Here is a 51,954-nt window from a genome sequence, read left to right on the forward strand (position 1 = left end):
CCCTGCCTCCTTCCTCCCTCTCCTCCTTTCTTAGTACAACCCTGCTTTCACTTCTCATATGACCCCCAACTCGTTATAGCCCTAATATCAAAAAGGAAGATACAGAAAAAATGAAATTGTTCTTTGTAGATTCTTACCTCTGGTCAGCCACTAGAGTACCAGCTGTGGGAACTCTGGGGAGCAGTAAGACCAGCTGAGGCAGGCCTTGAAGAAGAATCATCAAGATTCAAACTCTGTGGAGGGACAGAGAGTACATATTTTAGACTTCAGGACCTTATATCCTCTTTTGTGACTACTAAACTCTGCTGACACAGCATGAAAGCAGTTGCAGACAACACTTAAATGAGTGTGGCTGTGTCCTAGGAAAACCATCAGAAACTAAAATTTGAATTTCATAGAATTTTCATGTATCAGAAAATATTTTTCTCCTTTGGATTTTTTTTTTCTCAACCATTTAAAAATATAAAAGCCATTCTCAGCTCATGGGCTGTATAAAACTAGAGATGAGCAGGAATTCCCCATAGCATGTAATTTACTGATTCCTGGTCTGGAGAATTGAAGTGCTGTTTGTAATTCTTGCTGGGCAGTTCTTTGAGAGGGAAGTAATAGTAATGTTTAGCAAGCATTATTTTAAACACTATACACACATTGACCCATTTCATCTTCACAACCATAGAAGGTAAGTAGCATTATATTAGATTTCCACTGATGTGGACAATACTTGACATAACCAATTCAAAAGGAGGAAATGCTTTATTCTAGCTCATGCCCTGTTACACTGGGTTGTGTGGCAAGGCCATGCATCATGGTTGGAGGGAGTGACAGAAGAAGCTACAGTTGCCAGGAAGCAAAGAGAGAAGAGAGGAGGAGAGGGGTTGCGGAGGTAGCTCAGTGATACTCTAGTAGAGTACTTGCCCTGCATGAGGTCCTGGATTCAATTCCCAGTACTGAAAAGAAAAAACAATGGAAGAGAACAGCAACCCCAATATACCCTTCAAGAGCAATGGCCCTCATGACCTAACTTCCTTCTACCAGGCCCACCTTCTAAAGATTTCAACACTTCCCAATGGTGCCTGAGGCTGATATCTAAGCCTTTAACACATGGCCTTTGGGAGACAAAGATCCACAAGTATAGCAAATAGTATTATCCCCATTTTGCAGTTGGGTGATCTCAGGCACAGATAATTTGTTGCATATCACGCAGCTCATAGAAGCAGAGCATGCTAATAGCTCACCAAGTTGGGTCTAGTATCAGTTTACGCCATGATGCTGTATTTCATTTCTGGGTAAAATATCTTGTGGCAAAGACATATTTCACAGCCGTCCACATGGAGGAACTTTGTCTTGCCAACTCCGTTAAGCATTTGAACAAAAGTTACAGAATGTTCAAAGTCATATTTCCATTTGGAAGCAAGGGGACAGATGGCACTGTCTTATTTAGTAAGGAAGTCACTGTCACTGAAGGTGTTTGAGCAGAGGTGGGATGACTTTTGTACTCTTTCAGTTCCTTAGAAAGATTTTAGTTATTTTTTATAAGATAAAAAATGTAAATCCTTGTTTTTTGAAATTTAAATCTGATTACTAAAGGAGCAAACAACCTTAACACTCCCCATAGCATCCTTAGACACAATCTTATTACACTTGCAAGACTCAGGAGTCTGAATATCCAGAAGAACTGCTTGGAGGAAATTATATTTCAAACTGCTTTGACCTATTGCTATGGGAACTTAGTGAATCTCCCATAACCCCATTTCCACAATAACGGACAGACACACTGTTCTTCCCATCTACACTATGTGTTAGTTAGTTTTCCATCACTATAACAAACTACATGAGGCAATTAACTTATATAAAGAAAAGTTTCATTTTTGTCCATCTTATGAGCTATGATGCAAATCCCCATGATCCCATAATTTCTTTGAGGTATTTTCCCCATCCCCACGTGACCAAAAGGACTCCTACTAGGCCCCACCTCTAAAAGGTTCTACCACTTCCCAACACCACCACCCTGTGGAGCAAGCCTTTAACACATGTGTCTTTGAGGGACACTCATCCAAACTACACCAGGTTTTAGGACAACTCCTGTATTTTCCAAAAATTATTTAGAATTTGCGCATGCCAACATTTCCAGAAGTATTTTCATGTTGTTACAATGTTTTGCCAATGTGGACAGAGCTTTGATGTTCTTTCTGGTATCCTAGTTTAGAGGTCATACATTTCCTTATATTGTTAAACCGCCTCCAGGGCCTTGTGCATACTAAGCAGGCACTTTACCACTGAGCTACTCTCCTGGTTCTTTCTTTTTTTTTTTTTTTTTTTTGGTCTGGAAAAATGAGAAAGTAGGTAGAATCTCAGAAGTAGGCAAAAGTTTTATTTCATGTATAGATAGATAATTATGCTGTAGTCCTTTTTTTTTTTTGTGGTACCAGAGACTGAATTCAGGGGCACTCAACCACTGAGCCACACCCCCAGCCCTATTTTGTATTTTATTTAGAGACAGGGTCTCACCGAGTTGCTTAGTGCCTTGCTGTTGCTGAGGCTGACTTTGAACTTGTGATCCACCTGCTCAGTATCTAGAGCCGCTGGCCTGTGCCACCAAGCCTGGCATGCTATAGTCCTTTTTACTCTGAAATGTACTTTTGGTTTCTCAGATTATAAATCATATAAAGTAAATATTAAAATATGGATTAGTAGTAACCACATGTAAGAATGTACTAACTGCTATTGATCCTACTGAGTGTTTCACAAATGTTGATTATAGCTTTTTTTTTTTTCTGTGCTAGGAATCAAATCCGAGGCCTTACACACATGCTAGGCAAGTGCTCTACCCTTGGGATACATCCCCAGCTCAATTATAGCTAAATTCTATAAGTTATAAAATATTCTTTTAGCACAGTATCATATAAATGTCTGGCCTGGAACTATATTGTAAGTAGCTGTGCCCAGTATTTCTGAAATCATGGGAAGACTTTCTTTGCCTTTGCAAAGCACCCAAAACACACACTTAGCACCTACCTTCTCAGAGTGTCAAAAGAGTGGCACCCCTTGATCCAGCCTGACTATTAGGGTTGTGATTTAGCTAGTATGATGTCAATAAGATTAAGGTCTTAAGCCTAATTACTATATGAACCAGTATCATTTTTTGCTTAAGAACCACAACTGCATTTTTTTAATAAAAGTTTTTTTAGTTGTAGAGTACACAATACCTTTATTTATTTATTTATTTGGGGTATGGAGGATGGAACCCAGTGCCTCACAGGTGCTAGGCAAGCACTCTACCACTGAGGATAACCACAGCTCCACAACTGCACTCAGCTGCATCTCAGCTTGTTTTGTTTTAAATATGGGTTGCCTACAAAAGAACTAAAAGGAAAGAATTCAAACCTACCACAAGTATTTGATGGAGAAACAAAAACCATGAAAATATGGGTGTATAGCATTGTCTTTATATAACAATGATAATTATTAGATGGAAGAACTGGGGGAGCTATGGACAAAGAAGGTCATCAAGGCCACTGTGAACACCTCATAATAATGTACTTAAATATATGATTCACAAAAGCTCACTGGGAAGCTGATGAAATTCTCAAGAATCTCTGAGGAAGTCCCACCACAAATCTCAAGAACTTACTGGAAATCTGCTATGACTCATGTTTGTCCATATGTCTGGTTATAACTGTTTCCAGAGGATAATGGCTTCTTTTCCCCTTTCCACAAAATTTAAGTACCTTCTGTTAATAAATTATAACTTGGAATCATGCAGGGTAGGAGATTTCGAGAAATGTTGTTCCAGGTTTTTCTTTTGCAATACAGAGACCCCAGAAGAGAATGGTGATTCAGGATTGCTAACCCACATCTATATTTAACTTCTTCACCCATATTTAGCTTCTGACTAAAGACAACATTAAACAACTGTGGTAGGTGTTGTGCTTGTTCTTAATTATATACTTCCTCCTCTGCAAGAGTATAACACAGGCTTGCCTTCCTGTAGGTGGAGTCACCTTCCCTGCACCAACATCAGGCTTGGCCATGTGAATTGCTTTGGCCAATTACATGTGAGTCGTTGTGAGTTATAACATATCTGAGCAGCAGCTGTAAATTCATTTGTATGATTTAGTCCTGTTGCTCCTGTTTTCACTATGATAACTAAGACTACTCCATCAGCCAGTGTAAAGGCCAGAATGAGAAGACACATGGAGTAATCAGGGCTAAACTCAGATCCACAAATGAGAAGGAAAAGTTTGTTTGGGTTGTTTGGTGATAGAGTATAAGTACACTGAAGTTAGTACCAACAGTGGGGTATTACCATTAAAAAGCCTGAAAATATGTGGTTTTGGTTTAAAACCAAATGCCTAAGTGAGAAAATGTAAAAGGTTGCTGGAAATTTGTCAACCCTTGTTAAAAACAATAGCACACATTTGGTAAAATCATTGTCTTCAATAACTTACATGAAAAGTGAGATGGGTAAAGAGGTTTTAAGACAATGTTGACAGCATGGGTTGGTTAGTTTCAGCTGCATTTGTTAAAATACTACAAGCAAGGGATGCTCATAAAATTGGCTTATTTTCAAGCAAGGATAGAAGGGAAAAGATACAGAAATTTCAAGACTTACAAGGTTGAAAGTTGCAACTGTTTCAACTTATGAGAAAATTTTAAAATGCTTTGAATCAAAAAGGATGTTTAAGACAACGCTGAATTGAGGGTGTGATATTCAGACCTTCTAGTAAGATCTCTGATTTGATTATGTGGACCGTAGTAAAATCTTTAAGTGAACAAAAAAAACTCAAGGAAAAGTGACTGAGGGTCCCAATGAAGCCTGACAAGATGTACTTGCAACCAAGTCTAGAGAGGCTTCAAAGAGTATTGGCAAACTGACTGGAATTAGATTTAATTTTTTTTTTATTATTATTGATTGTAGTACTGGGGATTAAACCCAGGGGTGCTCTACCACGAAGATAGATCTCAAGTCCTTTTTATTTTGAACTTGTGATCCTTCAGCCTCAGCCTCCTGAGTAGCTGGGATTACAAATATGTGTCATAGCACCTGGATGAAACAAATTTTTAAAAGCTCTTGAAAGTTACATTGCTAAGTGCCAGTCCAACTAAGGACAATGACTATTCAAAATATAAAATGATTTCTTGGTCCCAACATTCCTTAAACTGGAGGCTATGATACCAAGAACTCAGTGGAAGTTTTTTCCAATACCTTCTTCAGATGTGGCTAAGGTTATAAGGAAGGCCTTACCTAACCCCAGAGAATAATGAATGGTGGGGAGCTACTTCTGAAGAGCAGAGTGAAGACTTTTCCTGTCCTCAGATTAAGAAGACCCCACATTTGCTCTGTAGGTTTACAGAAGTGCAATGGATCAGTGGTTGCTGTGTGCCTTCTATTTTTCCCCTTAGCGGAGGAGTGTTTATTGGAACTATATCAGTTTTTTAGATGTGAACATGCATGGGGGGGAGGTGAAGCGATAACTTGTTTTTATTTACCTTTACTTCTTTAAAAAAACAGCTCTACTGAGTTATTCACACAAAAATTGTTTAAGATGTACTACTTAATGTTTGGTATATGTATACATTTGAAATGATCACTGTAATTCACGTAACCTATTCGTCTGCTCTTTTTAAATTCACAAGTTTCAGGATAAAGAGGCACTGTATATCTGATGAGAGCCTGGACTTTAGGCCTTAAATAATGACTAGATTAAGACTTTTAGAGTCTTCCTTAAGGAAGGATTCTGTATATTTTGTGTATAGAATAGGAGCAGATATTCATGACCATGATTGTAAGGGATACTGCCTCTCCCTTGTCACCTGAGGTACAGTATGCTTCTCTGGCCCAATGTTAGGGTTGTCCTTGTTGAGTTGCTTTTGGTCAATGGAATGTGAACAATCTGACTTATGCTATATCTAGGCAGGAACTTTAAACATGCTTGTATGGTATGGTTTATTTCTTGCTCTTGACCTTCATTGTGAAAAGAGTATATAATAGGTATGGAATATTCCATTAGCCTAGAACTAGAATAAGAAGACTTATGGAAATAAGTCAATTTAACAAACCATGCAGAGCTGTAGTTGACTCTCCAAACCCATGATGAAGAAATAAATATTTCTCATAAGTCATTAAAATTTGGAGTTCTATATTAACCTTCAATTATATCCTTCCTTTCTACATCTAATTTGAATTTAAGATTCCATTTATGTTGAAGAATTTAAAGATCAAATTTCTAATTCCAGCTTCTTTTTCTTTTTATTATAGTGCTTAACAAGGTGAACAGTATTTTCAACAATCAACACAAACTTTACTGAAATATTCACAAATAAAACTCCTCTACTTTAAAAATAACTCAAATAGTGTTCTGTGTAGAAACAGTAATCACCATTAGAGGGTGGTTGTTTGGAATTCATTACTTAACCACACACTCAGATTCTCAAATTGAGAGCATATAGGGCTGACTGTCAACACCTGAAAGCTAGTCCTAGCAAGTCAGTGGGGAAAAAATGATGTGATTTAAAACCAATTATTTATCATTGGTACTTCAGTTTCTCTACCCACATTGAGAATTAATCTTCCCTTAAAGAAGAATTATCAAGTATGAAATGTTAAATCTTGGCATACTCCTGTGCCTCAGAAAGCATTAGTGTGCATATTTTTAAAGGGCAACTTATTTGTTCTTGACACAAATTGAGCATTATATGACTTTAAAAGAAATAGATTGATGATTGCTCTTTCCTTGAAAATTATCTTTTTACTCAAATAATATTAAAAATCATACTAGCTGGACCCCAGGTTAAATAAAATTTATAGAAGAAATACTCAATAAATTATCTGATTGCAGTGAGGACAGTTGTCCTACTTATAAAAAATTTTAAATATTTAAATGTGTCATTCATTATATATTTAAAGTCTTCATGATTTTTTCCATAAAGACTGAAATCCTGCTACCCTAAAGGAAAAAGAGGTACTTATTAGATTCTGGTATAGTTCCTTTGGATACTGTTAAGTACTTCTATCAAGACCTTCAAATGAGACCTCTAAAAGGTTGACAAAGAGTAAATAAGCCAATTTGAACAAGACCTTTTGGCATAGTGTCATAGTGCCATCTTAAAAAGAATCAGTAGTGTCTGTTGGAGGGGTGGAATTTAAAGTGAAAAAGCTAGAAGCTATGGATGACATAATTGGGGAACACAAGAGAAAGTGATCCTGAATGAATTAGAAACCTTTCTAAAAACCTTGTTTCTTTTGGGAAGTAATGTAATTCTGCTGCAAAAAAGTATAAAGAGGTTGATATATCAACCCTTTTATTTTCTATGAAACATGTAACTTTTAGGTAGAAACAGCATTGCTAAATCTCCACAGGACACTTTTCTAGCAGTAAAAAGAAAATAAATCAATCAACATTTCAGAAGAAAAAATGGTAAGCTGTGATGCTCTTGCTGTTCTTTTCAATTAAAAAATAAATTAATCAACACAAATGGACATGCCATCTCAATAAATAAAACCTCCTGTAGTTAACTTGTCATTTAAAAAATAAATTGAATGAATAGGATAATTTTCTGCCCTGTACCCAACCATTTAAAGACTAAGTAATTTCAGAAAAACATGAAACATCCTTAAAGAAGGCCTGATCGTTTCATATTGACTATGGCTCTTTACAAATGGCAAAGCACTCCATGCCCTATACAGACTATACAAGGAAATAATTTTCACATTGAACATAGCTTTCTTAGAAAATAAAGAAACCACTCTACACAATACACTTTTCTATAACATGCGGTGTTTAGGGAATAGTAAATCATCATCCTTCATGAAAAGGTGCAGGTGCTCTAAAATCATCTTAGAACTAAGATTTTAGAAAGAGGTGAGTGTCAAAATTTTAAATGTAAAATGCAGTCTTAATTTTAAAGTTGGTTTTACCCAACTTCTTTTTTTTTTTTTTTTTGTTTTTGTTTTACTAGGGATTGATTGAACCCAGGGCTTTGTGCTTACTAGGTAAGGCTGTACCGCTAAGCCCTTTTTTAAAATTTTGAGACAGGGTTTCACTAAATTGCCCAGGCTGGTTTAACATGCTTCAGCTTTCTGAGCAGCTGGGATTTCAGGCCTATGCTTCTGCACCCAGCACTTTCTATCTATTTGTGATCTGCACCTGTCCCACTACCTGTGATAAATGCCATGGATCAAATGCCATAACAAATTTCCTCTCACTGTTAGGGTCAGCAAGAGTTAGCCTGGTTCTAGGCAAGGCTAAAGCAGGTCTTAAGAAAAATCCTGTCCAGGACAGATTCACCAAGAGATTTACAAGGCCAACTAGGCACCCAGCTAATGTTAGGGCAAGCAAATTAGTTTGTGACTCAGGCGCCATCTCCAGGCACAACTGCCTCCAGAATAGCCCTGAACTGTGCTGGCTGCCTCAGGTCGGGCCAGATGCTCCCTTGAAAAGAATCCTAAAGCCAGAAACAAAGTCTGAATGGGCAGAGTAGGCGGAGCACCACTTATTGGAGCCAACCTCCATCTTATCAGATGCTTTGTCAGGAGCTCAGTGATTCTGGAGCAGTTCCTCCCAACAGATGGGCTGTGAAAACACCTCTCGCTCCAGCCACAGCTCATAGGAATAGTGGAAATCTTCAGGCAGATCCAACCTCTGCCCCAGCACACTCTGCAAGCAGTTATCGACAGGTGAAAATTCAGAGTCCTGGGATTTGTCGTATCGTCGGCTGTTAAAAGCCTCAATGTTGGCTCTCAAGGTGCATTCTTCTGCTTGGAAGTCCCATGGCCTGGCATCAATGTCTATATTGAGAAGAAAGGAATAAAAAGAACTATATCACCAGGATACCACTCCCTTTCTATTGAGCATGGTCTATGGGATTCCATCAGTGAAACTGCTCAGAATTTTGTTTTTTATAAGAACAGTGTACATTGCTGAAATTTAGAATATATACATATTCCTACCAACATAAATTTATATATACAGAAACTTTTTGGAAGGGTAGTCTAGAAATTGGGTACAGTAGTTACCTCTGAAAAAGAAAATGAGGGCTCTGAGGGAGGTGGACTCCTCTCCATTCCCCTCTTTTTTTTTTTTTTCGGTAATGGGGATTGAACCTAGGGTTTCATGTGTACTATAGGGGCTCTGACACTGAGCTACATCTCTAGCCCTTTTTAAGAATTTTATTTTGAGACAGGTCTCGCTAAATTGCCAAGTTCTCAAACTTGCAATCCTTCTGCTTCAATCTTTCAAGTAGTTGGGATTATAAGCTTGGCTTATATTTCCTTTTCCTTATTCTACTTTCTTACTAGTTCGTTATCTACTATCTTTTCCAAAAGGATAATTCAATTTCTTTTATTGAGCTTTCCCTAGCTAGAATAGGGGATGGAAATTTCCCAGTTGAATGCAGTCACCAGTTCTCAAGAGAAGGAGTAAGAGGGGTACACATGAAGAATGAGAATGGGCTGGGGTGTAGTTCAGTGGTAGAGCACATTTTTAGCATGTATGAGACCTTGTGTTCAATCCCTAGCATCACCCCCGACCCCCAAAAAAGAAATGGACTAAAATGAAGACTTTCTCAATTCCTTGGAATCTCCCCTAGCACATGACAAATAGGTGTCATCTTATTTTAAGATTATAAAGACTTCCATGGAAGTAAAAGCAGAAAACACAATCTGCTTTGCTTCTATTTTTCAGGGCTAGAGATACAAATTTCCCAAATCTCTTATGTACTACATTCAGTAGCTTTTGTTTTGTCTTTCCAAGTACTAGGGATTAAACCCAGGGGTACTTCACCACTGAGTTATATCCCCAGCCCTTTTTATTTTTTATTTTGGGACAGGGTCTCACTAAATTGCTGAGGCTAGCCTCAAACTTGGAATCCGTGGGATTATAGTTGTGCACTACCCCAAACAGCCTATTCAATGATTTATAATTAAAAAGTATAGTTTTTGTTTGGGCTCACAATAGCAGCAACCAGAGGTGTGTCATATTTAGGATAAAAGATTTTTATATCTTGGGCTGGGGTTTTAGCTCAGTGGTAGAGCACTTGTCTTGACATGTGTGAGGCACCTTGCTAAAAACTTTTTTTGGTGTGTGGTACTGGGATGTGAAGTCAAGGGTGCTTTACTACTGCTGCACACCCTCTTTTTTAATTTTTTAATTTTGAAACAGGGTGGCCTTGAACTTGTGACTCTTCTGCCTTGTCCTACAGAGTATCTGAGATTATAGGTGTGCAAAGCTGTGCCTGGTATAAAAATTCTTTAATACAATTATGGAAATAATGGTCATATCCCATAAATGTAATACCATGGAAAGAAAAAAACTCTTCAAAATAAAAATTTTCCAAACTCCATTCAATCTTAGTGTAAGTTCTCGTTGCTCAATCAGATATTATATCTCCTGATAATAGGCTGTATGTTAGTTTCCAACATCAGCGAGAAGGCATGATACTCACATTTAAATTGAATTTATTAGACCTTAAGAGCTAACTTTCAGCATATAGGTATTATCATGGATAGAGAAATAAGGAAAATGACACTCCAAGACAACTGGCCGAGTTAATATTATAGGGGAAAGAAGATTACTATATTCAAAATGAATTAACATAACTGCCGGATGCAATCTGAGATCATGAATTGGATTTTGACTTGGAAAAAATAGCTATAAAGAACACTTTGAAGCGGGGCTGGGGTAGTGGCTCAGTGGTGGAGCACTTGCCTAGCATGTGTGAGGCACTGAGTTCAATTCTCAGCACCACATAAAAAAATTAAAGAAATGTATTGTGTCCACTTACAACTAAAATATTTTTTAAAAAAGAAAATTTTGGGACAATGGAAGAATTCTGAATATGGACTTGATTATTGGAAAAAAATGAAAATGTACTGATGTGAAAAGACAGAGCTGGGGTTGGGGTTGTAGCTCAGTGGTAGAGCACTTGCCCTATCACATATGAGGCACTGAGTTTGAGCTTTAGCCCACATAAAATAAACAAAGAGATTTTAAGAAAAAGAAAGAGAGGTAATGTTATCTAAAATAAGATTATAAAGTAGCATATACTATTTGCTTTTTTATAAAAAATATGTATAGAAAAAGATCTTAAAGAACATACACTGTCAACAGTGGCATTCTATTGGTACAAATATGTACATCCAATGATATAGTAAAATGTTATCTTGTATTTTATCATTTTTTTTCTGACTACTTTATAATCATAAGTTATTTTAAGCCAGATATGATGGTGTATACCTGTATTCCCAGGTACTTGGAGGGTGAGGCCAGCCTGAACAGCTAAGTGAGACTCTGTCTCAAAATAAAATATAAAAAGGGTTGGGGATGTAGTTGGGTGTTATAGCACTCTGAGTTCAATCCCCAGTACTTAAAAAAAAAAAAGTTTAACTTAAAAATTTTTTCGAAGAAAAGATCATTGAAAGGAATGTTTTATAAAGGAGTGGTTCTCTCTCATTTACTTTTTTTTTTCTTTTTTTTTCACTTTGAAAGACGATTTGAGACATAAAAAAATGAGGTAGAACACTTCAAAGGCCACTTTATACAATAAAATTTTCAGTAACACATGTTTGCAAGCATAAACACTCAGGTACACTAACAAGTCACAAGAATTCAACAATTATGAGTGTGGTCAACAGTAAGAACCATATTCATAAATAAAAAGGTCAAAAAGCAAAAGGTATAAATATCACTATAGTTGGGGATTGTGTGGACCAGCTTTATAACTGGTCATCTGAAATACCAAGACAGACAAGTCTTTTGATGAGATGATCAAAAACTGAACAATTTACTTGCTTTTTTTTCAAATTGATACATAAAAATTGTGCATGTTTATGTGGTACCATATGATAGCTCAATACATGAACATGTTATATACTTTTCAGTTCAGGGAAAGCATATCTTCTCAAACATTTATTACTTCTTATTTTTTTGTGGTAAAAATATTCAATATTCTTTCATCTGTCCTTCCTTTACTCTTTCTTTCCTTCCTTCTTTATTTTTTCTTTTATCTTTTTCCTTTTTTCTTATTTTTTTTGCAGTGTTGGGAATTGAACCTAGGGCCTTATATATGCTAAGCAAATGCCCTACCACTGAGCTACATCCCTAACTCTCCTCTAGTTTTTTTGAAATATCAATTTACTTCTTGTATCAAGTAGGTTTACACAGTTTACAAAGAACAAGGTACAAACTAGAGTGGGGGGCATTAAAAAGCTTGGTGTAGCACCCGGCACAGTGGTGCAAGTCTGTAATCCCAGCAGCTGGGGGAGGCTGAGGCAAGAGGATTGTGAGTTTAAAGCCAGCCTCAGCAAAATCGAGACATTAAGCAATTCAGTGAGACTCTGTCTCTAAATAAAATACAAAATAGGGCTGGGGATGTGGCTCCGTGGCTAAGTGCACTTGAGTTTAATCCCTGGTACCCAAAAAAAAAAAAAAAAAAAAAAAAAAAAAAAAAAATTTTGGTGTATCAGCCTCTGACCTATTTTCTCATCTAAAATATGTAACAATTCATGCCAAAAGAGTAGAGACAAATGTTTATTTAGTTTTGTTTAGACACTGGACATCTCCTTGAAATCAAGAACTCTGAAACTAAATAAAGTTAAAACTGAAATTATTTACAAAAAAAAGGGGCTGGGATTGTGGTTCAGTGGTGGAGCACTTGTCTAGCATGCATGAGGCACTGGGTTTGATTCTCAGCACCACATACAAAACTAAATAGTTTTTAAAAAGCTGCAATTCTTTATATATATATGTGTGTGTGTATATATATATATATATATATAAAGAACTCTGAGATACTCACCGTTCCCATACGCCCAGTCATCGTTCATGCGGTGGCGTACTTTCTGGTAAATGGCTGACATGGTTTTCATGTTGCTTTTCCTCCACTGGCGCCCCAGGTACTTGGTCTGTATCTTTAGAAGCTTCAAGACATAAAGCTGCAGCATGGCCTGTTTGACTTTGAGGGCCCGTTTTAAGATTGGTGCTGATTTAAACACGACCAGCATCTGTCCAATGAAAGGGGGTGGGAGTAAAGAAAAACCCAGAAAGATATAGTTTCTTGGAATTTCTAACTGACAGACAAATTAAGACAAATCTAAGAAATCCCTGGGGAGCTTTTGAGGATCTAAGATCTAGACCCTACTTAGATTTAGTCTTCAAGAGTATAGAGGAATCATTCTAAAGTTTCCAATATTCAAAGGGCATGGCAAGGGGTCTGGGGTTGTGGCTCAGTGGTAGAGCACTTGCCTAGTGTTTGTGGGGTACTGGGTTCAATTCTCAGCACCACATAGAAATAAATGAATAAAAAACAAAGGTATTATGTCCATTTTTTAAAAAAAAAATCTTTTTAAAAGGGCATGGCAAAAGAAATTTTGTCTGCTATAAATACCATTTCCACTGTTACCAGTTTCTTATATATCTTCTGACAATAATTCTATGTTTACACATTACTTTTGTTTTTCTAATACTAGTGAGAGCCAACTACATACCCTGTCTTGGTTTTTATTTAACAAAACAGCTTAAAAATTATTTTATACCAGTATAACACTGCCTCATTCCTTTTACCGGTTATATAAAGACTTACCATCATTTCAGTTGATCCTACATTAATGGGCATTTAGATTGTTTCTGAGACAGCTAAGTTAGTTCTCAGTTGTATGGGGTTAACAAACACACCACAGTATTGGGAGTTAAAAAACAGATCAGTAGTCAATGCTATAAAATTAAGATAACACACCAGGAGATAGGAGGTTGGGAAGTCATTTCAGCCTTCAAAGACTATATGATCAGCAGATGTACCAAAAATACAGAGTCAAGAAAAACAAGATGTTTAAAGTCAAATCTCTATTTTTTCAAGAGTTTTGAGTATGAAGGGATGCTGTATTTTATCAAATGCTTTCTCAGCATCTATTAGTCTATTAATGTGATGGATTACATTTGCTGATTTCCAGATGTTGAACCAACCTTGCATCTTTGGGATAAACCTCACTTGATCATGGTGCACTATCTTTTTAATATGTTTTGTATGCAATTTACCAGAATTTTGTTAAGGATTTTTACATCTATGTTCTTCAGGGATATTGGTCTACAGTTTATAGCAGCTCAATTCACAGTAGCTAGATTGTGGAACCAACCTAGATGCGCTTGAATAGTTTCTTTATCCAAAGAAACTGTGGTATATATACACCATGGAATATTACTCAGCCATAAAGAATAAAATTATGGCATTTGCAGGTAAATGGATGGAGTTGGAGAATATCATGCTAAGTGAAATAAGCCAATCCCAAAAAACCAAAGGCTGAATGTTTTCTCTGATAAGTGGATGCTGATACATAAGCAGGGGGAAGGGGGCAAGGGAAGAATAGAAGAATGTTGGATTGTGTAGAGGGAAATGAGGGGAGGGGAAAGAGGGGAATGAAGGAAAGATGGTGGAATGAGACAAACTTTATTATCCTATATACATGTATGATTATACAAATGGTGTGACTCTACATTGTGTACAACCATAGAAATGAAAAATTGTACTCCATTTGTGTACAATGAATAAAAAAATAAAAAATAAAAAATAAAATAAAATCCACTGAGGCAGGCAAATAATCTCCAAAAACCAACTAGAAACTTTCCCAGGTGGGATGGAAAAAATTCTAGTTGGTAAGAGACAAAGGTATGTGTTAAGTAGTCACTAAAGTAACATATGTTGCCTTTGCTTTATTAGCATAGTAAAACTCAAACGAAAGTGGAGGCTTAAGATGGGAATGAGACATCACATCAAGATTACATTAAGGGGTCCCTGCCTATCCCTTCCTTTGTTGGAGGTTAGCCTGGGATTTGTGTCTCCCATGTGTTATTTTCCTTGTGCTCAAGCATAAGAATAAAAAGCCTTGTTCTGGTGCCAATATGCTCTTATTTGATTCTTCTGATAAAGAGCACAAAAACCCAAGGAGTCAGTAATATTTCCAATCTGGTTTTTACCAGCAATGCCTCAATGAGTAATTTTAAATTTGTATCATTTGGAATGTGTATCTGAAATCCAAACGTGGATAACTTCATTCTACTAGAACTACCTACGAAAGGGTAGGAAGGGAGTATCCATATTCAGTTCCCTGGTGAACAATCATTTGATTTAGAGTAGTGCCCAGAATTAGGAGATGATGAAACTTACATAGCATCCAGTGTCCAAGATCTCATAAAGCAGGCTGTCCATAGATACTTACTATTGATTAAAAAAATTCAGTCAGATGGATACCTCCATGATCTAAAGCCCCACTCACCATGGTCCTGGAATGTTTCCACTTGGTCAGTTTATTGAGCAGCCTCAGGAGGTTGATGCAAGAAAAGAGATTTCTCCAGCAGAACTGGCTGTTATCTCCAGCTTCCTGAAATAAAGAACATCCATCATTATTTCAACACCTGCAAGGCTTGTAGCCTGCAGAAGCCTGCAAATCACTGTTGATTGACTTAGGTGGACGTTTCTGGTGTAGAATGCTACCTCCTTATCTTCATGCTTTTTACACACTTAAAATCTCAGAGCACGTAATATCCTTCACTTGGAAACCCACTGGGATGGGGTGTAGCTCAGAGGTAAGGAACTTGCCTATTATGTGCAAAACCCTGGGTCTGGTCCCGAGCATCAATGAACATGCACAATGGCCAAACCAACATCTTGGAAATTCCTCAAGTCTACAATGTGATAGAATGCTGGAGAAGGGAGGTGTATATATGTAGAAGTGAGCTGTTGTCTGGTGAATAGAAAATTACCTTCTCCCCCAGATTAATTTGACGTCAACAAGATAGGCATACGTCTAATGTAGAATGGGACATCCAAGAGTTTTGAGGGTATTAGGCTCTCCTAATTCCTAATATTGAGGGTCAAAAAGTTTCTTAAAAACTTTAGAAATAGTACTTAGAAATAATATTCTTCCTGTAATGAATGTTCAATATCGTGCTTATAACTAGTCCCAGAAGCTGGGCACGGTGGTACATGCCTATAATCCCAGCTACTCAGAAGGCAGGAAGATCACAGGTTTGAGACCAGCCTCAGCAATTTAGCAAGACCCTGTCTCAAAATAAAAAATACAAAGGGTTGGGGATGTAACTCAGTGGTAGAGAGTCCCTGAGTTTGGTTCCCAGCCCTAACAAACAAACAAAAACATTTGCCCATGTTCCACAATCACAAATAAGTTACTTGTTTGGTAATACACTTTGAGTCCAAAGATTCATTTTGGAGACCACATCACATCCTGCCTTATCAGAAGATCTTCAAGGTGCACTACCATGGTTCTGTTCTCAAAGATCCATTCATAGCCCAGCTGAATGAACCAAGTCAAATAAAATCTCTGGTGACACCAATTATGTAGATAGCTGAGACAGATCACTAGGAACAAAGTGTTTCCTTCCTTTTGGACTGAAGAAGTCAGTTTGGTCAGAATCTGAACACTAGAAGGGACTTAGCTATTTTAGTCCAATTCTGTCATTCATAGAAGCAAAACTAAGGCCAAGGGAAGGGGAAGGGTCACACTTAAGTGCTCAATCATAAGTGCCCAATCTCCACTGAATCTGAAGACTGTTTACTATTCAACTTCTAGTTACATTGCTTTCTGGGCTTCCTGAAGACCTGAGGGTAGAGAAACCCTCCTGATATCCTGCTACAATTCCAGCAGAAGATAACTGTGTCCATGAAAAACAACAATAACAGGGGCTGGGGTGTAGCTCACTGGTAGAGTACTGGTTTAGTATGTATGAGGTTCTGGGTTCAATCCACAGCACTTCAAAAAAACAAACCAAACCAAAAAAACCCCAGGAAAAAAAATCCATAGCAAACAGTAAGGTTTCCTGCTTAAAAAGTATAACATCTGATTGAGTTCAGTCAGCCTATGATGAGACTTTCAAAGCAGGGCTCTGAGTATAAAATCTGATATATCTCAAACTCCTCAATAGCTTACTGAAGTCCCTAAGTGATGATTCTTATTTTCTGATCACAAACCAGCTCTGTGTTGAGAAAATAAAGTTACTGATATTAATTTGTTTTTCTAATGAATCTAGGAGAATTGTATAGCCCCAGGAAAGTCAAATGTTCATCTAATGATCCAGTCCCTCCCCTTTTACTGAGGAAAATCCTATAGTCTACAGGAAATCTGCTCAAGATTCCTTCTTGGCAAAAACAGGTCTGTCTGTCTTTTATATATTGCCAGCTATTAATTCTTTGCTTTGTGCTTCAGGTTTTCCATGTCTGTCAGCCCTGCATTTATTTGAAACTATTATTTAAAAACTGCTAGATTTAATACTTAATGATTGCAAATTCACAACAGCTTTGCTCAGCAAATGATTCTTAGATCAATTTCTTTATTATGGCTCACATAACTGAAAACAAAGTCATATTTTTATTTTAGATTTTCTTTTCCCACATCATTATAGAATAATTCCCTTATCATATGGGCTTCTGACAAGTTACTGCTAGATTTAAGGACCTAAAACTAGATATCATAAAAGAGAGTAATGTTTCTTAAGCAGAGTGAATGTAAGGAAGAAGAAAATTTCAAGATAATTCTGTGCACTTTGGTGAACTACATATGCCTTGGGGAGGGATGTGTGCATGTGAGTTTGGAAAATCACCCCAGAGATTCTAATCTACTCAAGAATACATTAAGGAAATAGTGACAAACAGGAAAATTGATAAGATGCTAATTTTAAAAATCCATGGTTCTTTCTCTGTATAAATACTTCATGGAAAATTGCTATATACTTTGGGGTGTGTTCTCATTCATCTGTGATAGAAAAACAATAATGCTAAAGGTATCATTGGCTTTAAATAGTGATGGTGAATATTAGAACATAGACTTTATTTCAAATAAAGGTCATAAGTCATTAGTTAAATAATGCCTGAAAGGATTGTTACAGAACTTAGTGTTTGAACATAATGATTACATTCCTAAAACCCAAACAACAGAAATCTGGGATGTTTGGAAATATCTGGATTAGGAAGTTATAAAAACTAAAGTGGCTCAGTGGTAGAGCGCTTGCCTAGTATGTTAGGCACTGGGTTCGATTCCCAGTACCACATATAAATAAATGAAAAAAATAAAGGTCCATCAACAACTAAAAAAAAATTTAAAAACTAAATTCAATAAGGTTGCTGAAAGGATTCAGCATATAATTTTAAGTGATAACATTATTTTTATAAGTTTTTCTGAAAAGATATCAAATCTAAATTTGAACAATTTTGCAATGATATTTTTAAAATTAACTCAATATTTTCACTTGCTTAGATCTGAAAGGAAATGTCAAATATTTCTTTGCAAATGATGGTCATGCAATTTCTGATCCACTGTTGACTGACCCTAAGTAGCCCTTTATAAGGCTTTTGACATCACTTCAGCTCTGTGTTTCCTCATCACTAACAGGTGGCATTGGGCAAAATAGGGATCAACACACTTCTAGCTCTGGTTCTCCATGATTCCATAAACACTAATTTTCCTTTTTCCTTCTCCTTAATCTACACATGGACAGCCTGAACACTCACACTGTTCAAATTATGTCCTCTTCTGTATGTGATACTGATATTATTAAATGACATTCTATAGTAGGAGAGGGAATAAGCATTTGGAACTTCAGGTTAGCTTTGTAGCAGTGACAATAGATTCACACAGAATTTTTCACATTTTCTTTGCCCAAATCTGTTAGAAAGAAGGAGAACAAAACCAGGTATGGTGGTACATGCTTATGATCCCAATTACTTAGCATACTGAGGCAGGAGGATTGCTGAGCTACATCTCCAGCCCTTTTTTATTTTTTGAGACAGGGTCTCACTAAGTTGCTTAGGGCCTCACTAAATTGCTGAAGCTGGCCTCAAATTTGCAATCCTCCTGACTCAGCCTACTGAGTCACTGGAATTACAGGCGCAAACCACCATGCCTGGCTGTATGATTTCTCTTTAGGACTTACAGATCCACAAAGAAAATAGACCTACAAACTTGCCCACTTTTCACTATACTCTAAAGCGGTGGTCATACCTACCAGAAAATAATCTTTGTGTACTCTCAAATACTTGTACGTTGGCTTATGTATTATAAATACATCATTGTAATAACATTACATTATAATGTACATAAAAAGAAAAAACATTAATACATATAAAAGATCTACTATGCCCCAAAGCATCAATTTGCATTCTGTACATTTTGTGCCATTGCTCTAAACAACAACCCAGATGCTGAGCATTTGAGAGGCTTGGCTATATCTGCTGCCTTTTCCAGTCACACCTAACTTCCACACAATCTTATGTTCACCATCCTTTGTTTAAGTTTAGAATTGAAATTTAATTTTGTCCTAGCTTAGCAGATTAAATTTGAATACAGACAATGGAGATTCAGAAATCTTAATCCTTCCTATAGTAGGTGGGAGGGGAAACTGCTCAGTACACGGGTGAGGATCACCTATTCTAAAGCTAACCATTTTGACAGAATGGAAAGAATTCAGAAATAATATGCCATTAACTTTATTTCATGTCCACCATGCTATGCAGCTGGAGTTCCAAATGAAATTGAACTGAATTCAGTGAAAATTCAGAAAACATAAAACTACGAACCAAGACTACCTCAGTCCAGTAACTATTTCTAGGAGTCTATCTTAAGGAAATCATTAGAAAAATATGAAAGGATATTTGTTTGGGGTTATACGGGGAAAATTGAGATAAATGTGCAATAGTAAAAGAGAATCATTTAAAAAAATAAGTAGTGGAGTATAATTAGTAATTATGTTCTAAAGAATGTTTAAGATAGAATTTAGTTGTACAGCACCTGTTTAGCATGCATGAAAGCCCTGGGTTTGAGCCCCAGTACCACCAAAAAAATATTTAATAAAGCCATATTGTGAACACAAATTTTACTATGACAAGTGAAACACAAATATATAAAAATCCTTATTTTTAAAAATAATGCATTTATAAAGCTTGACATGTTATTTAAAATAAATTCTATTCTTAAATAGTACATCCTCTGTGTTTCCAATTTGTTAAGACTGCAAAAGAGATAAAATATTAATCTTATAAACATTAGCATTTTTCTGAGTACAGAAGTCATCAGTTTAGTTAAATCCTTATATTGAGAACCCATATGGGGAAAACTAGGTAGTGAAAGCCAAGACTGGGCTCAGGGGAAGCACTTACAACATATATTCAAGAGAAAAAAAGAAAATAAAAAGTCTGTGGTTACTAAACAAAACCACCAGGTGCCACTATTGTTCCACAGGAAGGACTAAAATACCTAGCATGACATTTTTTTTTTTTTTTTTAATTAAGGATAAATGGCCAGATGTGGTGATGCAGGCCTATAACCCCAGCTACTTGGGAGGCTGAGGCAGGGGGATTACAAGTTTGAGACCAGTTTGGGCAACTTAGCAAGTCCCCATCTCAAAATTAAAAATTAAAAAATTAAAAGGGCTGGGGATGTAGCTTAGTGGTAGAGCGCCTATGGGTTCAATCCCTAATACTGCCAAAAAAAAAAGAAGAATACATGCTTTCACTCTCTTGGATAATAATAAGGTCTTTTCAGAAGGCATAATAATCATTTCAGAAATTTTATACTCATGTTCCAAAAGGTCAGTTGGAAGAGATGTGAAAATATAGTTCTCATCAATTTCTGTATATGAATCAATGCAGTTGAAATGGTGTCAAAGAATAAATTCAAGCCTAAAAACTGGCTTTTTGTTTTGAATACTCTACTAATAGTAGAATTTTAATGCTACTGTGATCCACTGTTATTGTGTAAATGTATTCTTCATTCAACTATAAATGGCAGGGATGCATGTCTTTATCCTGACTCTGCTATGTCCCACTATAATATCTTGGCAGTCAGTTCTCCATCTATAAAATAGTTAAAACCAACCTCAGAGAGTTGTTTTAAAGATTGAATATAATATTTAAATAAGCAGGGTTAGACAATTTGTTATTTCTCTGTAGGAGTAAAAGTTTCCAATTTCTTCTGAGACCACATCTAAATAAGACAGGCAGCAAAAATACGGTAGATTTGGTATCCTCAGGGTCTTTTGTCTTAGGTCTAATTTGGGGTCTGTTACCTGTGAGGAGTATACTCTATGAGCAGACAGTTTCATCTACTGGGAACTCAGTTTTCTCATCTTCTAAAGATAAGGGAATTGGGTCAAGTGGCTCTTAAATTCCCTCCAGGCAAGATTCCTATGGGTCATAAAACCTGTACCACAGAAATATATTTTTGCATAATATACTTTTTTGACTCATTTTTCAGGTATTAAAGCTGGGGGAGAAAGGGTTGTAGCACCCATGCATTTATTGAAGTCTTCAATGTACCAGATATAGTGCTAGATTCTAGGGACATAAAAATAGAAATGGTTCTATCCCTTCCATCAAGAAGCTTATCATCAAATTGAAAAAGTTGCAGATAAGTAATTACAATGCAACAGGATAAGGTTATGGGCTGTAGTATATCTAAAGAGCTGTGACAATGAATGATGAGGTAGAGAACTTAACTTTAAATATACTTTTGGTCAGTTTCAGGGAATTCAGAATAACTCAGAGGAACTTTTATGATTAGCCTAGAGCTCTTTTCAGAATGAGGACCTTTCTGGGATATCCATCTGTGGCTGTTTTGCCTCAGAGAGGCAAAGTATTTTCTGAAGACCGTAAATACCCCTTGTTTTTATAACCAATATGAAAATGAGAAGCAAATGGCCTATAGCATATCAGAAAGAAGATAATTGAGCTACATCAGTAGAAATTCTGCCATTTAGCATAAATGTTCACGTTGAATTTCAATACCATTATCTTTCTAAATTCCTTCTTCTCCTCAGCATTTTTCACTGGCTCTTTTGTCTTCTCTAAAAAAATGCTAAGCTCAGTTTTTCCAAATCATTCTCAACTGGGTCAGCAACTCTGAAACCCCTACAGACTCTACACATTTGCCAATATGCCTTCATTGATCTGAGACTCCCAAACTAGGATATTATGGGACTAGAGAAGAAATGAAAGAACAAATGCCAGCTTCTGCACCTGGCAATTTCAAAGGCTACTAAATCCCCATCTGCTTACCAGACTTTCGGTAGTGAGCTCTGGCAAATCCTGGATGGTACAGCAAGGGTAATCCAGGACTGAGATGCTGCAAGATACAGAGATAAGGACAGGATTTAGGTAAATGGCAACAGCAGGAAATGGCTACACTTGCAAAGGGCAGGAGTTATTTCTCTCCAATAGCCATTCATTTTCCAAATTATTTAGTGACCTTAGGTAAAACTGAGGGCACTGGTACCTTAGTCTTCTCTCCTTAGTCATGAAAATAACCAAGGCGTTCTTTCAGGCTGGCCCTATCTAGCAGATGCAGAGTTAAAGCAGAAAGAGCCTCTTTTCTTCTTAGCTCTCTTTGCTTCTTTGAGGAATAAGTAAACTTGAGTGTACTTGTGTCTTCAGCATTTAAATGCATGCATGAATATAATAGTTCCCAGAGATGCTGCCCAAACCCATCTCATAATCTGAGCGTGTGAGGATGAAATTAAAATTTCTCCAGTGTCTCTCACCAGATCTTTCTGAAAGCCAGGAGCTCTGGGGAATGACTATAGAAGTCACTCTAAAGGAAGATTGAGGCAGGGGCAACTTCCTGCAGCAGGGCCAATCTAATAGATCAAGAGTGGTAAGAGCATCTGTTCCCAAAATCAACAGTGGGGAACTGCAAGACAGTGGCAGGCTCCGTGGTGAGCTCAGGGAAGCAGGCATGAGGCAGGAATGAAAATAAGTCACCATATGATGACAGGAGCATAGTCACTCAGCAAATGACAGTTCTATTTCTTTCCTCTTCTCCTTCTTTCACTGTACAATGCAGAATTTGTGTTAGTTAATCTCTGATGCTCCTTTTTTTTTGGTATTGGGGATTGAACCCAAGGGCGCTTAACCACTGAGTCACATCTCCAGGCCTTTTTGTATTTTGTTTAGGGGCAGGGTTTTGCTAAGTTGCTTAGGGTCTCACTAAATTTCTGAGGCTTATCTTGAACTCATAATCCTCCTGCCTCGGCCTCCCAAGTCACTGAGATTACAGGCGTGCACCATCACGCCTGGCTCTGATGCTTCTTCTTGTTCTGATACTCAATCTGATATTCAAGGAGGTTTAAACACCAATCTATCTGAATAAGTGCAGACCAAAATAGGTAATGGATTTTGGCAAAGCAGGGGCTAAAAATATAAATATGGGGTTTCTTAGGCCTGCCTCTACACATCAAAAGTCAAATCTACATAAAAAAAGGAAACAAAGGGACTGGGTTGTAGCTCAGTGGTAGAGCGTTTGCCTGGTATATGTGAGGCTCAGGGTTCAATACTCAGCACCACATATAAATAAATAAAAGATCCACTGACAACTAATATATATATATTTTTTTTAAAAGAAAAGGAAACAATTTATTTGGTTAGAAATGTTACCATTATCTTAAAAATCTAGGCCAAAATAACCTAGGAGAAACAAGGTAGGAGAGGGGAGGGTTCAGCTTGGAAGAGGGCAGTGAATCTATCTGTTATATAGCTCATCATCTTGATTGACTCTTCTGAATTCTCCCAGGGTTTCTATTTATATTGTCCCATTAGGATAAACATTCTTGGCTGGTTCATCCACCTATCTAACCACTTCCATTGACAGTCCCATGGCAGAATAGGTGCTGGTGACTAAGAAATGGGGGTAAGAAATCAAAGATGGAATTTGTTTCTAATTTCTCATTGAACTGAATTCTAGCCTAAGGGAGCATCAAAGAAACTTACAAGTATCTAGAATATCTAGAATGTAAGAGCCATAAGGGAACTGTTCAATGTGGGTTCTCCAAGTTCTTATGGATCATTTAAAATAAAACTTACAGGTTTTACACAAGAGGACCATTTTGTCCAGGGTAACCTAAGCAAAAGTTGTAGGCTGTGACTGCCATTCTTTCATCTCCAGAAGAACCTGATTGGACACCTTGTAGATTGTCTAACCCTTCTTTTCAAGGCCCATGGGCATGAGGAGGGGACATTCAGTTTCTGTACCCCACTTCCCCAGTCATAGTTAGATCTCTAACCCTGGGAATCTGGAACAAGAATTGAGAGTCCATTCAGTCTCTGAGATGGCATTGTGACATGTTCAGCTCATGTGGGCATATTTCACCAAGTGGCCTGAGAAGCAAATAGACAAATCTATCAGTGAGAGAGAAAGTCTGAGTGGAAGATAGACCTCATGTCCACAGATGGAGGTGTAAGTTTTCTTGGGTTCGCCACACTATAGACCAAACCAGAGCCCCAAAGCTCCATCCCTACCTTAGGCACTCAACCACTGAGCCACATCTCCAGCCCTATTTTGTACTGTATTTAGAGACAGGGTCTCACTGAGTTGCTTAGCATCTTCCTGTTGCTGAAGCTGGCTTTGAACTTGCAATCCTCCCGACTCAGCCTTCTGAGGGGCAGGGATTTATAGGTGTGTGCCACCACACCCAGCTTTAAGTACCATTTTTAAGGAGAAAGTGAACAGGTCTCCATGTAATTAGGACAAAACTCACTCTCCAGTGTTTCCTCCCAGAGTGACAATATTTAAAACATTCTCACATGCAGGAAACTTAATGATTATTAAAGCTCCATTGGCCTAGGATGTAGCTTAGTGGTGGAGCACTTGCATAGCTTGTATGAAGTTCTAGGTTTATCCCTGGTAGTGCAAAAGGAGAAAAAGAAAAAAGTTCCATGATATAGTTAGAGGAGGTGTTCTCATTTTAAAGATGCAAATACTGTGACTCTGAGAAAGTGTCTTGCTTAAGATTATATAGCTAGCAAATGGCATATCCAGGTCAGGAATCCAGGACTCATGGCTTCAGGCTCTGTGGTGGAGTGTGTGTGTGTGTTTTAAACTACAAACGAGGCCTGCCTCTGGTGGGATTCAGGCAGTATGACAGACTGGTGAGACATATCCTTGTCACCCCAAATATGATAGCAGCCCCCCTACTTCTACTTTAAGAATTTAGATTCTAGTAGAGGAATTCTGGTAACTTCTACTAACATGCTTCCAGTTTTTGTGAAAGTAGCAAACTAAGGGTACAATTCCCCAATTCTAGCTTGACTAGAGGGGTGAAAAGCAATCTGCATTCACAGAAAAGTCTGTGTTCTGATTCTGCCTACTTACTTTAAGGGAAGTCATTAGCATTTTAATCTTAAGCAAGTCAATTAACCTGTCCGAATTTGGCTCCTAATCAGCATTAGTTTCAAGCAGACCTTGAAATATCTCTCAGCACTACTAAGGAGATTAAATAATGAACATAAAAAAATCTTATTTTTTAAAACTACAAATTGATCTACCTAAATAAAAGCCTATTGTTTAATATTTTGTGGTTTACAAAGCAGTGTGATTGCTCCAGTTGCTTCAACTTATGATTTATACAAAGATCAGAAATGGCCAGACTGCTTGTTGTGCTGAAGGAAAAAAAATCTCCTAAGTCTTTTGCCACAGGTCCTTCATCATTGCAGCTTCATTTCTATAATTCATAGCATTTTCAGTTTTCAAAACTGTTAAAAGAAAAGAAGCCAAACCACACATCAGCTAACACTTCAGGGAAATTAAATTTAACAGGGACAGCTCTAAGACAGGAGGGACTAGGTCATCAGGAGAACTGAACAGCACAGAGATGATACAGTTTTTCCAACCACCCCAAGATAGCCCCTTGAAATAAACCTGTTCAGAATCCATACCTGTTTTTGGCAGTGATGTAGGATAAGATATTTTGATTGAAGAACTTCAGGATCAAAGGGATGCAGTTGGCAAATACCAAATGTTGTGATACATATTCAAACTGAATTAAAAGATCAAAGCAGAAAGAGCTACTGACATTAGGGAAAATAGAAGGTATGTATGAAAAAAAGAAAGGGAAGTACAAATTTAGTATCCATTCCTAAGAACATTGGGGTTAGGGTATAGCTCAGTGGTAGAGCATGTGTGAGGGCCTGGGTTCAATCCCCAGCACCACAAACAAAACAGAACAAAATGAAATCAAAGAAAAAATATCAAAGAAAAATATCCACTGTCCACTTGTGTTATCAGTTTTCCTGTCTCTGAAATGATGACATTCATTTTCTGTTAGCCCATCTGACATGGAGGGAGCCAACCTGCAGTATATTGTTGTAAGCTCCTGACCAAAATCAAAAGTAAACAAGCCAGAATGAAAAACACTCCAAATAAATAGAATTGCTTGAGATTTGTTCCTAAGCTCAACAGGAAAAGAAGGCTCCCTGAGAGAGCTGTTTTCCATACCAAACCTCTGGCTCATAATGTTTCAACTGTGATTGATATAGCAGGGACAGGTGCAGCTTACTCCTGGCAACTGCTGGCATCACTCCATCAGGATGGAGACAGCACATAGTAAGCAAATGAACCAGTGGAATGTGGTTCCAGCTGCAGTCTGTCTGGTACACTACATTATCCCTAGTACTTAGAATATCAGTTAAGAATTTTAATGAATGAATGAACAAGAGCCCTTTAGCCAACAGACATTGCACTGAGAAATCCAAGATGTCTTTGAGGGGATAAACACCAGAACACGAGGGCTCCATTTGGCTTTCTTGAATTCAGATAGGGTTTGTGTCCAGGCAGACCTAGTGGGATAAAGCTGTCAAAAGAGAAGGGTTATGGACTAGTCGCCCTGGGTTTTGCCTAAGATATACTGAGGAGCACCAGAAACAAATTTTCTTCAGATCAAGAAGCTAGAATGCGGGCTGGGTATATAGCTCAGTTGGTAGAGTTCTTGCCTTGCAAGCACAAGCCCTGGGTTCAATCCCCAGTACTGAAAAAAAAAAAAAAAAAAAGAAGCTAGAATGCTGGAACAGTACAGAAACAGGGTTGGGAACTATGAGATATGAAAAATGAAAAAACCCCAAAACAGTGAGGACTGAGAAAAAGGAATAAAAAAGGAAGCCATACATTGATAGCTTTCCCAGTGCATTCTTTCCCAATGATAGAACAATCCTTAGAAAGAAAGCCAAAGCATTGATCCTTCCCCAAATAAGTCCTTTCCTAGGGGCAGTACAATGGGACCCTGAAGGAAAGAGATAAACACTGAATGCTGACCCTCCATTCTTCTCCAAGTAAAAATATTGCCCAGTAAAAACAAATTTTCAAATTCTCACAAACCTGTTTCCTGAGTGACCAAGCTGATATGCTCATTAAATCACCTCTCAAAATAACCTATATAAACCCAGTCCCTTTCTTTGTCCAGTGGCTCATTTTCCACAAGAAAAGTGCATCCACTGATGCCATTTCATCCTTGCATCCCCTATTCCTGTGTGAAACTTCGTTCCTGAATAAACAGCTAAGATCTAAGATGATTCGTAAGGTTTGCATCCTGACCAATCTTTTTTTTTTTTTTTAATACTTTTTTAATTGTGGATGGGTACAATACCTTTATTTTATTTATTTTTATGTGGGTGCTGAGGATTGAACCCAGTGCCTCACACATGCCAGACAAGCACTCCACCACTGAGCCACAACACCAGGCCCCTGCCTGGTCTTTTTGTGCTAACAAGAACTGTGGTGTTTTCAATCCCCTAGCTCTGCCTGATCAGCAAAAAGTAACAATGGCAGCAAGCTAAGCTGTTCTCTGTCCCTGCATATGTGGTCAGAAGTGGGGAGTAAGCTAGTGTAATAACTACTTCTCTTTTTTGCTCAATATTTTCTTCCTAAAAGTGGACCCAGGTATTTTCCAAAGTCCCAGAGGAACCAATACATATCCATTATCAAATAATGAAATGTTTTTTCAGTTTGAGCCATGTCCAGGCCCTGTAAGGATTCACCCACACTGATACACACTGGCAAGGCCCATCAAGCTAGGCACCTGTCTGGCTATTGATCTACATACTGCCCACCAAGAGAAGCAGACATAAACACACATCTATAATTCTCTGTTCTCTTTCCTGGGAATACTGTCCCTTACCTACTCTTATTCCTCCCAACCCTATTGCTACTCAGCAAACATCAACTAAGGTATGAACACCCAAAACAAAGATGTCTTGGAGTATTTCTCCACTTTAACTTTATAGGGCCATGGTCACAAAGTATGCAGGGGCCTACTTGCACTCTGAGGACCTACTCTTCTATGAGCAAGTTTGGTTCTGACTTCTTAAGAGAAAAATGGAAAAAGCCTCTGGGCAAGAATGTGTCTTCCTCTCCTCCCTATAGCTCCCATGTGGGATACATCCTTTCACTGCCCCCATCTTAACATTAATCTTGGTAATGTACTCAGGACCAAGTCCAAACTCCTTAGCAAGGCAAACAATGCCTCCATGGGAAAACAAAGCAGGGTCTTAACTTTTTTTAACTTTGGCTTTTTCACCCATAAAACAGGAATAAAATAAGACCTTCCTCACCTTCCTCATAGGGGTGAGAGAATTAAGTGAGGCCCTATACACATTTAAGAGTGCCAGGCACATTATAGGTACCCAGTAATTGTGTGCAATCTACTTATTACAATCTGCTCCCTGCCAACTCCTATGGTTCGTGTATCATCAGGCCATCCTCATCTCCCCTTATTTCAGGCAGAACTTTAACAACATTTAATTAGTTTCCACAAGAACTTTGCTCTCTCCCCTCTGGATCTATTAGTTTTTCTACCTGAATTGCTTCCTGTCCTCCTTCCCTGACAACTCCCTATACTGGCTAACATCTGGTTCAGGACTCAGGTTAGAAGTCACCTCTTCTTTGTCTCAAGTTGATTAGGTGTTTCCATAGCAGTCAATGCTTACGTGCATCACAGTATTTATCACTCTACAATTGGCTATTTATATCTGTATCCTTTTTTTTTTTTTTTTTTTGTGGTGCTGGGGATTGAACCCAGGGCCTTGTGCTTGTGAGGCAAGCACTCTACCAACAGCTATCTCCCCAGCCCTATATCTGTATCCTTTATAAGACTTCAAGGTCTTTAAGAATCAGAACTGTGCCTTATTCAAAAGTACTTCACATACAGAAAAGTATAGTCAACTTACTGCCCCCGGCTTTTTGTAGAAAGTTTGAATTCTGACTTACTTTGTTTCAAAAACTGGCTGGGCATATTCCTAAGAACTCCTACCCATGACCATGAGCTAATTTGCCAAGGTCGTAGACATCCCCACCTTTCTAAGACAGTTCCCCACATCCCACTCCATATCCCTACTCCAAGCTCACACAGGACCAAGTCCAAACTCCTCTGTCCTCTCAGTGAGGACAAAGAAAAGGTTAAAAGATGCTCTGTGGGACTAAAAGGGCCCTATGTCCCCCACCAGGGCCAGGAAAACACTCAAAGGGCTATGGAGAAATGTTCCTCCTGCTCACCTGGTAGATATGGTTGAGTTTGAAGTGTTTCAGGAGTAGTAGGAGCAGGGCAGCAATACTTTTTACGATGATCTCCTTGTGCCTATTCACATCAATACCTAGTTTCATGCTCTGGAGAACAGTGATTCTACAATGGAGAAAGAAGTCAGTGCAGAGGGTAGCCCCAGTTGGAGGCAGGCCTATAAGGACACATATTTGGGTCAGATACAATATATACAAGAGAGTTAGAACCTGGGAAACCTGAACTTCTATGCTAGGAAAAACCTCAGAGGTCCCACTTATAAACCTGTCTGAAGAAAAGCTCCTCTGATCTCTTCGTTGCCATCTCTCTCTTTGGCAAACTCATTCCTCAAAATGTCCACCCACATACACGGGCAGCCAATCACTGGTACTGAAGTCACTCTTCAGACCCCCAGTGCTGAGCTAAATGGAGCACAGTATGAAGTCCTGCAGGGAGAAGGGGATACTGGTGGGAAAGGAGAGACCTCTTTAAAGACAATCCCTGTGTTAACAAGGTGGGGTGGGGGCTGGGGAGATAGCTCAGTTGGTAGAGTGTTTGCCTTGCAAGCATAAGGCCCTGGGTTCGATCCCCAGTACTGCAAAAAAACAAAAACAAAAAAACAAGGTGGGGTGGGACAGATAGGCCCTGCAAACAAGACACAATATCTAGCAATTGCCCCAGTGGGAGTACTCACGGCATCTCTTCAGGCAAGACATCTGCCAAGATATTGATAGAATCTGTCTTAGCCTTGGAGGTCGGGGCTGCAGCCAGGAGAATCTTAAGCAGAGCAATCTAGGAAGTAGAAAAGGAGAAAAGTCACTCTTTCTTCTACCCTCGCCAGCCCAATGAAAAGTGTTTCAAAGCACTTCTCTAAGTTCTTCCTTCAGTGACCAAATCTCCCCAGCATCCAGAAGTGCAAAGAGGTGACCAGTCCTGAGAGTCCTGCCTGTGGGACTAAGGAAGAAGCTAGAAGAGAGCTTATAGACTGTTTTGCTCCAAGATTTCTTGTTCCAAAGGGGAGAATGGGTGCTGGAGATATAGCCCATCACGTAGAGTGCCTGCCTCGCATGCTCGATGCCCGGGTTCGAGTCCCCAGCACTGTGGGATTGCTGAAATAACAAAGGAAACCAATTCTGAGCCTCCCAACCTTCCAAAGGGGAGAATGGAAGGAACAAAGTGGGAGGGGCAGTGTACAGAAATAAGCTGGGAGAGGGATAAGCCCAACTTTTCTTATTTTTTGCCTTCTTGAACCCTGAAAACCATCAGCATTGTCACCGTTCCTAGCCTGAGGATCTCTAAGACATGACAGAGAATGGCAGATCTTAGGATTCTGGTACTTACCTAGGATGATGGCCCCTCAATACATTCTATACAGAACCCATCTTACTCTCCACTCCTCCCAAAGAAGGACTAGGGGAGAATGACAACTTCAGAGGAGCCCTGAGGCAGGCTCAGAATTTTAAGGTGCTAGAGAATGCTTTGTATGTGGGGCAAAGGGTCAGGAAACAAGCTCAAACAATTGACAGCTCAGTCTGAAATGGGTGTCAACTCTGTTTCTAGCAGTAGAAAAGGGCAGTTCTCCCGGCCCAGCCCTCTCCTTACCATGTATTGGGGGAGGCTGTACAGCATGCCCTGGTAAAGGATTTCACATGGTGTTTCTGGTACCACCTCTTCTCCCTACGGCAGGAAACACACAGTTTATCCAGGCCACTTTCTGGGTAACTGAAGGCTACATTTTCTTGGTTGTAAGTGACGGCATGAAAAGCACATTAAGCTGCAAGTCAGATCTAGTTTGCTATCCTAGCTGTGCTAATGACTTGCTATATGACCATGGATAAATTACCTTTCCTTGCTGAGCCCTAGTTTCCTCTTCAATTGGATCAGTGGGTTGATCTGGATGCCTTCTGAGGCCCCTTCCCATTCCAACAATATAAAAATCTCATTTTCTCATTAGTTGCAATTAATCTAGAATTTTTCTTTCCATGTCACATGACAGATCAGGACTCACTTAGGAGTTGGCTCAGACCACTGGTTGGCTGGACACACACAGAACCACCTGGATAAACATGAGTTTAACTTGGGCTATTGGTACACCTGAGAAAAGACACCCCACACAGCGGCACTTTCCACAGTATCATTCTGAGGTCAATGGAGAGCTCTAGAATGCTCTGTGAGGCAGGAAGGAGAGGTAGATGCCTCAATATGGAAGATTAGTAAGGGAGTTAAGTAACCTATGGCCAAAGGGCCAGAAAAGAAACAAGAGCTTTTTTAGGTGGTTGGAAACTGTTTTTCCCTCTCCATTAGCCTTGCCAACATCACTTTTTCCTTTCTGACCAGAACCTTCATGCATGTCTGTCTTCTTGATGACCCTAATTAAACTTTTATCAGAATAGGGAGGCAAGGGCTGTAGGTATTCAAAAGGCTGCTCAGACCTCAGTATTATCTTTGGCAAATTTAAGTCTCTCCTCCATGAAGGCCCCTCTGTTATAGGGCAAGGATCAATGCCATGATATCCTGAATCAGGGAGGAGTGACTAGGCCCCTTCTCCCCTACACTACTCAACTACTGCTTACATGGACATAAGTCTTAAATGGGCATTTGACACAAGTCTGGAAATCCTGGCAGGTGTGCCTTTCTTTTCCCCAAAAGGCCTATTTTGTAAGTTCTTCCCTCTCCTCAAACCTTCTTGCCCACAATCTCTCAATGGCTGCTAAACCTACTTCATGCTTCATGAAGAAAACAGAAGTGAACAGAAAGGCACACCCCCATCTTTTCAACACCAGATCTGCCAGAGTCTCTGCCTACATTCTTTTATTCTACTTACCCTGACTCCCCAGTCTAAAGTAGTCTACTGGGCTGGGGATGTAGCCTAGTGGTAGAGGGTCTGCTTTGTGTACACAAGGCCCTGGGTTCAATCCCAGTACCAAAAAAAAAAAAAAAGCTACAAAATATAGCTGTATATTAAAGTAGTCTACTGTAGATGCTTCTATCATGTTATTCTATTCAAATTTTCTCCATTGTATCTACCATTCTCTGATAGCCTCGTTTACTTATTTATTATCTATTCTTCTTCTTCTTTTTTTTTTTTTTTTGTGGTGCTGGGAATTAAACCCAAGGACTCCTATACACTAGATAAGCACTCTACCACTGAACTATATATCCCCAGCCCTGTTCTTTACTTTCTTCCCCAAATTTAAAATGGCATAGAAAAAGCAAGGTGCAGTGGCGCATGCCTATAATCTCAGTGGCTTGGGAGGCTAAGACAGAAAGATCATGAGTTCAAAGTCAGCCTCAGCAAAAGCGAGGTACTAAGCAACTCAGTGAGACCCTGTCTCTAAATAAATACAAAAATAGGGCTGGGGATGTAGCTCAGTGGTCAAGTGCCCCTGAGTTCAATCCCTGCTACCCACCCGCAACCCCCCCCCCAAAAAAAGAGGAGAAAAAAAAAAAAAAAAGGGGGCATGAAAGCAGAGACTTGGTCTTGCCTGACATTCAGGAAGAGCCCAACAAGTTGAATCGATGCATGCAGACATGCTCTGTAAGAGTACTAAAGACAGAGTCCCTTCTTCCCTCCTACTGTGTAGGACCCCCTTGGCTCACCAAAGACATGGGGCATTTCTCCAGCTCTTCTTCATTTTTGATCTGCACATCTGCGATGGAGACATACTTGTGCTGGTGAAGATAAGAAGACAACAAGGACTACAGGCCTCAATCACATGAATATCAGTCTTTTACTTAACTTCTTCACTGACAAGGAAATGTTCTACTATGAACCTGTTACTCCAAACAGACGTGAACTCTTTGAAGGCAGAAGTCTTATTAACCTTGGCATCATTAGCACTGGCTGAAGTGCTTCACAGTGTTTTTGTGTATGACATGTTTCCACCTTTGTTGAACAGCAGCAAACACCTAAACATTTACCATCAAACAAAGTGCTAGGGGAAGCCAAGGACAGGTCCTGGTCCCTAGACCACTGCTCTGAGTCCTGATGGCCATGCATGTGTGTATAGAATGTGACTCCATACTCTATGCTGACACCCACAATGGATGTGGAGCAGATTTCTACTCAATCTTGGGCCTTGGAAAGTAAGTGGGCCTATGGGGAGAGAGAAGTGAAAGGAAAGGAAAGGAAGCAAGGAATGGGAAGAAAGAAAGGAGAATGGAAACAGGGAAAAGGAATGAGAGGAAGAAAAGAAAACTTTTTCATCTATCTGAATGTAGGAAACTGGGTAAACAGAGAAGGATTTGGTTTTTCCTATTTGGCCAAAAGACCTGCAGGAAAAACGCAGAAGGTTCTGAATGTGTCTGGTAGAGGAGCTCCTCCCAGTACCCAAGACCCTGGTAATTCAACTTGCCTTGATGGCTCCCTATCTCTGAAGACTGAGAGCCCACCCTGGTCACCTGCTTTAGGGTCTTCACACTCTCATGGATAGGTCTGGGTAATCCAACCAAGGTATCTGTGTCCCTATAAAAGGCCGGAAACACCAAACCATAAGCTTCAAAAAGAAAAGAAAACTACTCATGCATCCTGGAGTCACAGGGACCATGCCAATTTCAGCATCTACCCTTGGTACCCTAAACCTTCTTCTGCAAGCATCCCCCACCTTGCTTCAGAACACAAAGATAACAATGGCATAAAGAAGTGTTCCTGAAAATTAGGATATTTCTTGGGGGACTCACTTGGTCTGGGAGTGACATGTTCCTACTTAAAAGGGTATATAGCCCAATGACACTTTGGACAGGGAAATCCCAGTAACAAAGCCTTCTAGGTTTTGCAGAGGCAAGTGGGAGGGATTCGTAAGGGTGAGGAAACATGGGAAGACTGGGTCTGTTAGGACCATAATCTCTTCTTCATCTAATCTAACACCCTCATGAGGAAACTGGTTCCCAGTTGAGAAATGACTTGTTAGTTGAACATCCTATGCCTGTCTCAGAACACAAGAGTTCTTTGAGGAAACTGGAAGGAACCCGAGGATAAAAGAACACAAAATAGTAACTGGGGCCTGGTGGCTCTAGGTTGCACTATGACTATTTGAAACACCCCGCATTGCAAGACACCTGTTCCTCTGGTCCCCTAGGAATCATTTTACAGCCAGTTTTGACCATAGAATCACTTACTGCCCCAGGGTGAATCCGATGAACTTGTTCCTGCTCATCTCCAAGAAGTGCTCAATGTCCTTTTGTCTGAGAGGATGGTGGAAAGACCAACCCCAGAGAAGGGAAAAAAAGCAAACCTTGAGAGAAAGAAATTTTCTGGGCTCCTGCCCCTCCAATTGGAAGACTAGAGCAGCAGGGGGACAACAGCAGTCAATAGAGGGAACTTCAAATCCAGAAGTTCTGACTGTCAGGCCATATTAATAAGCATTGAAAATTGAGTATTCTACCTTAGGACTTTGGTCATTGAAACCCCATAGCTCAGGGTCCCTGGTGTTATTTAACCTACCTGACCTTTGGGGCCCAGGGCAAGCCCTTGGGAAAGGCCACTCTCTCAGCAGAGAGGGGTGCCTGTGAAGGTGGAGGTGGCACCAGAGGGTCCTGCTCTAGCAGGTCTAACTCTCCATCTAAAGTTCGTTCTCCATCACCAGCAGATTCCTCTTCCTCCTCTGTGGCTGGATCCTCAGTCTTGAAAAGATCTCTTTCATTGTAGATATCCAGGCTGTCCTGCTTAGTGAGGAGTTGCTGGGGGTTGGGGGAGGAAAGCACATTAAGATCACACCCTGGGCATCCTTGTCTAAAGCCACCCTCCTCCCATAGGCTTCTGAACTTCAGGGAACATGGAGTTGGAACCCAGCTCATGTGAGAACATTCTGTTTCTTATCTCAAGCTTATAACCTACAGTGCCCAACCCCAGGACAAGCAGCCCTCTGGCAACCATGGCTAGGGACAGAGCATAGATACTCCCAAAGTCATAGTTCCTTAGCTTTCAGATAGCATTGATGCCTTTTTAACATTTTTTTTTTTTTTTGCCACAATTTTCCTTCCTAATTATGATCTGTTTAGGTGAACGTTCAATTAGTTAGCCTTATGTAAGCATACACCAGCTGGCTGACTGAGGAAGAGGAGCACAGAAGTTTGCTGCTAGGCAGAGGGAAGCAAGTTTTGAATTTCAAATTTTGTTGTAGAAAGAAAAACAGATTGGACAGAAATAGGCCAAAAAGTTAACAGTCACTGCCTCTTGTTGTTAAGTTGTGGGTGATTTTTCTTTCCTCCCTTTGTCACATTTTTATATTTGTTCCAACTTTCTGCAATGAGTAAGCATTACTTTATAAAATAAAAAACAAAGGTTAAAAAAATCCTACTGCATATAATGCAAACTGGATTGCTAAGCATGACTGTCTTGCTCCGTTACCTTTAGTTGGTGAACTCAGATAGGTCAGGCAGATTAAGTTCATGGGAACATGGCCAGGTGTCAGTGTAACTTACTCTGACTTTTTCAGGAGTGCACACTATACATAGAATCTTAAATAGTCATCTCTCGACTGTAAATTTGTGGTTTTATGGTCAGACAAGAGTATGACTGACTCAGAGTGAATCTTTCTGCTACCAAGAAAATGGTAGTACTTAACCTCAAACAAATGAATTTGCTGGGAGCCCTTTTTAGGTTCCATAGCCCCAGGACTCTACTCCAACTGGTGCTAAGGAACTCCATTCACTGAGATCCAGGCCAATGATCCTGAAGAACTCATGGCCACGATATGATATCACAGAGTTCCATCAGGACGGCCCAGAGGCCTGTCAGAGCTGGGGACAGAGGACAAAGTATAGATTCTAAAGTTTCCTGTTGCGGTTTCAGGTTGCTCACAGGGTCCACCTGGAGCAGGATGAGCCAGGTAACTTACTACCCTTTCCTATCATACCCAGAGTGGTTTAAAATGTTGATTCTTGGCCAGCCAGTGTTGCAGTGCTACTGTCTGCTTTGGTCCATACCCTTCGAGAACCGCGACGGCCTCGCAGCTTAGAAGGTGGTGGTGCCAGTTGAGATTCCCCCAGGTCAAGAGTGTAAGAGGGTGGGGAGGCAGCACGCATGCTCTTCACCACCTGGATACTGTCCTCGGCCAGTGGAGGCAGGCCCAATTCTGCCCGCTTCTGTATTTTGAGAGCCTGCAGATGCTCAAATCCACCAAGGGTAAACTAAAGAGTAACATGAAGGAAGGGGCAGAGAAGAGGGAAGAAGGGAGGGAAGTCAGAGATAGCAAGGTCAGGGAAACATGGATAGAAATAAAGAGTCAAAATCTCCAGTCTCTTCAGATCTCCTCCTGAATAAGGAAGTAGTAAAACCGGAAGGGGCAAACATGGTTCCCACCTCAGTCTAAGGAGATCAGAGGACATGATAAAACATTATTTACTGATCCAGGGCTGGAAACAGAATTTAGAAAGGGAATTCTTTGGAGCCTCCCCTGAAAAAAACAGAAAATGATTGTGCTTTTTAAAAAGTTCCCACTTGATCTTGCTTTTGTTAAAATTATTATTATTATTTTTTTTTTTTGGTACCAGGGATAGAATCCAGGGGCACTTAACCACTATCACATTCTCAGTTCTTTTTATTTTTTATTTTGAGATAGGGTCTCACTAAGTTACTTAGGGCCTTGCTAAGTTGCTTGAGGCTGGCTTTGAACTTGTAATATTCCTGCCTCAGCCCCCAGAGCTGCTGGGATTATAGGTGTGTGCCACCACGGCCAGCTGTTTTTTCTTTTTTAATCTCACTTTTTAAGGGGCACATTTAGATGTTATAAGCCCACAGAGTTAATTTCCTCTGCAGTCAAAAGACAATTCCCACTATGAGGCCTGCGTGAAGGGTATGTTGATTAGGTAGTACTGTGGATGGGAGCCAGAGATGAAGATCAGTTGAATATGAGAAACAAAATTGCAATCATATACTTACAAGGACTTCATTTTTTAAAAAACAAATCCTTTGTTTATCTGTAGGGAATACAGGCACTAGCCCCAACCTTTTATAGCTAAAGAAACTGAGAAACAGAGTTGCCCAAGGTTCCTTAGAATCAGTAGAGCCAGATCTCCTAATTTTCAGCCAGTATTCATTCCATGGAACATTAGCTCTATGAGTGGAAGATGCCATTAACACCCCAGCTCATGAAGTGGCATCTCTCATTTGTCCAATAGAAACAGTAACCTGCTCTTATATAGAATATCTGATGTCTTTGGGATGGCTTTATTGCCCCATCTTCTTGGCTGTTGGCTAACAGCTGCCCATTCTGCTGCCTCGCTCTAGCTCCTGGAATCAGACTAGAAGAAACTGAGGTAAGGTATTGCTGGTCTGATGAGATGGAATGGGAAGGACTGGCAACTCACCATGACCACTTTCCAGAGCAGAAGGAGGACCTTTTTTATGGGAAAGTGGGGGGCCAGGCCACTGCAGAACTTGGTAACCATGGAGAACAGCAGAAGAGCAAAAGGTTCCTCATTATGCATGGAGAAGCCTGGAGGTGTAAAGAAAGGCAACTGAGAAAGTGAGGATGAAGTAGCTGAAACCCTGCCCCTGTACCTCTGATTTTGGACCCACTAAGTAAAGTGCTCATCTACCCTGAAGAATTCCACAGTGCTTGGTCCCGAAGGAGTCTTAGTGAGCCCCAGAGGGAAAGCCCTCAAGAGCAGAAAGGGAGGTTGTGGTGGTAAAATGGCTTGGCCCCAAGAGCTTAGGGTGATGCTTTGAGGATGAATGCCAAAGTAGAAATAATAGTAATGAAGATGCTGCTTTTTGGATGAAGGACTTGAGGTATTTCATGGACCACATTTCACTTTCCCACATCAATAAATGTATTTTTAAAATCTCATATGCCTTCACAGCCTGTCCCTGTCAGATGACCACACCAACTTACATTTGAAAAGAGCTCAGTTTTTAAAGAGGTTCAACTCATTTTTTATGTGGGATTCATGGAACGGGAAAGGGTTAGCTATCTCCACTTCTAAGCAAGTAAAACAAGGCATAGAGAGAGAAGTTATATGACTAGTCCTAGCTCATAGACACAGGGGAATGGACAATTGAGCCCAGTCCCTATGCCTGCCATGTAGTATCTCTGTCTCCAAAGAAAGGATGTTAATTTTAAAAACAAAAAGAAAATATGAAAGGACTATGTTCTGCTTCCCCTCCATCATTATCACTCCATCCCATCCAGTTCTTGAGTGCAACCACTTCTTACTCAATTCAGTGCGGAAGGTCTCCCGTGCTGTCCTCCACCCATAGGGGTCTGTCTCTCGCTCCAGGCGGATATTTTCCACCATTAGGTACATGACACTCAGCAGCACCCTGGTGTTACAGAAGGATCACATTAAGGTTCCAAGACAGTTCCCAGCTTGTAGGCAGATACCCCAGAGATGATCTCAGTGGGAGCCCAACCCAAGAAGACTAGTGAAAGGGCAACTTCCTAGTGCACTAGGATTTTGGGAAAAGGTAACCCAGTGTTAAACATGTCCCTGTTCCAAGCTCAGTCAGTCTCACTCACCGGAGCTCTGTGCTATCAGCAATGGAGACAGCTGGTTTCCGAAGGGCACTGCTACAGGCCTGGCTGTTACTGCCAGGGAGAGGAGGAAGAGAACAGGATCCATAGGGCCTACTTCTCCCGATGCTCCCACTTATCATGCACATAAACAAGAACACCTGCCATTCCCTGGATATGTAGCTGCTAATGAACCTGGCCCATGGTAAAGGAGCCCATGGTATTTCCTTGCCACCTCAGCAAACCTTCATCTATGGTGAAGACAGGCAAGGAGGGTTCTGTGATATCTATTCCTCTTGTGATCCCCACTATGCCTTGAACTGTGCTGGGAACAAAACAGATGCTAAACAATTCCTGATTAATAATAAGTAGATTTTACCCTGTCTAAAATTCGTGGGTGACAGACATGAGACAAAATGAGGGGTGACTGTGGTAGCAGCAGATAAAGTCACCTCTAGTGCTATAAACCATGAAGGAAGAATTGGGCACAATGACAGGAATTGGTCCTATTCCTCTTGAATTGTGCTCAAGAAGGTAGAACAGCTTCCTTCATGGATTCCAAAATTTGGCTGCATGGAGAAGGTGTTTAGATAAAAAGGGAGCCTGACCAGGTGTCCCTGAAGCCCAGGTTGAAGGTATAGTTTGGGCAAAAGCTGCTGCTAAACACAACTTCAATAATGGAGGACAGAATATTAGGAAATGGCTAGATGGAAAGGAACTTTCAGTGAGCTTTGAGCTGAATAGACCCAACTCCTGCAGGTGTCTCTGCTAAGGAAATCAGCATAGGACATGAGTCCCATCAAAGAAGAGGGTTTTCTAGACCAGCCCTCCCCTAAGGCTTCTCACTCGATTTCCATGTGGAGTAGCTCCAGGAAGGCCGAGAAGGTCCCCATCTGATAGAGCAGGAAGCAGTTGTACCTGGACCAGTGTAGCACATCAACCTCTGAATCACATTCCCCAAAAGTGCCTAAAGGACCAGACAGTTGCCATAGGGGTTGAGGGGGCACAGGTATCCCAGTTCTTTCCACCCTGCCCCATGATCTTAAGGCTTTTCTCTAATACCCTGCCCAATAAATAGGCTAACAGAGGGTAAGGCAGGGTCCCCCTAGAACTTCATCAAATGAGTAAGGGGAGAAGAAAGGTAGTTTCCAGGGTTAGGTTCAATGTACTCAACAAGGGAGTCTTAAGTTTGGGTTCCCCCAGATGCAGATCATAAGATAAATAAGGATTGAAATGCAAGTAGTTTATCTGGGAATCATCAGTAGAGGAGTAAGGAAATGAGGTAGAGAAGGCAGACAAAAATGTTCAACCCCAGAGAAAGCTCTGGAAACTATATAAACAACTCAGAGTTATCTGTCCAAGAGGGATGAGATAATCAGGCTTTTCATCTACTCACTACTGTCAGTCATTTTATGAGGTCTGTTGGACTCAGGAAGCATATTAATTACCCACACTTCCTGGCTGCCTTGTGTGGGCTACAGAGAATGCCCCTAGGCAAAAAGACTTCCCTATTGGCCACTAGCCAGAGCATCAAACCCAAGAGATGGAGGTGGCACCACCTTATTTGTTATAGTCTTCCCTTTACTCAATGTCCATCCTCTTTCTTCTCCATTTATTTTTTCTTTTACAATTTTTTTAGTTCCCAACTAGTTGGTTTGCCAGCAATCCTCATATTTATGATCTCAGGGCTTATTTTCACTACTCCAGCTAGGCTATCTCATTTCCCTTTCCAACACCTGGCTAACAGGTCTCTTCTGGGAAGCATTCCCCAATTAATCTCATTTAGTTCTGATCATCACCAAATTACTCACAGCATCCCTTCCTGCTGCTATGTTGGCTTGGATCTTCAAAATGCCAATGAGAAACCATGCAGAGGGTCCATGTGTGAGTCTGTGACATACCCCTGTCTCCCTTCAGTATTGGGGTCAGGACACAACTGAAAGAAGTCTCCAAGCTTAGCTGGTGGTACATTGTCAGCTTTGGCCACACTCTCTTGCTAATCTTTACATACACTTACAGTCCAAATTAGGAACAAAGAACTTTATAAGAAATCCTGACATGCCTGATAAGGGCAAATCCCAAGGAATCCAGAATAGTACCCAACACCATCATTTTATCTTCCTCATAAGTGTGGGTTATTCCTGGCCCAAGGCAAGATGTGTCCTTGAGAGGCAGGCGGAACTTGCTTTCCTAGCACAGCCTGCCTCATCCCACTTCCCTCCTCAGCCTCTACTTGTCTCTAGCTAGAAAGGGTGGGCACTCACCTTGGGCCAGATAGAGAACAGCCCTAGCCACCTTCAGCCGCCGTTCCCTACTGACTACTTCCAGCCGGTCCAGAAGACCCATCACGTAGGTCTTTTGGGCATCTTCTTCCAATTCAAGCCATTCCTTCCCTTGCACTGGGAATAAAAGACCATATACATCAGTATGGGGAACTGCCAACCCTTCCCAGAATGGCTCCTGAAAGCTCCTCTGATCTCAGCCCCCAACAAATTCTTTTCTCTAAAAGTTTTCCTTATTTTTTTTATGCTTTGTAGCGCTGGGATCAAACCCAGGGCCTCGCACATGCTAGGCAAGTGCTCTACCACCAAGCTATATTCCTAACCCAAAGCTTTCCTTATTTAGCTAAGAAAGAAAAATGAATGGGAAAAGGTCCCAAAATGTTCTGTGCTGAACCCATTCTGTAGGGTCATCTTCAAAATTGTCTTAGTCTTCCACACACACAGCCTATTCTGTCCTATCTTTCTGCCTTTCCTCAAGGAGTTCCCGCTACGTCCATCCATACCCAACTCCTAATCATCCTTAAAGGCCAGTACAAGATGATCTCTTTTACACTAATGCTCCAGTCAAAGATTCTTCTCCTGAGATATTTTATTTTTCTATGCATTTAGTAATTTTCTCTTGGCCTCAGCTAGTTTTGTATACACCTTCCCATTGCTACCAAACCATAACCTGTTTATAGAAGCTGCAAATTTACCTTTGCCCTGATTCCTACATCTAATACAACAGATACTCACCATGTATTTGTTGAATCGACAATTAAATTGCCTTTTACCAAGTAAGGAAACGGAGATCTGAAGGTATCACAGTGTGGGCACATAAAATTGCTATTGAGAGTGGGGCAAAGTTAGGCAAAGGTTAAACATTAATGTCAAACACTAAGCTAGGCATAAGGTTCCATCAGGCAAAAGGGCACTAGTCCAGCCTTGCCTTACCATCCCTCTGTTCTCTTGGACCCTTATGCCAGGGAAAGAAGCCCAGCTCAGGATTCTCTTGCTTCTACCCCATTACCTCTCTATTTGAGACACAGAGAATCCTAGATCCCATGTGCAGGAGTGAAGGGTATGTGACTATGGGGGAGGGAGATGAAGAATTATATTTTGCTATAGACTTTTACTAGATCAGACTGGGATATCATGGAGGGAAAAAAACATGTTTCTATGAGTATGGGTCTGGGATCACCTTGAGTCTTGAAATCTTCTTCAAAGCATCTCCTGTTAGTGGTGAATTCCAGGTTCTCAGTGTAGCTATACAATTCTGGAAAGACAGAACAGAATCACATTTGGGAGACCCTAAAGAAGGGGACTGAGGCCAGGTACAGTGGTGTACACCTATAATCCCAGTGCTGGTGAGGTTGAGGTGAGGATTGCAAATTCAAAGCCAGTTGAAGCCAGCCTCAGCAACTCAGAAAGGCCCTAAGCAACTCAGTGAGATCCTGTCTCAAAATTAAAAAAAATAAAAAGGTTTAGGGATGTGGCTCAGTGGGTTCAATTCCCAGTACCAGTGGAGAGGGTGGCATGAAAGAGTTTAACTACCAACACATTCCTGTGTCCAATTCAATCTAGAGCCAGCTTCCTCCCTTTCTGAGCAGTTAAAAATAGCCACTTGTGTCCCTGGGTGATTAAACCATCAAACCTGTCCTCCTCCTGCCAGCTGGCTGCTGCAGTAGAGAAGGCAGCCTTCGACATTTGGTGAGGGCCAGGAGGAGGGCTGGAGCACAGAAGGTTTAATGTCATCCTTCGTGTTTCTTAGGGTTGTAACCCATTCTATTTTGTCAACCCAGAGTGGACCTATCTTATCCCTAGCGAAGAAAAGGCAACACAACTCCTGAAATTTAGTGGCAAGATCCTTGTGTTGTTCAGGAAGCCAGGACAAGGGATGAAAAAAATATGTGCTGATTGCTCTTCAGGGTTGGAGCCATTTCACTCTCTCCCTGCTGTGTTTCCTTGAAAGGTATAAAATTTGGGTTTCTGTCCATGGCCACCTGGGCAGCAAACCATAGAGAAAGCAGTTATGGTTGCCAAAGGGCTGACTGTGTCCAGGAAAATTCAATTTCACTGACAGTAGCCTCTAATATAAAATGCAGACGGCTCGAGAATAAAAACATTCATTCCTACGAACAAACTCTAGAACATTCTACCTGTACCCTTGTCTTATAGAAGATAAAGAACTGAAATTTTAAAAAAAATCAATAAGTGACTGACCAGAGTTCCTTAAAATCTCTATTTCCCACCCTGCTATCAGAGAGAATTCACAAAAGAAGAGATATTCACTTATGTTTCAGTCACTATCTAACGGTTGAGAAACACTTTGTCTGGGAGTCAGAGCTTTTGAGTCCTGAGTTCCAGAATCTGGCAGTGACCAGAAGCAAATCTCATCTCTGAATCTTAAATACTACAGTCATTAGTGGAGAATGTGGAGATTATATATATATATATATATATATATATATATATATATATATATGTGTGTGTGTGTGTGTGTGTATACATATATATTTTATAAAATATAAAATATATTAGTATACTTTATAGATTATATATTCTATAAAATATATATTTATCTCATATATATAATTTATTTTTTTATTTTTTTATTTTTTTGGTGCTGGGGATCGAACCCAGGGCCTTGTGCTTGCGAGTCAAGCACTCTACCAACTGAGCTATCTCCCCAGCCCCTTATCTTACATATTTTTTGAACCAGGGTCTCACTAAGTTGCTCAGGCTCATCTTGAACTTCTAGGTTCAAATGATCCCCCTGCTTCAGCTTTCCAAGTAGTTGGACTACAGGCTCGTGCAGGCAGGCAAAGATTTTACTGTGATTTACTTTTTTCCCCCTTTTTTTAGGTGCTGGGGATTGAATTTACACAAGTGCTCTACTGTTGAGCTACACCCCAGTCATTGTTTTCTAAGAGTAGAGAACACAAGCCCAGTCAGAAATGTGAAGAAGGCTTGTCCATGGCCATACCACCCTGAATGTGCCAAATCTCATCTGATTTTGGAAGTTAAGGAGGGTTGGACCTAGTTAGTACTTGAATGGGAAAAAAGTGAGCAAGGCTCTTAGGTACAGGGCTTTGATTTTGAAAGTTCTTATTTTTTAAATTTAGATAATAGAATTTCATATAAGATAAGTAAAAACAATTTAGACACCTATGTATATTTTACTCAGATTAAACAAATGTTAACATTTGCTCTATTTGCTTCAGACTGCTCCCCAGTCTTTTATTCCCTTCTCTAGAAGTAATCACTATAATGAAATTGGTATGTATCCTTCACATGTCCACTTTTATACTTTTACTACATATATGTAAACCTGTAAACATCATATGATATTGTTTTGTTTTAAAAGATTTTGTCCACTGTAATACCAGTAACTCAAGAGGTTGAGACAGGAGGATAGTAAGTTTAAGTCTAGTCTATGCAACATAGTGAGACCCTGTCTCAAAATAAAAAATACAAAAGGTTGGGGATGTAGGTTAGTGGTAGAGTGCCCCTGAGTTAAATCCCAGTACCAAAGTCGTTATTTAAAACAGTATCATATTGCAAAAATTATGTTGTCACTGCTTCTTTCCATCAACTTTTGTTTTTAGCACTTACTGATACAGAAGCATGTTGATACAGATCAATTGTATTAATGGCTACAGTGCAGACTACTACATTGATATGCTACAGTTTATCCATTCCCCTAGTGATGGGCATTTTAGATTGATTTCAATTTTTCACAATTATAAACAAGACTATAATAAACATCTTTGTACATTTTCTTGTGCCCAAGTATAAGGGTCTTTAAAATATACATCTATTAGAATTACTGGGTCATAATAGATCTATACTTTCAACTTTATTAGACATGAGCTGTATGTACCTGTAAAAAATACATTATATTATTCTGTTTGAAAATATTTTATCTAGGCAGGAATGGTGGTACATGCCTGTAATCCCAGTGATTCAGGAGGCTGAGACAGGAGAATAGTAAGCTCAAATCCAATTGCCTTCCAATTTTACATTCAACTTCCTCATACTGCTATACATAGCAGTGCAGAAAAGCGCTCATTTCTTTGAATCCTCAACAACCCCAGGCTTTTAAGTTTTGCAATCTGAATACTGAGAAATAATATCTCATTATTTTGCCTTTCCCTATTTGCTAATGAAGCTGAATGTCTTTTCATATGTTTATTTATTTTTGTGGTACCAGGGATTGATTGCATGTGACACAAGCACTCGACCACTGAATTACACCCCACTCATAATTACTGGCCATTTAGTTTTATCTTCTATGAATTCATATTAACATTCTTTGTTCACTTCTGTACTGGGTTGTTCATCTTTTCTTTGGCCACCCCCTCTCTCTGTATAAACATACATATTCTGGATTCTAAATCCATTGTTCATTATTAAACTTAGCTCTCTATTTCTGTCACTCATCATGAAATTTATTCCCTATGCTTATTCATAGTAACTTCTTTTAAAATGCTTTTCTTTTTCCTCTGAAAAAGTATGTTTCAAAGTGTCACTTCTATGTGACAGAATATTTAACTTTCATACCATCTCCACTGAAAGCTAAAAATCCAGAGAAGCAGTCCAAAGTGAAAGAAGAATGGGATCACTTAACTAACTCACAAACATTCAAAGGCAGAGCTCTGCTATGATGGATACTGGTGACATGCCCAGTCTTGCTCAGGTGGCCAGTTGTCTAGAGTTTTCCTTAGACATTTCTGAGATTTTCATAAGGGGCAGGTATTAGTGGAAGGGAGAAAGATGGAGGTAGAGAAGACAAGATGGAGAAAGAGAGAGATGGAAGAATAAAGAAAGGGTAGAAGAAAGAATGGGCATGCAAAGACAAGAAGAGAGTATTGATGGGAAGAAAGTGGAGAAAAAATGATTTGAGAGTATACCAAAACAAAATAAATAAGGGTGAGCAGAATGAAGAATACTATAGCCAAGGAGAATTCACAAAAGGAAATATGAAAGCAAACAAAGAGATAATTACCACTAGAGAATGGAGAGAAAAAGTAATGTGGAGAAGAGCCTTTGTTCAACAGCCACTTGCTGAGACCAGAGAAGCTGCCAGAGATCACAGGCCCCTTCCTCTCCTCCTGGTTATTATTCCACTTGCTAGTGACCCATATATTTCATACCTGACAACTCTGCAGCATGCCCATCTGCATCTCCATACTCAAACTCCAGAGTGGGGCAGTCCACAGAGCCCTGTAATGGAAAATTTTTTCTGGTAACTGAGGTAACTTGGGGAAAGGTTTTGTAAAGGGAAATTTATACCTTCATTTCAACTTCTTCCCCTGTTGGGAGGCCAAGGTTAGATCAGGGAATCAATTACAAAGTCCCATTTGGCTCTTTCACCTGAGAAGTACATTTTTCCAAGTTAAAACTTGAGGCTTGGTATAAAAAGGGACCAAGGATTCCTATACAAAATCAGAAAGTCTGGGTAAAGGACATGATTGCAAACAGATATGAAAGCTACAACTTGTACCCATATCTAATCTACATAAACATGGACCAGAGGCACATGTAAATAATATCTAGAAAAATAAGATGAACAAAAACAAGAGAATAAGAAGAGAAATGGATTCTAGCCTTAGATCTGTCATTAACCCACTGTAGGCTTTGGGGAATGTCTCATGCTGTGGATCACAGTTCCTCATTTACAAAGAGGGGTTCTTCAGCCCTAATATTCCATAATTTTGGACTGTCAAATAAGGTAGAATTTCCACTCCAAGTTGCATTCATGGCTAGATTTCCTATGATGTTTGCATATATAATCCTATTAAACATACTTTTAATATAATCCTACCTCTTTAAGTATTTTGGGGGTATTTTTTTTCCAGTATACTTTTACATGACTAAATTTTTGAATCTTAGCTGCCACATACTATGTGATCATGGGCAAGTTAATCTCTCTGTGCCTCAGTGTTGTATAAAAAATGTGTTTTGTCTTTGCCCTTGGTTCCTGGCACAGAGCTCCTAAAACCCTTAGAGCTTCCTGATAGGACTGTCTGTTATTCATAATGAGCCCCTGTCAACCATATCAGAAGTTATGCTAATGAGATCATTCAAGGAAGGTCCTTAGATAGTTTCAAGGGAGGAATTGGCCCTGTTGGAAAAACCAAGTGTGTGCTTTGAAGGTAAAACTCGGCATCACCCCTACCTGAGTTGTGGTGACTACAGACTGATTTCAGTCACATTGTCAATGGTTTATCATGCCTAAGAAATGAAAGTCCACATGAAAACCATGAAACAACTACTTGGGTGGCTTTTGGGTTGGTGAACAAACAGATGTGCTAGGAGGGTGGTTCCCTTATAGAGGACATAGATGCTCTGTATTACCTCAGTCCCATACTTTTCATTTGGCTGTTTCTGAGTTGTATCTTTTGTTAAAAAATTAAAACCATAAGTATGTGCATTCCTGAGTTCTGGGAGGTCATAGAAACACTTGAATTTGTAGTTGGCCAGGTGAAATTGCAATATAACCACTTGGGGCTGGTATCTAAAGTGGGGGTGGCTTTGTGAGACTGAGAATTTAACATGTAGGTGTATGCTAACTCTGGGTAGTATCAGAATTGAAATGTAGGATATCCAGTTTGTGTCAGGGAATTGTTGGAAAATGATATGCTCAGTTTTCTCATCTGTAAAATGAGAATAATAGGACTTACTTCACAGGGTTGATATAAGGACTAAATGAGTTAATAGAAAAGGCACTTAGCATACCACCTAGCACTTGGCAGCACCATGTGGTTAGTTACTCTACTTATAATTTTAATGTTTTATTGTAATAACATTCTTCTCATATTATTATGATAATTACTTTAAATAGTTATATACATGGATAGCTATCTATTGGTTTATTTAACCAAAACCAATTCTACAATTCCAAACACGAAGCTATAATACTCTTACACTTTTTTTTAATACTTAGGATCTTTTCTAAGATTCTTATAAAGGGAATTGTCAAATCTTATGAGTATTTTTGTGGTTGTCTGTATACAACAAGATGTTTATTTACACTTCCAACAAGGCAAATAATGTTTAAATCTACTATAACAAAGATTTTCAAATTTTGTATTATGGTACCAAAAAAAAAAAAGGTAGAAGGTAGGAAATGATTTAGGGTTGTTAATGTTTTATTCTGGTAAGGAGGAACTTAAAAAACTTAATAATCCAAAAATGGGAAGAACACAATCTCAGAATAAAGTATAGTCATTAAAAACAGTGTTTTCAAATATTTCTGAAAAATGATAAATACATTTTATATCATGTCCTAACATACACAAACTGGAACAAATATTTACCCTTACTATATGTGATGCACTGATATTTTCTATTACCCTATTCCTCCAAAAAATAATAATAAAAAGTAGGTCCCATTATAGGTTGCCCACTACAGTTTGAAAAACACTGTTTTAAATTGCATACATCCTTTGAATTCAGTATAGTGAGGTAAATTTTTTTAAAACTCACTTTAATGTCCTTAATTTCCCTCATTTTCCCACAGACTAGTTACGACTTTGTCAAGGACCTTGGGAACCAATAAACAAGGAGATCTGGATAAAAGAGATGTAAGAGTGAATCCTTTTTCTTTTTTCCTTCCTTTCTTTTCTTCTCTTCTTTTTTTTCTTCATGGTGCTAGGGATAGGGGTGAAACATTTTATTATGAATCTTCATAAGCAAAAAAATTATTCTCTAACTTCCTTTTTTAGTGCATGGGATATTCACATACTAAGCCTTTGGAAAAGGGTAGGTCAACAGCGCCCCTATAAACACAGTGACTTCCTGAATGAGCCAACAGTAATTCTCTTCTAGCAATTCTCTAGAAGCCCTAGAGAAAAAAGAAAATCATCTCTTCTAAGGATTATCTTCCAAGGAAAGCAAAAAGAGAGAAGGAAAAAAAAAGAAGAAGCAGATCTGGCTTCTGGGTACTGTAGTGATAGGGGATGTACTGACAGGTACATCCTGCTGCAGTGGAAGGTGGAAGAAAGCTAATCTTTCCAGCCAGGCTTTTGGCAGGAATTGAGTCCAGTAGAGATGATCACTGCAGTTGTTCATTTCCAAGCATGAAGAGTGCAGCTGCAGATAATCAGCAGGTAAACTGGAGTGCAAGTGGAAGGCTCTGAGTCTCCAGACACTGAGCTCATTGTCAAAAGCAAAGTACTATCAGAGCCTTTTCCTGAGGGATGATAGTTGGGGAACATGCCTCCAACTTCAGAAAGGATTATGGGTAGGGGCTGTTTTTTAATTCTCTCACATACTATATCACTCTGAAATGATTATATTTGTTGATTGTCTGCCTCCCTGCCCCCATTTTCTAGTTAACTGCACAGGGGCAAAGACCTTTTTTGTTCACTGATGTATCCCTAGCACCTAAAACAGTGCCTTACATATAAAAAGGCCTCAATAACTTTGTGAGACTGAGAACTTAATATGTAGGTTCTAAATTAACATGTATTGCTGAATTAATAAATAATTCATTCTTTGCCAAAAAAATTTTGAGCACTTCTGTAGGGGAAGGAAGCACACCAGTTCTGTAGGGAGGGAGGGAAATCATGTAGATATAATCCAGAAGACAGGAGGGCTGAGCTCTGCCTGTTGGAGATGGTGACTTTGAGCCAGTCTTTTCACCTCCTCTACCTCTTTCTTTTAGAAAGCAGGGGCTGGAAGTTTACATGGTAGAGCACATACTTAGCATTTGCCAGGCTCTGAGTTCAACTGCTGGGGAAGGAAAGGGAAAAGGAATGAAAAGGAAGAAGACAATTCCTATTCAGCTTGTGTCTGAATGGGAAGCTTACCTGAAGTCACTTGGGAAGCTGTGCAATGCTATCTAAGTGGTAAACTGTGGACTGGTACACCAAGACCTGGCTTTTAGTACTAGCTCTGCCACTTGATGATGATGATGATGATGATGATGATGATGATAGTAATATAATAAGAGGTACTATGTAGTGACCAATTAATTAATGAATTATGTGGAACATTTTTAGATTCAATTATCTCATTTTGACTTTATCACAACCTTCTGAGGTAGGCAGTGCTAACCCCATTTTACAGATGAAGAAATTGGAGCTCAGAGAGGTTTGGTAATTTGCCAAAAGTCACATAGATAGTAAATGATAGTACAGGATTCAAAACCTGGTCTGACCAACCAAGAAGCTTGGTGTTCTTAACCACTCACTATGCCAGATGTCTGATCTTGGACGAATTAGTTCTGTCTCTTTTACTGTGTAAATGAAAGGAATAGAGCAGATGATACCAAAAGACTCTTCCCTTTGACAGTTTCTGATCTATTCGCCTGATCACTGCTCAGATCAATTCTACTCTTGGATAGTCGATGGAAACTGGCTGGGTAAGGGTGTGGAGGAGTGATAATAATTCAGTCCTTTCGTCGTCCTAGTTAGGATTTCTTTTTTAGAAGAGGAGCAAGAGACCCAAATATTCATACTCCTGGCTGTATCTTGGGACAGTTCCATTCAAACAGCCCCAACCTGAATTCTGTCTCATTTAACCCTTGCAGGCAGGGGCCTGATGTCCGCAGGTGCTCCCTAGACCGCTACCACCACCCAGTGGGTAGGGGATGGCAGAAGGGCAGGAGCCCCGCGGCCAATGTGGGCCAGCCCGGGGGCCCGCAGTACACACCCGAGTGGGAGGGAGGCACCCATTCGTCGATCTTCCCTCCACGGCCAGCTCCCGCCTCCCACCCCTCAGGTCAGTCTCTTAACTTCTCTGCATCTGTCCCTCCCCTGTAAATCCGGATCCGAATTCCTGATTCGAGGGGCTGCGACCGTATGAGATTAATGTTTGAAAAGTATGTTAGCCCACGGGGCATCTTGGTGCCAGAGGCGGCAGGAGAGGCCAGAGGGCTTGGAAGCAAGACCCACAGCAAGACGTGCGAAGGGTCGTGCTGCAGAACCAAGTCCCGCTGCGGCGGACCCTGCAGGCACCAGCTCCGCAGGGCCGCCCGCGAGCACCGGGGGCTGCTCCGCCCAGGCCGAATCATCTCAGCCGCCGCTTCCCGCCCGCAGGCGTCTCCCAGCCCCAACCAAGGCTCTCCGGACTCCTCACCTCCGACTCCCGCCGCTGGCTGCGGAACGCCTCCCGGCCCTTAGGTGCCGCCTGCTTCCCTTTGCCGCCGCCGTTGCCGTTGCCGTTGTCATTGCCATTGCCATTGCCATTGCCATTGGTGGGCAGTCCCCCGGCCCCGGGCGCCCCGGGGTCCTCCATGCCGCTGGCCAGTGACGCGCCTCAGCGATCTCTGCCCGGGGCGACCCCGCCGCCGCGCGCCCGGAGTCAGGCCCCTCCCCTCTACCACTATTGGCTGGGGTCGCTCCCAGAGGCCCCACCCCGCTTCGGGATTGGCTGCTGGACCGGTCGGAGCGGGACAGGGAGGGGGTGGGGGCTCTTTCAAGGAATATTTCTACCCTCCCCACCATCTTTTCTTATCTTTTTAAAAAAATTTCCTGCGGCGTTGCTGGTAGCTAGACACTTAGGTGGCTTCCCGCTCCACCTCCCTCCACCAGTACCTGGACCTTAAGGCAGTTTATGTCTTCGCTTCTCGCTTGGTGTCTCTCAGCACTCTCCCAATTCCAAACAGAGACATTTTCTAGGAGCTCTAGTCACCGCCCCCTGCCCCACTGCGTCTGCATTTCCCCATCATCACAACACGGACCCCCAAATCCCGGCTGCTGCGCACGTCCCACATTCTGCTTAGTCGCAGGGGAAGGATGGCACCGCCGGGCAGAGGGATCGCTCTCTCGGGAAGCTTTCTGAAGAGAACGCATCCCTCCCAGAGTGACGGCTGGCTGGGAGACTGAGGGTTGAGGGGTAGGATTGGTGCTTTGAGGGCTGCTCCTGGCTATCTTCCCTTCTCTGCTGTACCGGCACCTTACTCATGGTGTAAGCGGA

At 40.2% G+C, this 51,954-nt stretch overlaps 1 protein-coding gene across 3 annotated transcripts; it reads right to left on the minus strand.

The window, feature by feature from the left end:
* Positions 1-204: 204 nt before the first annotated feature.
* On the minus strand, positions 205-51,338 carry STRIP2 (striatin interacting protein 2). 3 transcript variants are annotated; one of them, XM_079149785.1, is made up of 21 exons: positions 51,115-51,300; positions 46,185-46,254; positions 42,230-42,304; positions 41,032-41,166; positions 39,614-39,734; positions 38,774-38,842; positions 38,471-38,577; positions 37,623-37,750; positions 36,240-36,443; positions 34,756-34,991; positions 34,431-34,496; positions 33,714-33,777; positions 32,913-32,984; positions 30,915-30,989; positions 30,007-30,104; positions 29,312-29,438; positions 25,705-25,805; positions 22,054-22,120; positions 15,266-15,370; positions 12,796-13,000; positions 205-233 (listed from the first exon to the last, which is right to left on the minus strand). In XM_079149785.1, exons 1-21 carry the CDS (start codon positions 51,271-51,273, stop codon positions 220-222), a joined length of 2,298 nt encoding a protein of 765 aa, XP_079005911.1. In that variant the 5' UTR covers positions 51,274-51,300; the 3' UTR covers positions 205-219. The 3 variants fall into 3 exon arrangements, with proteins under 3 accessions (XP_079005911.1, XP_079005910.1, XP_079005912.1); XM_079149784.1 differs by lacking the exon at positions 205-233 and adding an exon at positions 7,290-8,788 and having other exon boundaries at positions 51,115-51,338; XM_079149786.1 differs by lacking the exons at positions 205-233; positions 42,230-42,304; positions 46,185-46,254; positions 51,115-51,300 and adding exons at positions 7,290-8,788; positions 41,785-42,215.
* Positions 51,339-51,954: the final 616 nt, after the last annotated feature.

This window comes from Sciurus vulgaris, assembly GCF_902686455.1.
Source record: "Sciurus vulgaris genome assembly, chromosome: 8".
In the NCBI taxonomy this organism is placed as follows: domain Eukaryota; kingdom Metazoa; phylum Chordata; class Mammalia; order Rodentia; family Sciuridae; genus Sciurus; species Sciurus vulgaris.

What these genes read in the sequence shown, in the direction of transcription:
- STRIP2 (XM_079149784.1), bottom strand. Translation starts at nt 51,273, where the DNA reads ATGGAGGACCCCGGGGCGCCCGGGGCCGGGGGACTGCCCACCAATGGC. An exon ending in AGAAGATTTCAAGACTCAAG is followed by an intron (nt 41,167 to 42,229) that starts GTGATCCCAGAC and finishes TTTTATTCCCAG; the next exon opens with TGCAAGGGAAGGAATGGCTT. An exon ending in CTACTCCACATGGAAATCGA is followed by an intron (nt 38,843 to 39,613) that starts GTGAGAAGCCTT and finishes TCTCCCTGGCAG; the next exon opens with TAACAGCCAGGCCTGTAGCA.